The sequence below is a fragment of the Streptopelia decaocto genome (assembly GCF_964273445.1).
Source record: "Streptopelia decaocto genome assembly, chromosome: 2".
Classification (NCBI taxonomy): Eukaryota; Metazoa; Chordata; class Aves; order Columbiformes; family Columbidae; genus Streptopelia; species Streptopelia decaocto.
This window is the reverse complement of record NC_138655.1, coordinates 114,404,932-114,477,020: the sequence shown is the minus strand read 5'-3', so window position 1 is coordinate 114,477,020 and position 72,089 is coordinate 114,404,932. Positions and strand designations below refer to the sequence as shown.

The 72,089-nt window shown below is 37.9% G+C and overlaps 1 protein-coding gene across 2 annotated transcripts; it reads right to left on the bottom strand.

The window, feature by feature from the left end:
• Window positions 1-16,267: 16,267 nt before the first annotated feature.
• DPY19L1 (dpy-19 like C-mannosyltransferase 1) lies at window positions 16,268-63,628 on the bottom strand. Of its 2 annotated transcripts, XM_082047123.1 has the most exons (23): window positions 63,133-63,628; window positions 62,114-62,182; window positions 57,240-57,264; window positions 55,861-55,948; window positions 55,098-55,235; window positions 52,106-52,226; window positions 50,360-50,453; window positions 46,246-46,303; window positions 43,982-44,073; window positions 41,835-41,934; window positions 40,470-40,547; window positions 38,387-38,473; window positions 36,812-36,871; window positions 34,194-34,274; window positions 33,310-33,411; window positions 32,487-32,558; window positions 31,084-31,133; window positions 29,959-29,983; window positions 28,709-28,828; window positions 21,715-21,889; window positions 20,855-20,954; window positions 19,163-19,288; window positions 16,268-18,180 (listed from the first exon to the last, which is right to left on the bottom strand). In XM_082047123.1, exons 1-23 carry the CDS (start codon window positions 63,422-63,424, stop codon window positions 18,024-18,026), a joined length of 2,310 nt encoding a protein of 769 aa, XP_081903249.1. In that variant the 5' UTR covers window positions 63,425-63,628; the 3' UTR covers window positions 16,268-18,023. The 2 variants fall into 2 exon arrangements, with proteins under 2 accessions (XP_081903249.1, XP_081903250.1); XM_082047124.1 differs by lacking the exons at window positions 62,114-62,182; window positions 63,133-63,628 and adding an exon at window positions 60,255-60,331.
• Window positions 63,629-72,089: the final 8,461 nt, after the last annotated feature.

The window sequence follows — 72,089 nt, the reverse complement described above, 5'->3', positions numbered from 1 at the left end:
CTTCTGCTAAGCTATGCAGATGTCAAACAGATAAACACAGATGAGGGTTCAGTGTTTGCAAAAGCAGGACAAGGACATTCAGTAAATTAGTCTTATACAAAAGGCGTGTTAGTACAGTCAAACACTGAGCTATGCATCAAGGGGAAAAAATGTCCCCTCTATCTGGAGAAAGTGGTTCTGTGGCTGGAAAACCTGAGACTAGAAAGGAGTTAGAGAAAATAATAATGGATGAACAACACAGCATGAGCTCCCAGGGTGATTAGGGGATCAAAAGAGATTGGGTGAAAAGAAAGAAGGGGTGGTCTGACATCCTTCCACACACAATTGGAAGGACAGATGTGGAAATCACATCTTTTCAAAAAGCTTTCACAAAACCAGACTAGGCTGCCAGAGAAGAGCCATATAGCAATCTGAGGATGGAAGAAAATCTCCTACAGTAAGAAATGTCAGGATCAATCTCTTTTACTTAGAACAAGATTAGCAATAACAGCACCTAAGAACTTTCACAGGGAGAAAAAGCATAGAGCCAAAAAATTAAGTTTAGTAGAGCAAGGCATTGCACATCAGTAGTATAAAGCTGAAGCCTACAAATCAAGTCAGACATTAGGATCACATTTTAACACTGAAAATTTTTAACTAGGGGAGGGAATTACCATGAGGAATACTGGATTCTTCATCTTGGATGTCTCCTAATAAAAGTTGAGAAGTTTCTAATCTGTAAACCCAGTTCAACAGTCCTTCCACAGTTTAAAATATTTGAAAAGTAAAATTATATTCTGCATATTTTTACACCTTCTCTTCTAGCAATAGTTAACTGTACTGGGCAATGTAAGAACCAAAGGTAAAATGATTGGCCAGCTTCCAACCTGACTTTTGCATCCTTGGTTTTGGACAGAAACAAACTGAAAACATTGATTGTTTATATCTAGTTAAAAGGAATAAAACACCCAGCTGTCTTTTAGGACACATTGAAGTGGCACAGGGAAACCAGCAGAAGGCACTTTCAGTCTGAGCAAAACAGCCTCCTAACCTGATCTCAGCAGGACACAGGAGAAACAGAGCAAGGGGTAAACAAGACCCCAGCTGAGTAGCAAAAAGGGACGTGCAGGACTGTGAAGGAGATCTCCTGGCCCTACTGCAGGCAGTGGAAATTCTGCCTTTGAGTTCAAAATGAACCAGGATTTCACACAAACACTGTTTAGCTTTTTCTGGGAAAAGTCAGAATTTGGACAATGTTGTGATATCATTTATGCACTGCTGGGACAGTTGCCTTAGAAGGACAGGAATAAGGTATCTAAAGCAGGGGTATAAAACAGACTGGACACTCCTATCTATTTTGCATGAAAACCGAAGAAAAGAGAGCATTAGATTCAATTAGAAAGGAAATCCCACTTGTAGCAATCACTGTAAATGCAATATTATAATTAGCATATTGGTATTTGGAATTCATTACTCCATGCTAACATTTAATCAGTTTGAATCTCTGTAAACTCTTCAACGCTTGACTGAAAAGAGCAGTACCTGCAGCTACTGTAGCTCTGGGTGGGTTTCAGATTCAAAATATCATGATTGCTATATTTGCAGATAAAAAATATCACTGGTGGGATCAGAAATAAATTTCCATTCCCTGCAACATATATCTGTGAATGAATGCCCTGTCATATCTTGCTTTTGGGCCTGTCTCCTTTTTCTTCTGCTGACAAAGCCAGCCAAGATCACTCTGCTGGTAAAACAAGACACTGGGGGGAATGGTCTCTAACCCATTTGAGGGTGTCAGTTCCCCCACTTTCATCTTCTAGCAGATATTCTGGCTTGATGTAAATCTATTCATATGGTACTTTGCATGTAGCAAGTAGGAAGAGAGTAATTTTTCATTTTCACAGTTCAGTACAACGACATTACCAATTGTAAATTTAATCTGCAATGTGGACTGTGTATAGCTCTACAGCTGAGTCACTGTGATGGCTTGGATCTGCTTTTGTAATTTTGTGGTTTTATTGGGAAAAAAAAAAAAAAGTAGTGAGAATGAAAAAAAAAATAAATAAAAGGACTAAACTGCCTCACTGGTGCTTGGCAGACACCCGAGTCGTCTTCTCCTGAATGAAGGATTAGTGGGCATTAATCCTTCCTGAAGGCAGTATATTCAACAGATTCCCATGGGGAACATAGTCCACTGTGGCTATTGAGATGTTCTGCTTCAGAAAAGCTTGACAACTGCACTTGTCTAAATGCCAGGATGCCTGTAGGCAAGCAGCAATGGGCCAGGCTGCCCCCTGGGAGAACCATAGCAAGCGGGATCCTTGAACCCAGGGAAGAAGGAAGGAAGGAAGGAAGGAAGGAAGGAAGGAAGGAAGGAAGGAAGGAAGGAAGGAAGGAAGGAAGGAAGGAAGGAAGGAAGGAAGGAAGGAAGGAAGGAAGGAAGGAAGGAAGGAAGGAAGGAAGGAAGGAAGGAAGGAAGGAAGGAAGGAAGGAAGGAAGGAAGGAAGGAAGGAAGGAAGGAAGGAAGGAAGGAAGGAAGGAAGGAAGGAAGGAAGGGAGGAAGGAAGGAAGGGAGGAAGGAAGGGAGGAAGGGAGGAAGGAAGGAAGGGAGGAAGGAAGGGAGGGAGGGAGGAAGGGAGGGAGGAAGGGAGGGAGGAAGGGAGGAAGGGAGGAAGGGAGGAAGGAAGGGAGGAAGGAAGGAAGGGAGGAAGGGAGGAAGGAAGGGAGGAAGGAAGGGAGGAAGGAAGGGAGGGAGGAAGGGAGGAAGGGAGGAAGGGAGGAAGGGAGGAAGGGAGGAAGGGAGGGAGGAAGGAAGGAAGGGAGGAAGGGAGGAAGGAAGGGAGGGAGGGAGGAAGGGAGGGAGGAAGGGAGGGAGGAAGGGAGGGAGGGAGGGAGGGAGGAAGGAAGGAAGGAAGGAAGGAAGGAAGGAAGGAAGGAAGGAAGGAAGGAAGGAAGGAAGGAAGGAAGGAAGGAAGGAAGGAAGGAAGGAAGGAAGGAAGGAAGGAAGGAAGGAAGGAAGGAAGGAGGGAGGGAAGGAGGGAGGGAAGGAGGGAGGGAAGGAAGGAGGGAAGGAAGGAAGGAGGGAAGGAAGGAGGGAGGGAGGGAAGGAAGGAGGGAAGGAAGGAGGGAAGGAAGGAAGGAGGGAAGGAAGGAAGGAGGGAAGGAGGGAAGGAGGGAAGGAAGGAAGGAAGGAAGGAAGGAAGGAAGGAAGGAAGGAAGGAAGGAAGGAAGGAAGGAAGGAAGGAAGGAAGGAAGGAAGGAAGGAAGGAAGGAAGGAAGGAAGGAAGGAAGGAAGGAAGGAAGGAAAAAAATCTGTTCCCTCCATAGCTCCCACAGAGATGCTGAAGCTACAACATCTTTGACCCGTCCTCAAGAGACAGTCTTTGAAAGGACAAACACATGCATCAGCATCTCATGCGTGGGAGTGCAAGCACAGCACCTACAGGAACAACGCAGACTGGTAAGACAATAGTTAACCTATACCAATTTTGCATTCGATTTTCACGTCACTATATTAAGGCCTCAAATTGGAATCCACAAACTAATGGCAAAGTTAAGCCTGTTTTATTTTCTTCTAATTGGAATAGGAAGGTGATATTGTGGGTGTTCAGGGTATTTTTTTATTAACTTCTCTGTGCATCCAGGTTTAGTTTAAATATATTGCTCCCTCCTCACCTTCAAGCTCAGATGATAGTATTTTTTGTTCAATAAGACAGATGTGGAAATTATTTATTGCCTGATGAAATAGTGGTGGCTGAGGAAATGCATTCATTAATGTTTGAGGGAATTTGTTTACATGCACTCATTCATTGTCATTGTCAGTGTTAAGCAGACTAAATGTCTTTGACTTTCCTCCTTTTTTTTTTTTCCCTAAACAAGACATTTGGAGACATTTTGAAAGTTAATTTAGCATTTCCCAAATGTCACCCAAACTCTGAATGATAAGGTTTATCTAATTTCTTTTTCATCCTCCATCACAACAAACTGTTAGTAATGTACTCAACAATTCTCTGGGCCATAATCTCTACAAATTGAAGGCATCTGAAAGCACGAGCCATGCTCTTGGTCATGCTAGAATAAATCCCACTTCCTTGGGTTTCTTTGGTTTCTTCAGCTTCATTATTTCCATAGAAGATAGCAACAGGGCAGCCAATTCCACCTACACCTCCATGTACTTACTAGGCAAGGATACTGAAAAAAAAGAGGTGGGCGTCACGTAACACAGCTTTTAGGCCAACATCTTGTTAGGTCATTTGGGTAACAACACTCCATGGGGTTTGAAACCAATGGATTTTCTCACAGCTACTGAAGCCAACCTGAATCTGAGTCACCAGAAAGATAACTATTTATTTTTGTTAGTGTTGTTTCTAGCCAGATGATTTCTGAGAACCAGTAGTGTTAGCATGCAGGGAAGTAGTGGGGACATACTGTGGAGGATGGTGGGAGTCCAAACTGCAGCAGCTCTGACGCATCAAATCTGTACCAGGATCACTGCGAAGGTGCACAAATCCATGTGCAAAATTGCCTGCACCCTGGCAAGCCCAATGAGTCACCACTACCTAACACAAAACTGCAAGCAGCAGGAGCAACCTCCTCATGCTACCCAAATTGCTGCCTCTCTCACACACAGTGGGTATCCCGTCAAAGTCTCAACCCTGTAGACACACAGAATGAACTGAGGCCCAGCTCTGGCCAATCTCCAAAACAGAGTCAGGCCCCAATGCCACTTCACACTTCCCCAGAGTGAGCCATCTCACTTTGCACACTTACATCTGTTACTGGTCCAGTGCACCAGCCGTCAAACTAGTTGATGGTTTTACTGCTTTGACCTAACCAAAACGTCTCACCACGAATCTTGGAGAATGAGTTCAATGCTGATGAACCACCACTGAGGATGAAGAGGTTTGGTCCAGAGATTTGTGAGAACTCTGTGCTGTGCAATGCAACTGTTACCATGCTTGCCATTTTACACCTTTCAGTAGTTGAAAAACAACAGGTCATCACCGTTACAAGAAAAATGTCAGCCTTACCAGTGATCTTGAGCTGACTTCTTCCTCAGCACGGAGTGGGGAAAAAACACATTGTCAGCATCCATCCAAGGTTGTACCCAAGTCAGCCCACGCGAAACAGATGAGGACAGTCCATCAAACTCCAAGTTTCAGTTATTTACACATTTGCCAGAAAAACTCGATTCTGAAAACTCTTCCCACAGTGAATTTCTGAACAATATTTCTTTTGTTGCTGAACGTGACTTTGCTTTATTTGGAAATACCAGCCACAGCGAGCGAGCTCTGAAATACCAGAGTGAAACAATAGCAGGAGGGTGGAAAGGAGGGAAGGCATTCAATGTTACAGGAAGGAAAACTGCAATTTTCCAATCAGCTCATGAACAAGGGTTCATTGACACTGTGACCAACTAGTGTTTCAATCAGCCTGCAAAGACTCTCATCTAATTTGCTGATGAGCTCAGGCAAAGCCTTCCTGTTCTCTCAGTTCCCTGGCCTAGTGTTAACCACATGTATACCTGTAGCTTGTGCTATCCACCTGTGTTTCTCAGGGACTCTCCACCCAAGGACAAGCACACAGATGATGCCTGTTCTGTGTTTGTGGTGGCAAAGAAACAACGTCTTTTTTTTAAGTCAGTACTGAGAAGACCAAATATATTCACAAAAATATGATAGTGATAAAATAGCCTTACCAGAATAAGAGCTTTAGAGGAAAAGAGGCTGATAGTGTCTCTGTAACAATAATTACTTAAATAGGCATTTAAAACAACAACACAATTATTCATCTGTCACTGTAACTGTGCCTTGGAAGTTCACAAAACTGATAGAAAGAAAACATCAATTAAAGGGTCATTGCAACATATGCAGTGGGTCCACACAACGTAGTCCCTTACCATGCAAAAGGCTAATAAGATGGGCTAAGAAAGATGAAGAATTTGCCATGGGGAAGTTAGACCTCAGAGGACGTGGGTCTGTTCCACAACCACTCAGCCACTCCTCTCCCAGGTGGAAAACTCTTGAGTTTGACAACTCAGAACTCAAATGGCCCTTTTTAAACTCAGTAGAGATCATGCCAGCATGGTTTACACCCTGCTTACTTGCTTTCCTCAGGTGCCAGGAAGTAAGTGAGATGAGGAAGAAGCATGAATCACAGAATCACAGAATGTTAGGAATTGGAGGGGACCTCAAAAGATCATCTAGTCCAATCCCTCTGCCAGAGCAGGAACACTTAGTTGAGGCTACACAGGAAGGTGTCCAGGTGGGTTTTGAATGTCTTCACAACCTGAGTGTATTTCCATGTTGCTTCTCGCTGGCTGCATTTTTCAAAGTAAGCCAAACACAGCCCCTCCATGCAGTAGATCGATCTCTACCACCAGCACAGCTCTAATTCAGAGGGGTACTTCAAAATATGAATATATTCCACCAATTACCTTTTCTACTAAAGGTCATGCTACCATCTGGCAGACCTCATCCTTATGGACTTCCTAAGACATTTGCTTCAAGAGGGTAAGGTTTAAGATGCATGTAGGGAAGCTACCTTAACATGGTGGCATGTGATTAACTGAGCTGTCTGTAACAACAACGTGTTTAAGGGTGCATTTGAATGGAGTCAGGCTGAGCACTGAGATGCCAGTCCAGCCCATCAGTTCCAGGTACAGGAGATCAAGCTGCCTGTGCCAGGGGATCCTTTGCTTGTTCTGCACCCTGCCAGCCCCGCAGCCACAGCACGTCCTGCACCCACAGCAAAACAGCCTCCGGAAAGCAAGGGGAACGCTAATCCAAGACCATGAGCATAAAGGCAGGGAGATGCCAGGCACCTCACTGAGAAGCTCTGTGTAGGGCTGAAGGAAAAGGATGAGAAGCAGACATCTACAGAAAATGCTATTGACCACATCTGCCAGCCACAGCAGATTTTTTTGATTTGCCACATAGATGCAGTTTACACGGGATGCTCAGATTTTCCCCCTCACCTTTCCTTGGGGCAGCAGTGGATTTTCCCAGAGGCTTGTCAAGCTCACCAAGTAGCTCACACAGTCACTTGTGTTAATTAAAAGGGTACAGAAAAGGCCACTATCCAAGCTGATGCACCTTAACCCACAGAGCAAGAGGGTTGGTCCCACTGCCCTCACCTCAGCTGAAAGTGAGTCCCAGGCAACACTGGCAGAAGCATGGCTGTAAAAAGTGGGTTCCTTTACTCAACTTTAAATACTAGATACATTTCTGAAGCAATTTCTGACCTTTTAAAATGTCATTTTTATTCATTCAAGCAATTTTCAATACTAAACTTAAAATATTATTCAGAGGAATCCTTTGTCCTTTTCAAAATGCTGTTAAATTCAAGACACACAGATTTTTTATTTATATGCCTCTTTTAAATTCTATTTTACTGTAGTACTGAAAGCAAAGTGCATAGCCTTTGACTACACTTTGAATTCCTCTTTAATTGTATCGCTTGAAGACTTCACACTGCATTGAACTTGCTGCGGGACTCTGAGACCATTTCTTCACCTTCTTTGAAGTGAACTTGTCCAGAGGTAAGAGTCAGTGCTGCACTTCGCAGCCCTATCACAATTCAAACAAGCGCCCTGTGGACCTGGGACATTCCCAGCCATTTTCGATGCTGCAGGAGGTCATGGCAGAGCTGAGCCATCCCTGGGTGTCTGTCTGCTCTGCAGCACACTGACAGTGCAGTACTACACGAATGCAGATGTGCAGTGCAATATTATGGATGCAAGCATGGCTGTGCAGATGCACGCAAGGTGGCTTTTCATCTGTTTGAGCAGGTTCCCAAGACCACCCCAATTTGGAGGCGTGTCTGCCTGAACATTCAGGACCAGTGCTGCTGCAGCTACTTTGCTTTTGACATCTGAGGCACTGAGATAAAAGCTTTATGCCTCTGCTTTTATGCCGGCTGAGATCTTTAAATCCCTGACTGCAGAGTCGATACACTCTCAAGCCTTTAACCATCCCATCCTCATTTGTACACAGGCAGCAACATCATGTCAAGGACCATCACAGTGCTGCAGGTTTCAAGCTTGGCCCTGAATGCTCCCTAGCTGTAAACAAGTGCTGGAGGAAAAAGGGGGGTGGTGTGGTGTAAAATGAGCTTGAATCCAAAGAAAAACATAGAAGGCTATTTCCAGAATGGTAAAATTCCATTATTTTTGCATTTCCATTTAAAGTGAGAATTCTTTTCTGGGTTATATATTAGCATCTCATTTAGTTATGCAGCATACGAAGGACAGTGTTTTGACATAGGACCTTTTACACTCAAATGAGCTAAGTTTCTGAAGTTACCTGAGGAAAACATTTAGAGAATATGAAAAGCGAGAAAAGTTGAGCATAATTTTCTAGAGCTCCAGCATGCACGGTTTTTAGAGATAACAGCATATCAAACATTGAACTGAAAGCAAAGTCCAGACATTCTGGATTGTGACTGACTACCCTTTGATTAAAACTGATGATGTGTGTTCAGTCAGTTCTGCATTTCCAAATTCCTCAATAGGCTAAGCTTCATTGCCGATTGATTAGAATGAGAGGAAATGGCTCCAAGTTGTGCCAAGGGAGGTTTAGATTGGATATTGGGACCAACTTCTTCATGGAAATGAATTGTCAGGCATTGGAACAGGTTGTTCAGGGAAGTGGTGGAGTCACCATCCCTGAAGGCATTTGAAAGATGTGTAGATGAGGTTCTTAAGAACATGGTTTAGTGGTGGACTTGGCAGTGTTAGGTTAATGGTTGGACTCAGTGATCTTAAAGGTCTTTTCCAATCAAAACAATTCTATGATTAGCAGGTATTGTGCTGTGCTACCAGAGAGCAAACTGATCTCAACATCCTCATGCTCTTTCAGCCAGACCACTGTAATTCAGGATTTTGAGGTGCCGAATGTCCTGGATGTACAAGGCTCCTTCAAGCCCTTATGCGTCCCTGCAGTGAAACAGGAGGGTACTGGGTCTGGCCCACTCAACTTGGGCTGCTACTGGGTACTGGGTCATGTTCAGCGCATCAGTCGTTAGTTTTTCAGCACTTCAATGCCTGGTACAATAACAGCTAAAAGACTACAGAACTCTGGGACTCAGTTAAAACACCCTTTACCCACGATAGACGTTGCTGACCAGTGCCAGGAAGGACAGTCTGGATCCAGTACCTGTCCTTCTCTGTCACAAAGGTGGCATCTACCTACAGCTGTGCTTGCTACAGCAGCCCAACAGAAACAGGTAATGGAATCAAAAGACTTTATCATACTTTCTACCAATCTTATCCTGAACTCTCTCCAAATCTCCGGCTGTTCAAGCTGAAGATGAGCAAACTCAAGAAGAGAACTTTGGTTCTCTTGTGTTTGGTATGGCCCAACCAATTAAAGGTCTCTCTCTTCCTCCTATGTGCAGACCTGTGGGGAAAAGCTCTGAAATATAAGTACTTGCACAAGGGAAAACTGGTAGCCTTATGAACAATGAAGTCTGTCCTCCTAAGATTCCCCTCCCCTTACCTTTACTACAAAAAAAAGAACATTTACCCTATATCCTTACTACATTTGCACAGGCAAGAGACAATAGTGTTGTGGTTGGGGAAGAGCTATTCAGGCAGCTGGGGTTCTGCTGGTTTTGCAGCAGGGGAGGTAATGCTGATCTCTCTTGCCCTCTTCCTCCTGTCTACTAGTTTCTTTGAGCTCTACCTCTCCAGCAAATTCCATCGAACTTAGGCAGAAGCTCAAAAGTTTTTTGGTAAGGACTGACAGAGAGGGGACATCCTGGATGTCCAGCATCATAGACACTTAAAACCAGTGTAAGGTGATTCAGCCACTGAAAAAAGCTGGTGTTGACTGTCTGTGTCTTCCTCCATTATGCCATTTCTCCTTGGTTGTTCTAAGGTTTCCTGTAGCTGTGTGATGAATGAGATTATGTACTCAGCTGACAGGAAATAATTTTCCAGATGAGTTTCATCTGGACCAATTCCTGATCTGGTTTACTGCACTGACTGCATGAAAGTTCATGCTAGCAGGCTGAGGGAGAATGGCTGCCTCAGTAACACTCCAGTTTACACTGGTCTGACACGTGGAATTACAGCTTTAGCCAGACTAAATTCTTCCATCATTTAAAAATCACTGAGCTGAGAAAAACCTTAGAAGATTGCATTTAAAATTCTCATACCTGTATTTTGCATTAGCCAACAAAGTTTCAACCAGTGAAGAGACTGAATCCAACAACTGCTAACAAAACACAGCCTGATGAAAATGGGCTCCTGGGTGCTGGAAAAGTAGACTAAAACCAAAGGCAACCCCCCAAAGTCACTGGAGTGGCGCTTGAATGGCATCTGACCTCACGGTGACACACGCTATAGATAAAATCTGATTGAACATTGGCATGTCAGCTATGCAGGTCAGCATGCTCCATGGGGACAGCCCACGGCACAGTATGTGACCTTCCCAGCCTCTGAGGGTGTCTTTTGCATGGACCTTACTGGTTGCCCACTGACACCCACCTTTTTATCATAGTTGTGAATCAGGTAGTCACACAGGAATCAATGAAGTCCATTTACAAAGTCTGCTTCCAAGGATACAAGCAACGTTCAGAAGGATTTGCTGCAATGGATATCTGCCACTGACTGCACAGAAATAACAGATACAGCAAATGCACTAAGTGTGAGCCAGCAAGAGAGTTTGGCTGATTTGCCTTCTCCCTTAAAACAGTCTGGCTGCTCACTTATTCTCTATCAGCTCAGATGCCAATAGCGAGGGGCAGTCTGTAGTCTCACTGTGCCATAAGGAAGAAAATATGAAAAGGTATCAAGAGAGCAGAAACCAATGGCGTCTATACTGCTCACCCACAGTTGTATTTCCAGTATTTGTGCTTCCCTCATCCTTGGTTCTTACTGAATGTAATCTGGCCCATCAAAAACAGATCACTATGATTCTGTAACATTGTCAGAAAACACTTTTTGGCTGTTTGGTGATTTTATCAGAGGAAGTTCCTTTGATTTGTGAAGCTTTCAGTAAAACTTGCATGTATATTTTCTGTATTGGCTTGTCACAGATTTGCAGGAGCAAGTTCTAGAAGGGAATGTAGGCATTTACAGAGTGGCAACAGCATCAAAAACTACATCACTGTGGTTATTTATTTGTGAAATATAAAGAGAGGAGCACAGAGCAGATAACTTTCCTTGTAGTTGCTTGCTCTGCACAGGTGGTGTTTAAATCCCTTCAGTTGCACAGAGTGGAGTGTTAGCTAGAACACAAAGGAGTTGGATGAAGCACAGTGGTAACAAAAAAAGAGGGGAAACAGTGTGAGGTAATAGGGAACACTGAGGTCCTGTGCCTCACCACACTGATAGCAAAGATGACAACACCCATGTGTTGCCTAGGAGGGTCTAAATGATCTGAAATAATTCAGAAAGCATACCAGTACAAAGATAAATGAAACAGTTAAGCTGGCAAACAACAATGCCATGAAATAACATCCCCAACCACAAACAACTCAAATTTTGTAGTTTTAAACACCCCAGACCTGTTATATACTGTTTCAAAAACTCTGAGACCAGTAGGGGTGATTGCATGGGTTACATGTTCATTAAGCACAGCTTTCATGAAAATTTTCCAATTGAACTACTTAGCACAGCAGAATAACAACCTCCTGCTTCTTCTTTTGTGACTTGTCTCAATGTGCTTTAACAACAGTCTTAGGAAAAAAAAGCCTCAGAGCAGAAGGATTATGGCAGCAAAAAACAATGAGCAAGCTCTAGTCCTACATTCAAAGCAGAAGAGCAGCTTGAAAAAGTGCTCATTGAGGATCAGATAATCTTTTTAAAACTAAAAATTCCTTTCTTGAAACACTTCCAAGATCTACTGTAACTACTGTTAGGCAGACAGTCTGGAGGAAACTACCAGGTCACTCATTCAAGACCACACAGAAGACATGATGTGTTGACAGCAGCGATATCTCCACTTTGGTTCCTACCATTACAGCACAGTACCGCATGCGCTTGGTAGCCTAGTGTGGTGAGCACGTGTGCCACGGAAATGAGATTTGATCTGCTATAAATAGAATTTGTAGCCAAGAAAGTTATTTTCAGACCCTATAAACAAACACAAATGACGTGGGTTTTTTTATTCTCCAACTGTCCTATTACCCTGCAAGGTCCTGATGACGATAAAGTACTCCAGGTTTAACCTTGTAATAAGTCCAGGTTCTTTTAAACTCATTAATAAATGAATTGCAGAGCAACAGAGAATGATTATAAGACTACCTTTGTACAGGAACACCAGCTAACATGGACAGCTTCCATCACCTAGTTCATTGGCATAACCAAGAATTTTGATAGCATTTAGAAAAAAGTCATGTTTGGAAGACACAACTTCTCGGTTTCAGCTATTCAATTTTGCTCAATTCTATCCTGTTCAGTTTTATCCCATTTCCCAGTATTGAACTGAAATGGTGTAAGATGAAATAGCACACAGGAAAAAACAAACAAAACAAAACCAAACCCCAGAAAAAACACGTTCCAAATACAGTATGATTCTATTGAATCAATGTTTCCTTTCTGCAATCCTGCTGCATCTAGACATTACAAATATCTACATTTTTCAATTTATTTCAATTGGAACTTTATTACTTTGTTACTTCCTCATGTTACTTCCTTTGTTACTTCCTACAAAACCATCAGTGCTGACAGTTTTCTCTCTAAATTCAGTTCTCAATTGGGTTGCACATTGAGGGTTCAAAGGAAGGCAATACATGTCACAGGCTCCTAATTCAAACATGTCTTTACAGTCCCTTTTTATTTCAGACAAAACTTGAATGGATGAAAGAAATCTGCAACATTTCAAGTAAATAGCCAAGACCTTGTTAGTTGAAAAATGAGTTACAGATTCTGACAGCACCACTTGCTGAGTAACATTTGATTGATTTTAAGTGTCGAGGGTAGTTAACTGTTAAGACTAAAATGCTGGAATTCAACTTACTTTTGATCATCTTGTTGCCATTTCTCCCTTCTCAAAATAGTTCATCCTTTATAATTAGGTAATAACACAAAAATGGCCAAAAAGTATCAAGGCAAAGATCTTGTATGCAGCAGCCGGTAGCCTGATAGCTGCAGCTAAATCCAGCAGGGATCTAGTCCAAAGGGTACAAAGGTTAAGGAAAACATCTACTCCTAACACTTTTATACAACTTACGTTTTGAGTTGAATGGCCTTTGCAATACTTCATGAAGATGTGAATTCCTACTCTACTCAGCTTCTAAACTTGATTTTTATTATTTTCATAATCAAAAAAAAAGAAAGCAAAGCAGTCAGTCAAGCACGACCATAAAGCTAATTCATGGTAAAACAGGAGGCATCTTGTTCCGGGGTAATTTCAGCCTTTGCTACCTTCCTTTAGACAAAAAAAAAAAAAAGGTTGAATTTTTAGAATTAGTTAAGCTATAAAAGCCAATACTTCAGAAGAAGCTAGAACTTTTTTTCCAGAACTCAGGCAGAGCAGAACATTAGCTGCCTGCAAATAGTGTTTGCTAACTGCATCCTAAGACACCCTAGGGACTTGTAGTCAGAGAAGCTGAGCAACCAGTTGCTCAGTAACATAAAGATGATACTGCTCAGGTGTCTAAACACAATGATAATTACTGATGAAAGTAATAACTTTGGGCACTGGCTTCGAAAATAAGCTTGGTCAGGCCTGAAGAATGAACTTGAGTGATTTGTTTCCTTCCAGATGAAGATCAAAAGGATGTTAAGTTTTCCCTTTAGAAGCTGTCCTCTTTCAGGCTCAGTATTATCTTTAAATGAGATCCAATAAGCATTTCCAGACTCTTTAAGCTAAAGGATAGATCCCATCCTTCCCACCAAATAGGCAAAACACGTGCTGCTTGCACTCGAGAATCAATTTATACATTGATAATCTTGATGGGGTAGAAGACTGGCCACAGGGATCCACCATTTGCACTCATTTTACACAGTGATCAATATCTTCACACCCAACAGGAAAATGGGAAATTTTACAAGAAATTAATTCCTGTGCACTTCTGACACAGCCAGAGAGTTCTTTAAGGCTGTAACGCCTGACCCACCATCCAGGGAAGCTGACCCAACTTTCTTGCAAAGGCTCAGCTAGCATCGTATGGTATCTATCTTACAAAATCACTGATCACTGCTGAAATGCAGGTTGCCCTGTTTGAGTCCCGGAGAGATACAGAAGCAGTATTATTCATTTATCCTGTAGATATCTATTAACTCATGATCTATTGGCAGTAGATGTTCTATACACACTGTAACAGGAAGTAATAAAGTTGTCAGACTAGTATATGATGAACTCACTTGAACAACTGACAATTTCATACATTATATGAATTTCATCAATATGGAGAATTACATCACAGGATCAGAAACAAGCCAACTTCCCAAGAAGGAAGGAGATTCTGCCTAATCCCATAACCAACCCAACAGGTCAACTTAAAGCCCTAATATGTATATTTTACGATGTTTGACTTTGTACTGAAATAAAAGTGCTTATGTTGTATGGCTATAGCTGAGAATTTGTTCATCGTAGCACTGAAAGGTGCAATTCCTGCACCACTGACCAGTTCTCAGATTTAGGAGTTCCACATGCCATTTAGTATAGTTATTCTTTAACATCTGAACACTATTAATATTCAAACAGTAAAGTCTGTCACACCCCATCTGCCATTCTACTCTTTCCACATAGTACACCAATAAAGCTTATATAAAAAAGCACAACTATCAGTTAGGATTTGGATTCCTCTGTCCAGCCACTGAAACGACTCAGCAGTACCTTATTCTTTTGGGTTTAAAAATATCACATTGGTCTACTGCAGTCCTTCACATTATGTAACTTAAGCAAAATAACAGCATTTATAGAAACAACACAACGTAGTCTGAAAACACAGGTCCCAACCCATAATTAGCATTTTATAATTGTGTTCAACAATGCTAATTTCTGACAACCCTGTGTTTACACTCTTCCTCACATATTTACTTTTGCTGAAGGAGTTTTCTTTACCTCACTTGGGGCAAGTCCTGTGTGGTGGAACTCCATGTCTTAATCATAAACATCCAGGATATACTGACAGATTAAGTTTCATATTTAAGATGAATTGTATTTATTAAATGGTAGATGAGAACAACAAAGCACAAGGCAGGACTGAATAGGACTTAGCATCTTTGTTTCACAGAGGTGCCTCATCTGGTCTCCATACTATAAATAATAGTTTGCACAGTTATCAAAAGGTTAATACTGAATTGTATAATAATTGTGTCCATGCTACTGAAGAAATTTATTGCACTCCAAGCAAGCAATATTTCACATTCCAACAGACAATTCTATATGATCCAATATTACTAGAATGTAATATAAACTGTTTCCAGGTATGGAAGTATTCCAATTCTGTGCCTAAACTATGTCAAGTGCATATTAAAAAATGAACTTACTTGATTTACAGATTTATTAAGATCTGGCAAAAGGTAAAACACCTTCAGTGAGAGCTAAGAAATCTCAATCTTCTGTCTTCTGGTTCAAGACGCAGTGATAAGCGTCATGCTAACATGGTGCTCTATGTGTAATATGTTGTATTATTAAAACTCAAATTCTTTCCTTTGGAATATAGAGAAAATTACTGAGACGACAAGAAATTACTGAGATTACAAGAAATTCATAACATGATACAATTTAAGAATTGCTGTGTTTCTTCCCCACAATCATATATTGCATTTTTTTTTTACTTCAGATTTTCCCATTACTTGATTTTATCATCTTAACATTAGATGACAATTATTTTGGTTTAAGGCCAGTTCAAAGAGAGAGACAGCACCTTATTTTTCAACATAAGCTGAAAATTTACAGTGTTTGGCCATGTACTTAGTTACAACAGCCTCATCATCAAATTGGGAACATTTTTACTCAAGTGTGTCTTTGAACCTTAACTTCTAAATGTTTCTTCATTCTACCAGCATTTGGGTTTCACTCTTCATTACCCACGTTTAGAAACTCAGAACAAAAAAAGAATCATTTTGAAGTGCCTTCCAAGGTCACATTGCTTGTCGATGGGTATTTGACATTTTCTCACTGTCTTTTCACATATTCCTGCACTGATACTCCAAATAAAAAGGAGGCCAAAAAGATGTGTATGAGTTTGGTTTAATTATCTGAGGTGTTTCTGTGCATTGTTGAGTTGAGAGTTCAGCTTCAATCATATTTCCTGTGGAAACAGTATTAAACTTCTGTTTATATAACAGACATAAGAGCAGAAATGTAACACCCATCAGAAACATGAGAACAATTTCCATCTCTTTATTTTTTATTTAACCACATAAGTACATGTCAACAATTGGCATAAACTTCATAAAAATACAGTACCTTTTTGTGCTGTAACACTAGTCACAATGTTTATATAAAGATTTTTTTCCCACTTCCTTGAATTCAATTAACATTTTAAAAAGTGACTTCCCAAAAGCCCTTTTTTGTGAGTTTCCTTATAGAAATTTTTCCAAAATCTATTCTGTAAAAGTTAAAAAGCTAATGCATTTTCAGCCATTCTCCCTCACCCTCTCAATAAAACAGATTTTAAAAAAATAAGTAGTCTTAGAACACCAAACAGTTGTTACACCACTACTTTATCATAGGTTCTCATTTAACTGACACTGTTATTGGCGTGTTTCCTATAGCATCTAACATTGCTAGATGCTCCTAGGGCTAAAAAGACCAGTCATATCAATAGACTGATGTCTGAACAAAAAAAGAACAAGTCAAAAAAACCCAAAACAAAACCAAAAACATGAATTATATACAGAGAAACATTAGACTTTAGAAGTCTTATACTGCAGAATCACAATTACTGTGATACTTCCAAACGGTGATAATCATACAAAAAGTCTATCGAGTCAGTAAACTAAAGGGTGTCCTTGCACTGGGTATCTGGGAAAGTGAATTCTCTAAATTCTTTATTACCTGTAATATTGGTGTGACACCAAGATGACAGAAAACTGCAGAACCAGTCTAATATTGCTGGAGCACTCATACCTACACAACTGACTATATCCATATCACAATTGGGTTAAAATTACATTTTTCTTTAATGCTGCTGATAAAATCCAGGCAGGAACTAACACATGGGGAAAGAAAATAGGGCATAAATTTTGAAAGTAATTTCTTATCAAGTTAGGCGCTGAAGGTCTAGTTAAGGCAGTGAAGGATTTCTTTTAGTATCTTTCTAAGGCTATGACAGATTTTTCCTGAATAAAGCATTTTCCCTTAAAAAATTTCACACATATTATGCCAGCTTATTCTGAATGCGTAAGAATGCTAAAAATCCTTGGACACTGAGAAGCTAAAATATTGCTCACTGCAAATATTACCCTTATTAGTCTTTTTTTTTCTTTCCCAATATTAATAAGATTCCAAGAACATGCATCTAATAATGAAGTTTCAAGTCTGCCTACAAACTTTTCCACTTCAAAAGCAAGCTTAAAAGCATGTGTTAAGTGATTCCAAATGACAAACGCTCTTTATTCTCCCAAAGAAAAAAATGTATTTCTCTCAGACATGACGAGTGAAACTACATGACTTTTAAGAGAATTTCTAGTATCACCTTGTCCAGAAGAGAGAAGGGTAATGAAAGTGACATGAGAAATGTGATGCCAGATGCTATAGCACCATTCCTTTGTTCCTAGCTGCTAGCACCAAAGCTTTAAAGAAACTTGCTTTGCTAAGACATTCTGACAGTCCCATTTCACAAGATCATTGGGTTTGAAAATGCAGTTACTTTCCATAGCTACTTTTAACTTTTTTTTGGATCAGTGTTAAATAAAATGTGCAAACATATAATCATTTGCATAGCAAATCTCAAGGGACTGACCCTGAAATAGAAATCCAAACTTTTAGGTTTAAGATATTTCTATAATCAGAACTCACTTAAAATGGTAAAAAATAAAATACACATTTTTCCATTTTAAGTCTAGTAGAAAAGGTATTTCTGATTTAGAATTCTTATAGTTACTAGTTTAAAAAGTTGAAAGACTTTCCATTCAAATGTTATTCCTTTGGAATCTTCAAGATTCTGTAATTGCTATTTTCAAATACTGTGAAGAAATATGGCCTGGAAACCTTGCTCATCAGGGTACATAAAGGAATTTTGCCACTATTAGCAGGATCTTCGACATCCCAAATTTCAGGCATACTGCAACCGGGCCTAAAAAACATATGAATACAAAAAAAGACATGAAGAAATGCTATAAAAACCATACAGCAGGCTGAACTCTGTTTTATAGCCCCCCTATGAATACTTGATTGTGCAATCTACATAAAAAAAAGTTTGTCTTTACCATAGCAATTCTTATCAGATTATAAAAATCAATAAATATAGTAGTAATTTAAAAAATATTATTGATAATGTGTAAAATTTGTCTGCTTTTGTGGTTACATAATTATTAAGAATAAATTTGGAGGAGGAAGCAAATAAAACTATGCAGATTATACAACACACATTACTGAGACCCTTAAAATTCCACATAAAATGAAGGGTGATGTTCACACTCCTAACATTTCTAAAGAAAACTCTGGAAATAAAACACCCTTAAAAAAGTAATACTTCCTTGCTTTTTATTAAGGCACATAACCAATACCAATTCCCTGTACAGTTACATTTCAAAGTTAGAATTACTGAGAATTTCCTAGTTTTTCAAAGATAATAGCAAAGAAATAGAACAGCTTAGTTTCATTTTATTCTAAATGCAAAGAAAATAAAACAAAAAATCCAAACTAACTGTGTTCTAATGGCCAAAAAGAGAAAAAAAAAAAAAGCATAGCATAATATTTTGGTGTTCAAACTATCTTTTACTCTGCACCTTTTATTCATACCAGGCTGTCATTACACACACATCTGCTCTTGCCATCACAGAATAATGACTTGTTTCCTTTGTGAATCTCCTCTGTATTTTACAGCAAAGTTTAAAAATACATACATCACAGCTTCTCAAGTACACAAAGACCACAAGGTTGCTTATGTAGGTAAAGTTAATTATACTTATTAATCTCTGGAGACACTGGACAAAAATGTATTTGGGACACTTTTAAAGCACAGACCAATATTTCAAAACTACTACTTGATATGAATCTAAGAATACCTATTTGAGCAGCATATCATTACTCTCAGAAAGAGAGAGGTTACTCACTTTTTTCTGTTTACACATAATGACTCTTCCAGAATGTAGTAATTTACTCCTAGTTTTATCAATTCTCTTTTTACTTCTTTTGCAGGTTTTCGACTGTACATGGAATACACTACTTTAGTTCTGGCCCTTCAAAAAGAGAAATGTAAAAGTTAGCTAGCAACATAGCACGAAAATGTAAGGTTTAACTTCAGATTGGACAGGAAAGCTTTTTATTTCACCAGACAACTAGACTAAAAGTTTAATTTAATTTGCTTTAATGTGATAATTTCTTCACAAATATGATTTCAAGAACAATGTATACAGCCCTTTGATTTTCCTCCAGCAGAAGACAACTTTGTAACAAGATCAATGGTTAACGTGAACAGAAACTGTAAAGATGTCAAAGCAATGAATTCACCATGTAATATTCACAGCTAGAAACAACCTTGCTTGGAATGGAGGTGTTCAGTAGAAATCATCTGCCCAATCTCCCCACAAAAGGTCATAATCATTGCCCTCGTTTGGACTTTTTAAAATGCAGAGTGCAAGACCTGCTGTCTGCCTATGCTGAATCAAGCAAAATCATCACTTGTAAACCACAATCCTGTTTATATTCCCCAGTAATATCCTCCTTTTATTATGCAAAGCATGACATTGTAAACTCCTGCTCATACTGTACCATACTTTTCTCATACTGTATCATCTCTAGCTTATTTTCCACAAACATGTCCTGTCCTGTATTTAGAATAGAATAGAATAGAATAGAATAGAATAGAATAGAATAGAATAGAATAGAATAGAATAGAATAGAATAGAATAGAATAGAATAGAATAGAATAGAATAGAATAGAATAGAACAATTTCAGTTGAAAGGGACCTACAATGATCATCTAGTCCAACTGCCTGACCAATTCAGGGCTGACCAAAAGTGAAAGGCAGTTAATACCAGAAACAGAAGTAAAGACACAAGGCATGTAAAATTAATCCCCTCCCTTTCTCCTTTATCCCTCTTTATCTTGTTTTCTCATTTGGTGTTTTTTGAGTGGTGTTTTTGTTGTTGCTTTTTTGTTTTGGTTGGTTTTGCGTTTGCGTGTGTGTGTGTTTGGTTTTTTTAGCCAGTTTTACCAAATTACTCAAAAATGATGCTATGACATTAAAATTTTAAAAATTAAATTCATGACCTTTACAGAAAAAATCAATTTCAATTTAGAAAAATATCCTGATTTTGAAAACAGCAAAGTACAGAACTCAGTAATTCCATTACAAAATTTCAATTTCAACTAGTCTTAATATTTCAATAATTAGATATATTATCATGGAAAAAATGACAACCAATCACAAAAAGCTAATAAGAATAAATAAGCTGGCTATCTTGAGGAAAAAAAAAAAAAAAAAAAAATCAAGCCTGTCTACACTGTCAGGAGTAACTAGAATGAAGAAAGAATACTATATGTTAATTTAAATTCCATAATTATACTCTGATTTTTTGTATATAAGTTTGAAGCTGTATCTATCCTACAGTATATCCTTTCTGATGAACTCAAATCCTGAAGAAATACTGCATGTGTTTTCAATCTGACTAAAACAACAAATCAAGTTCTCCGGGATTTTAACAAATTTTACAATATGAAGTAGATGCCATTCCTACTGTATATTACCAACATTAAGACAATTAGTAGAAAATAAAAATAAATCCTCAACTTTGAAATTTACCTTAATCCTGCATCTTCGTAGTGAGGATGATTTACAATAGGACGAAGTGTAGACAATTTAACACTTGCCATTGTAGGCATTGCTCCTGCGAAAACTGCATCTGAAATACAGAATGAAAGGCATGTTTCAAATGAAGAATCAAGCAATAAAAGCACAGAAGCAATCTTCAAAAATCTAAACTGTAGAAAAACATAGAGGGTAGGGTATTCTTGAAAAGGCCTTAAATGTCACCAACAGGAGATGCACAAAAATCCCTCTTTTGTTTTAAAGCTGGAACTCAATGTAAGTCATTAGACAACTAAACATTTAAGAACGGAGATTAAATTCATCTTGTTTTTCTTGAATGGGTAGAATAACATATTAATTACGACAACAAGTTTTTATTTGTCACATCTTACACCATTGTTAAATGAGCAATAAAATCTCAGTCCACTTTGGCTTGAAAGTATTTTCCTGCTAAAAAGGTAACTACTTCTTTTCCAGCTAGTTTTCTGACACTTTTACTCATTTTAGTAAACGGATGAATGCAACCACAACATGCATAGTTTTAATTCTCTTTAGCAAAATGTTGGTCATGGACCTATTTTAATTGGATTTTGCAAAACCACTCATGTTGTAGAAATACTACACTGGTGGCTAGAACCTCCAGACTGGTAGCCTGAGGAATGAAGCAATCTTTTGGTGTTTTTTTAGTTTGAGAGGGCTTCTATATGGACAAATATATGTGACTAAACCATGGCTTTAAGATGGTCCCAAGGCAAAGCCACAGACAGTAGCAATACCTCTGCAGTTATTCACACCAAGTTCTATAATTACATCTCACAGAAAATGGGGAAAACATACATTATTAAATAGTTTACCTTGTCTGGTATTGACTTTTATCCATTCTAAAAGCTCCTCCTGTGGCAAATTGCTAAATTCTCCCATGATGTTCCACTGAGTTTGAAGGTTTGCTGATCCCTCTATTGCCATCAATGCTAAAATAGCAAAGACTAATGTTTTGGGCTGGATTTTACAGAAGAGCCATCCAAACAACTGAAATGCAAGAATTTATTAATTTCTAGACAACAATTCTGTAATGTTGTATGCAGAACAATTAATTTTTATTTCTCTATAAGGAGCCTAATATATATTACAATATGTAATGTCTCTGCTATTGCTTTTCCACTAAACTTCAGTGAGACCTCATAAGAAATATTGTTTACTGAATATAGGGCATTATATTTGTGATTTTACAATAAAAAGAAAATTGACATTAATGCAGCTTTTAAAGTTGTAGTTCAAATGTCAAATTCTGCAAGTAAAGATGATTCAATAGTGCTAGTTGCGCTTTTACAGTATTTTTTCTCCTATTTATATCAAGAGTTTCTAGCTGTAGTATATGCATTAGAGATTGTACTGTGAACTTCTGAAAATACATCAGAAAATCAGACTTTGGCGATATAAAGTTAACGTTGCTTTATATCCTACCCTCCCTTTCTTGAAGTGAAAAAGATGGCCCTGGCATTTTTTCCTAAAGATAGCCTGCTGGAGGCTTCTAAGCAAATACTTATAAATATGTAAAACAGGTAATTAAAGAATTACTAAATTTGCTATGTTGAAGTTTCGTTTGAGCAAGAACACTTTAGGTCAGATATGGATGAGATAAATCATAAATAAGGGAAAGTATGAATTACCTTTTTTTTTCCCAAGCTATTGTTAATTAGAAGCCTTCACATTTCAAAAATATTAAACCTGCACTAAATAAATACATTTCATTCAGAGTACCTTAATCCTTTTTTTGTTTTGTTTTGTTTTAATTAAAGCATGAAACAATAAAATAAAATTTTCTGAAACCTCCCACTAGGCTGACCACACCAGTTAGGTATTGTATGTTACCTTTGTTATAAATTAATAGTAAACTACTTTAGATTATTAAAACTGTCAAGCCAGTTCTCCAAAAATACAGTGTACACTGCTCCGATCCTCAAAGACTTCCTAAACACTCTAGCAAGAACAGTAATACTATCTAGGGAAACTTCATGTACCAAATATGCCTGACCACTGTGTCCTGGAAGGATGAAGACAAATTAATTCATTTTTACACTGCTCTACATGAGCAAACCTCCTTTTTACCAACAGTTGCAAAAAACTCACTTCAATAACATGTTACAACTTTGCATTCTTTATTGAGGTCCATGGCTCTTCCAATTTAAGAAAATCACGTTGCTATCATGCTTTTATAAAAACTCATTAAAGTTTGATGTATCTAAATTTACCACTATTTTCTTTACATAAAGAGCCTAGAATGGATGAAAATATGTGCAAGGCAAAAGAAGCATTTATTTTATGGGATACTGTTCCTTATGTTTTTATATCAATTCAGAGGTGGGTTTTTTTTTTTTTTTTTCATCAAATGAATTTATTAAGTCTTTCTCCAGCTATTTTTCTTAGTTTTCAAAATGTCCACTCATGACAGTGTAACTCCTCCTAACAGAAAGAGGAAACATGTGGATGTAAACAGTCACCAATTCTATTGTCCATCAGGTGCCACAAGCTGCAACACTGAGGTAACAGAAAGTACACAAACTCATTCAATGGGCTGAAAGAACACAACATACAAAATTCCTTTTCCATGTGCAGAATAATTTTGCCTGTTTGTTCATTTTTTGTGTTAAAAAATGTCTATCTCAGCCTGACTGTTCACTAATGAAACGACATATTTTGAAAAGCATCTGATTAAACACATTATCTATGTATAGCCTCAAAATAAATTAGTAATACTAACATGCCACCACAGATAAACTTTCATGGGCTGTTAGAGGACAGTGTTGATTTCAATGACAATGAGATAACTAGATACATTAAATTTGCTTAAATTTTTCTTGCATCTGTAAAAATAAATTGCTGCTTATTAACTTATTCTTTGTGCAAACATCTGAAACTTACATAATGATAAATGTACTGAGTGTTAATCAATAATTTGGTTGACAAGTCCCATCTTTCCCTTCTCATCTCCCTCCATCTCAGCAATTCTTCTGAATCGATATTGCACATATTGGGTGGGGAAAAATTTAATGAAATATAACAAGGGAAAGTGTAGAGTCTTGCATCTGGGTAGGAACAACCCCAGGTTCCAGTATAAGTTGGGGAATGACCTATTAGAGAGCAGCGTAGGGGAAAGGGACCTGGGAGTCCTGGTGGACAGCAGGATGACCATGAGCCAGCACTGTGCCCTTGTGGCCAAGAAGGCAAATGGAATCCTGGGGGGTATTAGAAGGGGGGTGGTTAGTAGGTCCAGAGAGGTTCTCCTTCCCCTCTACTCTGCCCTGGTGAGACCACATCTGGAATATTGTGTCCCAGTTCTGGGCCCCTCAGTTCCAGAAGGACAGGGAACTGCCGGAGAGAGTTCAGTGCAGGGCAACGAAGATGATTAAGGGAGTGGAGCATCTCCCTTATGAGGAAAGGCTGCGGGAGCTGGGTCTCTTTAGCTTGGAGAAGACTGAGGAGTGACCTTATTAATGTTTGCAAATATATAAAGGGTGAGTGTCACGAGGATGGAGCCAGGCTCTTCTTGGTGGACAACCACCAGTAGGACAAGGGGTAATGGGTTCAAACTGTAACACAAGAGGTTCCACTTAAATTTGAGAAGAAACTTCTCAGTAAGGGTGACAGAACACTGGAACAGGCTGCCCAGGAGGTCTTCTCTGAAGACATTCAAAACCCGCCTGGACGCTTTCCTGTGTAACCTCATCTAGGTGTTCCTGCTCCGGCAGGGGGATTGGACTGGATGATCTTTTGAGGTCCCTTCCAATCCCTAACATTCTGTGATTCTGTGATATGGTCAGAGTTTTCAACCTCAAAATCCTACTTCTGCTTAGCAGCTAGTGGGACACAAAAACCTCCCTAAAACCCATTTGATATTTTCAGGAAAATACAAAAAAAAATAAGGATCTTTCTCATCCCTTTGCTTGCTTAAGTCAGAGCAGTCTTAGAAGTGGTCTGATTGATAGCAGCTCAGCTGCCTTATGGACCAGTGCCTCTCTCTCGTGCTGAAGCCAGCCATGCATTCCCTGGAAGATTACCAGCCACTCCCTACTAAAGAAAGTGTACATCAGTCAGACCAGAAAAAAATCCGGCTTGTCTTTAACAAGTATCAATCAGCACCAACCTAGGGAGTATACCCAACAGGCAAAAGAACCTTCACTGATAACAAGAGAAGGGAATTGATCTTATTTTTACTTACATTGTTCACCTAATGTGGGGTACTCTCAAACACAGGTAGGTACTTCTCCTAAGGCCCAAGCCAGGGCCAGGATAATCACAGGCCTCATTATATGGGGCAGCTGGTCATTTATCTTCTGCACAGAACAACTGTCCAAACTGCAGTAATCTAAAGCCTTTCCTTCCCTAGCATTCAAGACCTATTTCTTTCAAACTTCCATGATGCTGCAAAGGAGGAAGAAAAAGTCACTGGACCTCAGCCACCTGGTCCAATAGGGGCAGGTCCCAGAAGCGGTTATCATCTGCATTTTTAGCTTCCTAAGAAGCCTACAACCATAGGAAACACCAGAACAACTACAGGGCCAACATGCAGTTGGAAACAGAGGAAATACAGATTAAATACTCTGAAACTGTCCTTTTTCCAACATTTACACAGCGATAATGTGTGGTATCTTCCAAGATCCAAAATGCAACGATTACCAAAAGCACCAGCTTTCATTAAATGGCCTGATGACCTTAGTTGCAGTACTAAAACGAAAACCACAAAGATGCAGGATAAATTACTGTAGTGCTATTACTCAGGTGATTTTAAAAAAGAAATTAAAAAATCACCAGCTGAAAACTTTTACTAATTTGCCATATGGCAGCTAACTTATTACATGGAAAAATCAAATGAGGCTACATATTAATAGCAAACATTCCTAGCAGCTCATCTTTGTCATTACCAGTTGCAAGGTATTTTTTATTATTTTTCAGAGATTATTTCTCTCCATACAGCAAAATAAAGCCGTTCAGATTTTTTTGTTTTTCAATAGTCAGAAAGCTGAGAGGTCTTTTACTGTAGCGCAAAATACAGAAATAAGTGTAGTTCTAAATTTCAGTCACTGGAAAATTCTACCAAAAAAATTCCATAAGGCAGAAAAGCCCATCAATTTTATTCTAGGAACACACAGATTAAATAATAATTAATGACAAATTAACTTTGGGCAGATTTAATTTATAATTGTTCTCTAGAAATTGCATGTTAGAAGAAAGTAGACTTTCTTTTTCTTTTTTGATTTTCCAACTTGTGAAAAGCACCTTCATTTCAAATTACTCAGAGGCACCTTGTGAAAGTTAATTTAGAAAAATTTAATCACAGTGTAACTGCTGTTACTTAAACAGCCAGACTACTTAAGAGGACAGCAATACTTCAACAACAACTAACAAAAAACTGGGAAATATTATAAGAACACCTTGGAACAGACTGAATATCAAAAGTGTAGAGGAAATTAAATTTCTCTAAAGTCCCAATAGTCAGTTACAAGGTGGATAAAGTTACTTTTTAAAGAGTTTTTGACACATTTTTAGCATTTTATATGTTCACTGTACAGATTCATTTAATGCTGGCAAACACTCAGCACTTTTACCTATGACAAATAACGAAACAGGCATCAAGAAAGATGAGCACAACATTTAAGCCAACTGATACTGTGTAGCCTGTCCAGTGTTATCAAGAACTGTCCTTCCCTGAAAAAACATCCAGGGAAGCAACTCTATTTTCTGGGAAAAACAATATCAGGCATTATAGTCTGTACAATACTGCATTATGCAGCCAGAAAAAGGTTGTACATACACCCTCGGTTCCGGCACCCCAGATTTTGAGTACTGAACTTCAAAATATTATTCTTGTATTTCTTCAGTTTTCAAGAACAGCAAACCTAATGAGTCAGGTTTCTTTTTAAAATCCTAATTTTCTTTCCCAGCCATTGCTAGTTTCCCTACTCTATCGAACATTTTTCTCTTTTCCTTCCTCTCTATTATGTCTGCAACAATTCTTAGCACTGGATTCTTTCTCCCACTCGCACTCATAGTGATGATCTCCATACAGACATTTTCAATAGTTCCCAATCTCATCTTCCCAATTTGTTTTTGTCTTAGTAGGCCCAGCTCACTATTAATCATAATCTTTCTCTCAATGTGGGATACTTACTTTGAGTAATGCAAACAACACATTCTACAAAAATCACAGCATGGTTGAGGTTGGAAAGGACCTCTGAACGACATTTGGTCCAGCACCTCTGCCCAAGCAGGGCCACCTGGAGCCAGTTTCCCAGGACCATGTCCAAGGACGAAGACTCCACAACCTCCCTGGGCAGCCTGTGCCAGCACTTCGTCACCCTCACAGTGAAAAAGCATTTCCTGTTCAGAGGGAACGTCCCATGTTTCAGTGTGTGCCCATCGCTTCTGGTCCTGTCACTGTACACCACTGAAGAGCCTGGCTCCATCCTCTTTACACCCTCCCTTCAGGTGTTTTTACACATTGACAAGATTCCCCTGAGCCTTCTCCATACTGCACAATCCCAGCTCCTTTCCTCATATGAGATCTGCTCCTTCATCAGCCTCATGGCCCTTTGCTAGACTCTCTCCAGTATGTTCATGCTTCTCTTGTACTGATGAGCTCAGAACTGGACCCAGCACTCCAGCTGTGGACTCACCAGTGCTGAACAGAGAAGGATCACATCCCTCGACCTGCTGGCAACATTCCTAATACAGCCCAGGATACTCCAGCCTTCTTTTCAGCAAGGTTACATCGCTGGCTCATGTTCAGCTTGGTGTCTACCAGAAGCCCAGGTCCTTTTATGCAAAGCAGCTCTACAGCTGGTCAGCCCCCAGGCATGTACTGGTGGCTGCCGTTCTTCCTCCTCAGGTGCAGGGCTCTGGTGCTTCCCTTTGTTGGCATGAAGTTCCTGTGATCCCATTTCTCCAGCCTGTTGAGGTCTCTCTGGATCAATCTGGTCTCTCTGGCACAATCATCTGGTATACCAGCCACTCCTCTCAGTTTTGTAGCAGTTGCAAACTTGCTGAGAGTACACTCTACCCCATCATCCAGACCATTAACAAAGATGTTAAACAGGACTGGACCCGGTATTGACCACTGGGGTACTTTCAAGTTACCTCCCTGCCTCCTTCCCAGACAAAGGACTGCTTATACCCTACTTTTGTTGCAACTGCAAAGCTTCTAAAACAGCTATTTAGATAGAAATTCAATCAAGTTCACTTCTCAAAAACACAGACACTGAAAACACAGAAATCCAACTCTAAGGTCTTTTGTATCTGGAGAAAACCTAGTAACATTTTATGTTACAGATTATTTCAAGCTAGGAAAATTAAATCTGAGTTATATATCTGACTTTCAATCTTTAAGGCTTACATGTTTTCAACATGCAAGACTTCAAAACTATACTTCTGGAAAGAATTAATACACAAGAAATATGCAAGGCAATAAGCTCTAAACGGCTGTGAAAACAGTGTAAAAAAAGTCAAACACTGCTGGGGTAACATTAGTAGATGATAATAAACTCACAATGGCATAGAAGTGTTTAAATACGGTAAAATCCAGTGCATGTCTCCCTAAGCTCAAGCTCAGTATACAGCATATTAACTAATATAATAATGTAACTGGACAAGTCACGTAAAATAAGACATGATTTGGGGAGAGGGCAGAATGGAACTTCTGTTTTCATATTTTTGATGGGCAATATAATCTGGTTTATTTTTAACTGCTACACTCAGATTCAGCAATTACACACACAGAAAATTGCTTTAGGGCAAATATCTGGGTAATAATGTAAGTACTGAGATCGCTACAGGATTGAAAAAAGACCTTACCTGTTTTGAACACACCAAGGAAGCCATAACACACAGATGCGGTGTCAAAAACAGTTTTAGCCTCATGATTAAAATCGCTAGGACACTGTACGCCAACAGCTGCAATGCATGGTATACCAGCTGCAAAAGAAAACACACACAAAAGCATGATGTTTGCATACTTTTCATTTGTGTCTTAAACGCACAATCTCATTTTCAGTATAACTTAAATGATGAACTTGTCTGAAAGAGTTGAAGTCGAAGCCAAAATAAAGATCTTCACATTTCAGATAGTAATAGAGACTTTCTGTTATCTTTTTTCTCAAGTGTATGTAGTGTGCTAAGGTACAGAACAACAGGAAATATAAACATTAAAAAGCAAAAGGCGATGAAGAAATAGCTAGCTATGCAAAAGATCCTGAAACATAAACAGGCAATAACAACATAAAATTGATTGTATAACTTCTTTATAGAATTGAGGAAACCTTGTTATTTTAATACCTAAATATAGCATGAAATAAGCAAATAAAACCATCCTTAGTACTCACACCACCACAGGCAGCTTGTTCTGTTATTCTCCAAAATGGTTAAAAAGCAGACATGTCACTCACGACGCCTAACATTAAATCTATGTTACTTGTGGAAGTGCTGTGGTAAGTCCTAGAAGCATTTTTGCAATCAGTGCTTTTATCTAACTGATTATCATATTTTGAATGGCATGAGATTTCTCTCATACCATAAACCAGAAATAAAATGCTATTAAAAAAGTTTTGCATGTCCTTGCTGTCTTAATTGCAAATAAAGAAACCATGTAAGAAAGCTGCCATTCAATTATATTTTTTTGCATAATTTTACTAAAAAAACTCTGTGTAGAATTACTTTCATTATAGCGTATTTCAAATCAGAATTTCAACATTATTTATCATGTGAAGCCTCAGTAAAGGGACCAATCTCTTTCTACTTCTCAGTCTATATGGGGAAAATGGAAGGTCCAGCATAAATTCAGTGTCCTTTTGTACTGCTACAGCAAAAGCCCAAAAGACTCCTCTCTTGCACTACCACCCCACTGTTAGCTTGTATATTTTTTTTTGTTCAACATTCCAGAGTTATTCTGGTGTTGTACATGATACAATTTAAAATGAGGGAATAAAAGATGCAAATACTTACCTTCAAATAAACCATGTAACAGGGTCAAACCACTGTAACCTGTATTTCAATAGTGGGTATTCATATTAACACACAAATAAAATTGTGCAGAAAAAGAACCTTACCTCACCATGGTTAAAACGTTCCTCTCTGGAAAAAAACAAAACAAAAAAATCAAACAAAAAACCAAACCAAATCAAAACAGAAAATCACATTATTTGTTTATGTACTACGGAAGTACTGGTTTTACTTTGAGGTCATCTATAGGGCCTCTGGACAACAGAACTAATCCAGTAACCATGAGTCAGCACCTGCAGAGATTTTTTTCACCTCTACAACAAGCTTTGAAATATACAGCAAATCAGTAACTATCCTCCTCAATCCCTACATCTATCTGGAAATCTGAAAATTAATTTTAGTGGTTTTTAATTACTTCCATTAACTATTTCATATATAGAACATCTTAGAGAATGAAACTTCAGTAACAGAAGAGGTGGAGTACTAGTACCAAAAAAAGAACCAGACATTTATTGAGGTACTACTGGATTCTCAGAAGGAAATATAAATATGAAAAGAGTCAAAATCATGTATGTGGGCCTCCAAAAACATCTGTGAAGACAAGATGCTGAATCCTGCTCACATCTGTTGAAATTCTGATAATGGCCCTTAGATTATGGGAAGCAGAGACCACTGAAATGATTAGTAATTAAAAAAATAAGGGGGAATCAAAAAGATATGTCAGGAAGTGACAACATTCAATTCGACAAATTGACTTGCTCAACAAGTGATGCCAAATGGCTGTGACAGCTAGAGCATGTATTACAGATATTTAGACAATAAATTGAATACAGTTGGGAACCCTTCCTATAGATGAAATTCATATCTTTATAAGCTTGAAAAAAATAATGAGAAAGAATTTGCATTCACTATTTATAGGAGAAAAGTGAATAGGCACATAAATAAACATTGGTTTAGGAACAGAACAGAAAAACAAATAATTAAACAGAAAATCTGGGGATAAGAGGGCCAAGATGTCTAAAACTACATTCAGCAGCTAAACTTAGTTTTAGATGACCTATAAAAATACCACATATGATATATCCAAGCCATTCAGTTACTGAACTATACATAATTCACCCTTCAGAAAGGACCAACATAATGTAGAATTCTGAATTATTTAGCATACAGCAAATCAAATAAACTTCCAGCAGAAAATTCAGTTTCACATAAAAAAATAAAGCAATATTTACCTTCCATTTTGGCCTGCCTTAGATAAGGCCCACATAACATATTTAATTACCTGAAGAAAGCAAGAGCCAACAAACAGTATGAATAAACTTTCAAAAGCATTCTCAAGCATTTTCAACATTTGCTAAATTAAATTACACCTGAATAATCTCATTTTGAGATAATGCTAAGATAAAGACATGCCATGTTTTAGCTAAAAATCCTTTTTGCGGATGTTTAATTACCCAGACAGTTAGCAGTTATCCCATCTGTTCCTGTGTAAACTGTAAGTTGTTTTTACACAAATTACACATAATCAAATTTACAAAAACAGTTATAAACTTCAGTTATGGTACTCATCAGCTAAGTGACAGAAAATTTTTTGGCACTTAATATCAAAGCAAGTTTTGCCACTGACTCAGGACTGGATCTCTGCAAAAATCTATGTTAAGGGAATACAGAATTTTAAGCAAATATGTTTGAAAAAAAAATGTTTTTTATCTAACTCTATTGGGTTTATGTGGCAAAGTCTTGGTAGCAGGGGAGCTGTAGGGGTGGCTTGTGTGAGAAGAGACCATGAGCTACCCCCATGTCAGACAGAGCTCCAAAATAGATCTACCACTGACCAAAGCTGAACGCATCAGTGACGCTGGTGACACCTCTGTTGATAAGATGTTTAAGAAAAGGTAAAAACACTGTGCAGCAGCTTTAAGAGAGGAGTGAGAAAAACAAGAAAGTAACAACCCTGCAGATACCAAGGTCAGGGAAGGAGAAGAAGGAGGTGATCCTGGTGCCAGAGCAGAGATTCCCCTGCAGCTTGTGAAGAAGACCATGGCGATGCAGGTTTTCACCCTACAGCCCATGGAGGACCATGGTGGAACAGAGAACCACCCGCAGCCCATGGAGGACACCCAGCCAGAGCAGGTGGACGTGCCCTGAAGGAAGCTGCAGCCCATGGAGAGCCCATACAGGAGCAGGCTCCTGGCATGAACTGCACCTCATGGAGAGGAGCGCACACAGGAGCAGGTTTCCCTTGCAGGAGCTGCAACCTTCAAGGACTGTACCCCATGGAAAGGACCCACACTGGAGCAGCTCTTAAAGAATGACAGCCTGTGGGAGGGACCCATTGAGCCTGGAAATAAGGGGGTGGGGATAAGGGGAAGGTGGTTTTAGTTTGTGTTTCTCAGAATCCTACTCTATTTTTAACTGACAATAAATTCAATTAATCTTCCCCAATTCAAGTCTCTTTTGCTCATGACAGTAAAACAGTGAGTGATCTCCCTATCCTTATCTCAAGCCATGAGATTTTTCAACTCCTTTTTCCCCCTACACTAACTTCTTCCCATCTCAAAATAAATAGTGATTCCTTCAAAAAACTTAAACAGTAAATGCAAGGTAAAGATGATTCACAAAATCAATCACTTACCCTTTTGATGATCACTCCAAAAACCACCACAACAACTGGTAACAGCAGAGTCTTTGTGTATCTTACTGGAGTCTACAATAGAAATTAACTGCATTAATTGCTTTTCATTCACCTATAATTACTTCGATGGTCAGTTTAAAGAAAAAAAAACAACACATAAAAAGTACTAAATGTAAACATTCAAGAAGAACAAAGCAAGTTTCAAGAAACTCAAATTTAAACTCCACCCAGCAATCTCACTAGAGGTCATAATACTAGGGTCATTAGTAAATTATTCCCAGTCCTTTGGCAAGCCACCCAAAGACTAAAAGTAGATTCTATCTCGTCTGAACATTATTAGTATGGGTTGAGTAACCTGTTAATATAAACATTCTAAATTCATATCTAGATACTGATGAACTAAAAAAAAAGTATACTAATGCCACATTAAGAAGCTTCGATGCTCTTCTGTAGTCTAAATCTACCACACAAAACCCTTGCAGCTCTCAGTACATTTTTACACACAATACCAGTTACTTAGAGCAACATAAAATCTTAAGTTTGCAGAACTGTAACCTTTCGTTTATCCCTGAGCAAACACTTCTTTCATTCAAGCAAGCACACTTCTTAGACCCAAAATCAAAACAGATTTATTTTTAGTTTATAGAAAAGCAATAAAACCAGCTAAATTTAGCTTGAGTTCATTAATGTCTCTAACTTCACGAGTAAGCACTTGAACTTATGATGGCAGTAAGAGATTATGGCTCCCAAGGTGTTTTAAGTTATAACTTAAGATAAAACAGAACGTTCCCTCTTCCATAATAATCTATTTTGATCAAATTACCTCTTTTTCCATGAAGTCAAACTCTGCAGCACAGGTATACATTAAGGTATCAAAATCCTTGTAGCCAATAAATTTAGATTTTAATATTTTTCCTATGTGAGCCTGGTAGGATATACGGGGGAAAAAAACCAAAACAAAGTGTAGTAAGCAAAAACTGTTCTGTTTTCCACAGCAAAGTAGTTTAAAGGCATATGAAAAATATTTTTAATTAGAACAGAATTTTATATCATTTTCAATACAGTTATAAGAGCACCAAAAATCTATTTCTGGTACATTAAATGACATCTTTGAGCACAACACAGATCACACTGTGTTAAATAAAAAGTAGAAAGCAGCAGAAAAAGGGTGCCACCATTGCAGCTGGGTTCAACAAGCGTATAGTTTTGCATACTCATATTCTAAGATATGAGCTTCTCATCTTTCGCCCCTTGACACACATCTGCATATAAGGTTTTAATAGCAGAATCTGATGACAATGGGGCTGAAGTGAAGTGAGGAGCCCTAGTTACAACAAGTATTTCAAAACTGTGATTTTGAAAATTAGATTCAGAAGAAAGCAAACTAAGAAATCAAGTAAATAAAGAAAATATGTAAGTAGAGGATATCCAAAATAAACAAGGATCTACAAATCCACATTTAAAAACAAAGACAGAACATTTACTAACTCAATAATAAAAACATTTGTCTTTTCACAAAGTTCAGTGATATCTCAGTGATAATATATAATGAATGAAAAAGTAAATATGCAACAGCTATACCCTATTTCTGCAAAAGAAATCTTAGAATTTCAGAAAAGTATGTCATTAAGATGCCAAAAATTAAAACATTAAGAATTAAAAAATTTTTGAAAGACACTAACCAGATACTCAGATAAGAGAACTTACATCATCAGCTATTCCAAGCACTAAAGAAGTTAGGTATTTCAAGGTGACTGTCCCAAATAACCAGGCACATCCTTCAATTACCTTAAAAAATATATTCAGAGTGAAATAAACATGTCTCAACCTACTTGTAAATAAACATTTTCTTTTTTTACAAGGCTTATTAAATTTAGCTACTAGTAACAAACTCCCCTATGTTATCATCAATAAGTACAGTAATTTTAACCAATTACACCTCCCAAATCTCAGTACACTGAGATGTTTTAAGTTTTTGTTTTAATTTTATCTTCTGTTACAGTTAAAATAATTTTGTGCAACTGGTTCACATTATAGCTGTACCACTGCACATGACATTACAGCAGAGGAGGTACCGCAGTTAACTTTAAAAAGGGACAGCCTATCAGTTCCATCTGTTTTGCACACACCAGTGTGATTATTTCCCACCAAACGCCTTTCCATATTATCAGGATGTACTGCTCTGATAATTCAAACTTTTGGAAGAATTTGCTGATTTATAGTACAGTCTTGGGATAACCTCAGGTTAGAACTTGAAGGAAATATACTTTTTTAGTATACAATTAAATTTTAGTATACAATTAAATACAATGTAACTTTTAGTTACATCACGTTTATCCCTGTACCAGAAAGATTAAACTCTTGGCAATCTAGCTTAATCTACCTAATTCTTTACAGAACCAGATCAACTGAGTAAGTCAACTTGGTTCAGTATTTTTTTATCTGGAACCAGCAGCAAATGCTTCCAGAGAGAATGTAACAACAAAATACAAATTGATCTCCACCCTTACATAACCAGGGTTTTTATGTGACCACGGCTTGCATTTAATTCTCCCATTTAATAGTTGCAAGTGAACCTAAATACCTATGAGGTACCTAATTCTTTTCCAAATGCCTCAATTGTTTTCCTTCCACAATGTCTCTTCTCTCTTACAAGCTTATTGCTACTAGCATAAGGGGCATTAAATAAACTATAATTATATCCTACTGCTATGTACTGGCTTAACCATATTTACCATTATTTTACAAGATGTAGAATTCTAACCTAATTTAAAAGCTCAGCTATTTAGCAATTCTACATCAATAATTATCTTCATACTCTATTTAAATTTGATGGTAGTACATTTGGGGTGAAGGCATTATTTTTTTTTTTGTAATTAAGACACATTGACCAAAATTGCATGAAATATTTAGGATGCTGAGTTTATAAAATAAAATATTTGCTACTTTCTCTGCAGTTCCTTCTCCATGATTTCCATCATGTATTTTTCTTTTTGATGTCTGCTCCATCATGAATTGATGTGTTCAGACAACTTTTCATAAGAATACCAAGATTTATCTGCTGAGTGGCAAGCACTTATTTAGGATCAACTATGTTATATACATGCTTAGGGTGGTGGTAGTCTTTTTTTTAAAAACTTACCATTTAAGTCTACCCTTTGTTTCTCACCTTTTAATATTCACACCTTATCCCATAGAGCTTATTTTCTTTCTTTTATAGTTCCAGTTCCCCAAAAGAATTCTGAAATTGCAGTGCATTACATTCACCCATGCACCCTTATCTACACCCTTCAAAGAAGTCAAATAACATTTGCGAGACACGAGTTCCCTTCACAGAAGCTATACCAGACCTATCTCATCACACTGTGTGTACATATAGCCTTAAAAACTTCATCACTGTTCAAGTTTTTACTCTTTTACAAAAGTTAGACTTACTGGTTTGCACAAACACCTTGGATTTCCTTTCTAAAAACTGACATGAGATTTGCTTACACTCCTGTTTTCCCTGGTACCACAACTAACTAGATTGGCAAGTTATACATACACAGCAGTTTGTTATAAATATTTGTTATATTCCTTTCTATTCTAATTCCTTTATAGTAACTGCATGAATTCCAACCAGTTTTGCTAACAGGTTATCCTTCATTTTATAAGAATGTCTTAAGCCAGGCATAGTCTGAGTTGGCTCCCATTTTAGTTGTTTTTACAAGTTAACGTTATATCTTAAGCTGCAAGTTGCTCCTCATGTTTTCTACAGTGTTATATGTGATTTTTCATAGTTTTGGGAGTGTCCTTTATATATGGACATGACTTCTACTGCCCTCAAATCCCACTCGCACACTCTACACTAGTTTACTCTGACCTGCTTCCTTATGTAATTGCAAGTTGCTTGCCGTCATTAGAAAAAATATCCTAAAAAATTATATAGGACACATTTTAGTGAATATCTAATGAAGTATCCTAATCTCAACTTCTGCAAGCAATGTTAACCTTTAACTTGCCTCTTCTTAACTTGATTTTCTAAAGTCACTTTTATTTTAAAGAGATTTTCATACTGATCTTAGGTTTTGTAAACATATGTAAGGTGTTAACTTAGAACTAAATGGATTGCAATTTGAAGACTATTTCAATTTTCTTATATAAAACTATGTTTACTTCGGTAATTTAAGATTAGATTCTGGGAATATGTACAATTTAGAAAGCAGTTTAGATACACTTCTTGATTTTCAACAATTAGAAACTAAACCGGAAGTTATTTCTGTATTTCAGTAAACAAAAAAAGTCATAGTTCTATTCTGAAATTCAAAATATATGAAATTTCTTACCCAAATATAGACTTCTCTTCTGCTGCTTTTCAAGACTTTTGGACTCAGTTCTAGAATTCCCTAATAATAAAATGAATGTGCATTTTCAGGTAACACATAGTAACAACAAGATACTCCAGCACCCCAGATGAGGGGTTTTATTTTTTCTGGTAAGCGCCTATTGTACCACACAGCTATTTATTAAAAAAGACGCTCGATAATTAATACAACCTGAAATATGACTGAATATATAATATTGTGATTTCAACCTGCGCTGGCAAAACATGCCAATGTAAAATCTTACGGCAGTTTATATACAATTAATGGAAGACTACTATTCTCCTTAGCAAGTAACATTCTGTATTATACAGTTTCAGGCTTCTTTAAATTAAAGCCAATGGGAAACTGAATTATGTCTGCTTCCATAAATGACAAGAGACATCTGAAGCAATAAATAAATTACTGGCAGCATGATACAAACAATTTTCAAACAAGGTAACAGAATACCGGGGGTGGGAGGAGTTACTGGCATTTCTGATTCACATTATGTTCGTCATTTTATGACACAAGGACGACTCATTATAAGCTAATGTGAACAATGCAATTAAGAAAAACTGAGAATGAGCTGAAAAGCTTTCAGAAACCCAGTCTATATGTGAGACTAAGTATATATATATAAGTACCCAAATAACAGACAAACAAGTATTTTTTCCAAAGCAGCAAACAGGTAAAAAGCTCAATGTACCTGTACCTACTATATAATTATAATAGCTGCTACAAGAAACTGGACTGGGTTTATAACAAGCAATCTATACTAAGGCAAATACCAATAGCTAAGGCAGTTTATTCTTATAATAAGCAAGAATTTACCAAACTTCTGCTGATAGACAAAATACAAACAGAAGGAAAAAACAAAAAAAACAAAAACACTGAGCTCGCCCCCCAAGCTTCTAGGAGAGGTGAAAAGAATCATAAATCAAGATGATTTGTAGTATGCTAAACTAGATCTGTTCACACCATCTTATCTCCTATTTCCTATGTACATAAAACCTTTAAGAGAAACCATATGAAAGTGGAAGAAGTTGAGGGTTGTTTTTACCTATTTAAGGAAACATTAAGATAGTGAATGATAAGATAATGAGTCCTCAGTTAATATTTTCACTAACATAAGTGGATGACTTAGCAAACAGTCTTAAACAATTTTTATGTATATTTTAGTCATTTGTTCTACATTTGCAGTTTCACAATTAAGAATTTAAAACTCCTTGCTCATGTCTTTGTTTTACAATTATTCTGGTCAAAAATACATATGTGGTAAATATAATAATTTTTCTAAAAGAAGAGAGCTATAAAAACAAGAGAACTGAGCCTTAACTGAATTTATCTTATGAAGAGGTCTCGGTGTAAAACCACAATTTTTAAAATTAGTATTTGCCCATTCTCCAAATGTCTTTAAGGTCTAATTCTGTTTATCATGTAACAGATTCATCAGCTATCTGGTAATGAAGCAGTTTCACATTTTACATGAATACATACATAACTGTACAGCATTACAGTTTCAGCATTCCATACAATTTTTTTTCTTAAGCAACTTACCCAGATAACTACTAAAGATGCAGCATAATATGATGTCAATAACATTGAATTACCAAACATCAGAATAAAACACACTACAAGAGATACCTGAAAGAAGAAAATTAAAAAAAAAAAAATTAAAATAGAAAAGGTAAGAATTGTCCAAGTATAAAAATTAGCCTGTGTCAACAGCTTCGAAGACGCCTATTGCACAGTAAGCGCAAGCTTGATACTCAGCTTACAGAATTATTCTGAAAACACTGATTGTAAGGACTTAATGGCAACAGGTAGCCAAGTGTAAATTATGTTAATTTATGTTTTAAAAGTACTTACAGACAAAAAGATTTAGTTACAGCACTAACTCATCTTATGTTATATTAACAGCTACATTTTTGAAGTTATTCCTAATTTTTTCCACCCCCCCAAATTATTGTATTATTTCTGTATCCTGTGTTTTTATTATCTTTCAGAATCCTGGACAAACATAAAAACGCTGAATAAAATGTATGTTGTCTTCTTTCTTCCAAACTGAGATTATATTAAAAATATAATCATCAAAGTCAAGGAAGCAGAACTCCGACTGTTTGATCATACCACTTAACCACTTGAGGCTGAAAGTCAAGGCTGAAATACCACTTTTATCTGCCATCCCAATCTCCTACTGTGTTTTCTTTTTAACAGAAAGCAAAGCTGAATTACATTTTCTAACTTGGAGAGCAAAATCAATGATCAATCTCTGTTGTCTTCTGTACATGGGAATAAGGAAAATAATGCAGTTATTTGTAAAACATGCAGGCTTTTGTACTCTCCTCCTCACATATTTAAGATCTTAATTTCCCACAGAAATGTAGGGGGGGGAGCAAAAATTGAAAACACCACAAGATGTAGACTGGCAGCTTACCCAGCCTCATTAAGCTTTCTCTGTAGTATAGTGATTGTTTATCTATCTGAAAATAGGATTTTTATGACACTTTGGCACCAAAATTATTATATAGCTATTGACATAAGCCAAAAGTCTGAAGTATTTTAGCCTGTTTCTGTCAAAAAATTACTACACCACCATGCTTATTTGCAAATTTTCCTGGCAAATCTGACTGGAAGCAAGCATTTGGTGTCCCAGGTTTATGTTTGAAATGAGCTGCACAGAGCCTACTACTGCCATTAATTTAACATTTATAGTATTTCAAAATACAATGAAAACATATAAAATACAATTTGCTATAGCTCAAAGCTGCTTTCTTGTGGAAAACATTCTCTTTTTGACTACTAAGTTTGCATAGCACAATTTTAGCAAAAATATATTTTGAAATACATTCATGTTTCTTCAAAGAAATTCTTCACGTCTTCTTGTATATTTAAAACTGTAATCTCACTTCAAAGAGCAAAACTCCTTGTAACAAAAGTTGATCACTACCTTAATTTTAAAAATGAAAATCAGATGTATTATGCAGAAACTTGCAAGCCTTTTACTTGTCATGTCCTTCCTTTGTTGACTTAGTCACTCACTTTTGAAAAAAATAGTTTTTCCTCAGACAAATAGTTTATTTCCTTTGTCTTGCTTCCTAAGTATCTCCCCAAATAGTTAAACCACAACATCTTTGCATGGTCAAGACTACAGTAGTCTGCAAAACCCTACCTTAGTTGGGGTTCTCTTCTCCTTCAACAATAGTAAGTCAATATTAGAGAATAGACTTTAACGTGTCATTTTTTTAATTTCTGCTAACCTATGGCATGAGATAAATGCTGCCTTTTCAACTTTTGATTGCTTATCCTCTGTTACTTGATATGTTTTCTTATTTGTTTTTTGAGACAGTATATTCAAGTCCATGGAATGAACAGAGACACAGAGGCAAATATGTCTACAAATCTTTTAGGTCGATAACTTTCCTGGAGTTCAAAAATTCCTGTGTGTCACAGGGACCCTAGTTTCTGACACTGTGACATAAATACACGCAAGACCAAATATTCAAATCCAGGCCCCTCCATCCCTTATTATTGCATTTTTTCAACCATCTTGCAACTAAGGAAAACACTTCAGACAAATGGCCTCTTTTGATGCTCTGACCAATTTGAGAGGATTGAAGTTTTTTAAAAAAAGTATTACCATATGAGCAATGAGTATCTTCTGTAATTTGCAGGAGTCAATATAACCCATAATACACACAGCAAATAATGAAGCTATCTAGAATAAAAAATGAAATCTAAGTTAAAACAATTTGCATTGGTATAATCTTTCTAGCAGAAATGCATACAAAAAAGTGTTTATTCAAACAATCATTAACTTTTATTTCTACTTTTTGCTAAGTACATACTTAGGTATTTCACAATGGTTTCTTTCAAAAAACCTATTATGGTGCTCTGAATAATTATTATAAATCATACTCAAACATTTAAAACATAGGTATTCAGCTTTATAAAAATGCAAGTCATCAAAACACAGCAATAACACATCTTTCACTCTTAGTTTAGAAAAAAAACAACCAACCAACCAAAAGAATCATTCATTAACATTATTTAACCTTATATTTTCAGCAAAGTATGGGAACATCCATAATTTGCTGCTGAGGAAAATGAGATTCATTGATTAAGCAGTTTGCTAAAAGTCACATGGGAAACTAACGAAATTATGAACTGAACCTGCAGTTACAAAATTCAGGTCCAGCATCTTTAACAGGTTATAGTTACGAGTTTCTCACAACATTTTTCAGAATGTAATGGTTTCCTCTTCTGAAGTAAGAAAAGTTGTGTAACACAATATATATTGATTCTTCAAAGCTTTCAACTCAAAGCAACAGCTGCTTCAAGTAAGTCAGAAACGTGAAAAGGTATAGAGACATAGATGGATTTCAATCAACAGGCTATATTTCAATCAATTTAAACACTAATTAAGTGGGCTGTATGACAGTATCCATTCTATGATTTTATCCTACTGCTCACATCAGTATCTGCTATATTTCAACGCTAGCTAAAGTTACCTCAACTGTCCAAAATCTCAGACAGTACGATTATGCTAATACTCACATGCTCATCAAAATTAAACAGGAAATCATGCAAAATCATGCCAGATAGTACAAGCCATGCAAACATTGCTCCACTTAAAAATTTGGAATAGCCTAAAGAGATGCAAGATCAATGCCTTTTTTATTTTTGTACTTCAATATACAAAGTTTTTTCTTGTTCTGCAATTGTTCTAATGTACCAATCTTAAGCTGGAGGCTGTTTTTAAGGGAAAAGTAAATGGTTTAGTCCTGGAAACAGAAGACTTGAGTGGTGTAAATGGTAAATTTTCAAACTTAAGACTAGAAAAAAATTGATGTGATAAATGGTATGAATGTTTGCTGAGAGTCCGAATGAAATCTGGGTAAAAGGAAAGCATTGATATAGTTGTGAATTCAATGGCTGCCTATACAAAGCAGTCAACTTGCCTACATAAGATAAAGAGGCTGTTTAGAGGTGAACACGGTCTTACCTGTGTTAGAAGAACAAACTGAGCAAACTGCCAGGGAAGCATGAAAAAGATATTAGAAACACACAGTGCAATCAAGCTTCCTGTATTAATATTCGGAATCCTTGGGAAAAAGAGACAGAATAGGCATCAGTAAGTAAAATCACACAGGTATTTGAATATTATTGAAAAGTACAACAGAGAATACAATAAATACAAAGTTACCTTGGAAGTTAGCTAGCAATATTGATCAAGTACAAATAACACTACGTAAATTTAATATCTATTTTCCATCAGTTTCCAAAAACAGTAGTTCTGATACTTAGTGTTTAACTATTCAATGAGCCACTCATTATCAAATAACTCTTCTCCTGGCAGCATGGCCAACCTATGTCATTGCAGTGGTCCACTTTCCTCTAACAACTCTACAGTCAGGTCACAACTATTTCCATTTAAGTTGGGATTACAACTATTCTCAGAACAGTCTGCATTTGAAAGTGATTTCACTGCGCTCTCTCACATTTCTTCCATATTTACTTTCTGCAACTTTCTGTCAGCAATCCTGAGTCAGGTTTCAAGGCAGGAGACAATGACAAATACATGAAACTCATCTTCAACTGAAAACAGCCCATTCTCCTTGTCCTGCTATACGTGTTACGTATTTAATCCTGTGTTAGCTTTGAGTTCACTTCAGAAACATGTCATGTTTCAAATGTCACTAAATGGCCTCCAACAGATGAAGACACCATCATATTCTGCGGAAAACCCCAAACCCAACAGATTACAGCAGTCTCACCAAAGTCTGTAAAATCTTCTTTTACAAAGCATCAAGATTAATTTCTATTGGAGTCATGCTGAGCATGAGTATAATGTTTTAAGTAACACATTATACAAATGTGATAGAAGTGATAGAAATAATGGAGAATTTAAGTTCTAGTCTCTCTTTCAAAGATAGTTCCTATATTTCAATGGAATCCTCCTATACATAAAACTGAGCTGCTCTTGAAGAGGGAATTATAACTGAGAAATAAAAAGTTAAGATGTTTTATTCCCTTTTTGAAACCTCACTCTGAAATGCTTAGATTAAATACCTATTTCTAATCAGTAGGCAAGTTCAAGTACTATTTTGTGTACCAAGATCTGAAGAACAGGAGTGAATCTATCTAATCAAGAACTGTCATAATTATAGGTACAGAATATATGTGCTCTTATAACCCTAACTTAAAATGTAATTTCCTCACTTTCTGTTTGACCTCACAATTTAGCATTAAACGAACAGGTGTCTTTCTAATATGAAATCTAGCAACGACTCTATGAACTGTTCCTCAAAAGAGTTTTCTAGACAGCATATATCTTTTCATCACCTAAAAGACACAAATTAGTGAAAAGCATAAAATATTTTTGGTTTAATCATCAATAACCACAAATCAGTATGACTTAATAAAGGAAAATCTGGGGTTACAAGTACAAAGTTCAGCTAAATCATAAATACACTGCAAATCTGATGCAATAGAGCTGATGGAAAATCCCTCAAGTATTAACAATCATGCTTATTTTTCAAAATGGAGGCAAGACAGTGACTCCATCATGTTGCAAGCCAGAAACAAGCACTGAAAAGCAGGGCTAATGAACTCAAGAGCATCCCTCCATTAATGTAATTAGATTGCTCTAAATCATTGAACTAGTTAATTAGACTAGTTAATTAGTTATAGAAAACTGCAAGAACATAGTAGCTTATGGGTGCCTATAGCATCCTCTGTTGCATAGCACAGGCTTATTCTAAGTGCAACCAACATACCACTCTCCCAGAGGGACAAAATCAATTGACGGAGTATTAGCTTGTTTCTCATGGGAAGGAAATGACATCAACCAAAAATTCTGATTTTTAGTTTAGATACTTATTTGCCAACACCGTAATTCTGATATTTAGTTTAATCAAGTCTTCAAGTTGCAAAGTCTTTCCTTTTAATAAGTGAGTAACATGACTGCAGTTGTACTGGTGCAGCGTCTGCAATGTAACAGCCACAGGAAAGTTTCTATGTTAATAATATCATTGCTACAGCACACAGAGGCACTTAAATAAATATTTAAATAAACGCATTTAAATAAATGTCCTGTGACATTCAATTTTCTAAATCACTGTAAAGCACTAAGCATAAATTGAGAGGTACCTGAGAATATAGGTCAAAAGCAACATCTGAAGCACAAGGAATGGGTATGAGAAACTTTCACGAAGAGGTGGAGTCCACATGACACGAGTGCACTAAAAATAAGAACTGGGTTAGATGATAACATTTGCTGCTACATTTCCATAAAACAGTGCATTTGTATTTTAAGATGAGTGACCACAGATACTTCAAGAAAGCAAGAACCAAGCTACATGAGATTTTACTCACAAACCTAAAAAATGGAAACAGAAAAGAGAAGGAAAAAGGATGCAGCTTCCAGACTTGAGGTCTATGATGCACTGTTCAATTAAAACAGATCACTGCTTTTCCAAAATTAAATGTGACAGCTAGAGAACATCCCAGAAAAAAAGACAGGACAGCAGCTTCTTGTCTCTGCTTCTGCTGAAATTAACAACTCATTCGGGTAACTAAAATCATTCTAAAATTCAGGCAGTGACTTGCCACACTTTGATGGAAAAGTGTGTGAGGCTCTGAGGGATAAACCAACACACTCTTCATTATGCTAGAGTTCTCTATGTTATAAACATTTCACATTTCTAATAGCAACAGCACAGAAAGTACAAAATTTGAAAATGCCATTCAAAACAGGCCAGTAAAATTGAAATTGTGAAATTAAGCTCTGTAAGAGCTTATACTAACCTATGTACTTTGTTCTTTAACCCTAATAAAGCAAATAGTAATACAATGAGGTCAACAGAATAGCTTTTCATTAATTTCTCGAGGTCCATGGCAAATAGCTCAGCTACAACTGTCATCTCCAATGTTTATGTTCAGCCCTTTATAAAGTGCTTGCAGATGGCACTAACTATAAAAAAAAATAATTACAGCTTTACAGGACAACTTTACAGATGGGTTCAGAATAGCTATCAATAGATTTGCACTAAAAAATAGACATAGATTATTTACAACCACAGGACAAAAATGTAGTTCATCTTAATATGGACCATAATGAACCTATGAAAGTTTATATGATGTCAATGCCAGGATGTTCCTTCTCCTTCACTTGCTATAATATTAAAACCATTTTTTTTAAATATTGTTTTACCAAATAAGTCACTAGAATCAACGTTGTACTTCTTTCTTTTTTCTTGCTATTTCACAAATGTTAAATTAAAAGAGTAAAATAAATGTGTAGAAATAGTGTAAAATAAATGCAAAATACAGAAGACTATCACATTAATCACAGTCTTTGCTGTCTAAAAGCATTCTGTAAAAGCAGCACCCTGATTACCATTAAAATAAACTTTTACTAAACATATATACATTATGTGTTATTTTCAGCTGACCGCACAGATATGATTAGTTTAAATTATTTTTATTAGCAACAAATATAATCATGATCAGTCTAAAGTAGTGTAGACTTTTTGATTATTTTTTAAGACTACAGCAACATTTGATTTATCAAATCTTTTGATACTGGAGGAGATAAAGAGAGGTAAGAAATGATGAACATACACAACCATAAAAAGGACCCATGACCTCAAAAGTGGATTGGCTAATGTAGCCCGTGCTATTTTTTCCATATTTGGAAATGTAATGCTTAACTCAGTCATCTGTGGACAATCTACCAAGGCTGTAAACTAACTTGGCTGCAGGTATAAATACATCAGATCTGTCTAAGCTTGAAATCCTTAAAACACAGTAGCACAAGCACAGCACAAATTAAAACACACTGCCTTAGGGTCACTAGCTCAACGCCAGAAGGCTACCCTCTTTTATATGGCATTAGATGGCAGATACCAAGACTTGAGGATCAGGCTTACACATGTAGCTCAGTCCTGTTCTTCCAGGAAAGAAAATTTTTAGCAACTGGTCTAGATCCACTGTACGTGTGTATTCATGACTTTCCAGTAAAATATATAGCAATTTAAAGAAACTTCCTCCATTTCTGAAGCTTGTTCATATGGTACATGTAGCTCAGCTATGTCTGGAATGGGCACAAAACCAGAATATTTTGATGTTTCGAAACTTGAAGTCATTGTGCTACTAAGATTTTAATCTCAGGACCACTTTACAATATATTTCCTTTCTGATTTTTTTTTTTTTTACTTTTTTTTTTACAGTCCAAGGTGACACACTAGATTGTCCTATACACTTTCAAGTCATAGCCTATTTAGCTTTCAATAATGCCTTATTCCCTTTAAATTCATCCCCTAATAGATAAGGAACATCACTATATTTAACGAAATAAGAATTAGTTTAATCTTGGAAAAAAAAAAAGAGGAGGGTAGGGAAGGGAGACCTACCTCTCCATGGTTAAAAAAGAAACACATCACGGTAACAAGGCCTCCTAGACGGCTCCCACTGTGAAGAGAACATGAAAAATAGGTACAACAGAATCTCATAATGGTCAATGTTGCTTAAAAAATGTGAGGCAGCACTTATCTACAGCTAAGTTTATTTGGGGGGGCCAGGGGTGAATGCTTTCAAGCATCATGGGAAAGCAATCTACAGCGTACATACAATATCAAAATATTAGTCAGTCAGCTAATGTTTATTTCAGAGCAGACCACTCTTCATATATCAGCTCATTTCTGCAGAACACCAATTTTAACAAAAATAACTTGGAAAACGGTCATTCCATTCCTCACAAACTTTGTTTTAGATCATTACATCTGGTACTTCACCTGCTGTACCCAGAGTTTGATCTTAAAAAGAGCCAAACTTTTTTTTTTAAAACACCAGGCAATATAAATGGAGTATTTCTTCCACAAGATGTTCAGCAGAAAACTTTAGAATCTGCATGCTCAATCACCCAACAGGGAATTTTGGTCTGAATCTACAACTCTGTTATGGTAATCAAATCAAGCACATTCAAAAAACCCATTTAGAAATGTACTCATGACATAGTCAATGCAAGATACAATTTAACGCTTATGTGAAATACAGTGATGTTCACATGACAAAGTTTTTTAAGCCCTTGAATTAAGGGGTTTTATATGTTCTAAACCAATCAAATTCACCTGTTAAATAATAAGCACCAACTTCACCTGTTGAATAATAAGCACACTAAACCCAACAATATTACTTAGATTTATCCCACCTCAAAACAGCAGTAGATAAGGTTCCTCCTTTTTTGACTAGATTTGTAATTATTCATGTCCTGTGACATAAAGCAAAGAATGTTTTTGCGCACACAAGTGCGCTACTACTATGAATGACAGAATATACCATTTTTGCTACTAACCAAAGGTATCATCCAGCTGTTAAGATTCTTTAAAAAACCCATACAAACCTCAGATCCTTCACCCATCACTAATATACAAGTCAAACAGAATCAGTGAGTTCAGAGTAAAATATCTCACAACTAGAGACAAACTGAGTGTTAATCTCCAGTAATTGCACTTTCTTGCCCATAAAAATCCAACCTTTCATCCTACAAATTCTAAAAGTATCAACATTGAACCCCAAAATTATTAAAAGAATGTGCTTAATATTGAAAAATGTTACTTTTAGAAACAAAGTAAACAAAAATTTGCACTAAAACACCCAAAAACAGAAACAAAATTCGAGGTCTATGCTAAAGGTTAGCACTGTGATAAAACCTTGGAGTCTAGAATACAAGATCTTAATTATATTATGAAAGCTTTAGAGCTCTAAAAGGGATCATTATTTTATCACATGAGAAAACATCAGTAAATCTGTACCACAGAATAGGAAAATACACCTTATCAGTATGTTTTCCAGAAAAGGAAGTGAACAGGGTCTATTTCACAGAGTGTTATGTATAGTGTCAGTTCAATTAGTTCTCTTCTAACAGTACCATGCTATCAGGTAGGATATACAGTAGTTAAGCCTTTCTATGCCAATATAAGAGATTAAGGGTAACTCTTTCCCACTGAAACTCCCATACCATACTACAATTGGCAAAGTACATGCCCTCAAGTTGGAACCTAGTTTGCCCGTGTTTAATATAGAACAATTCAAATTTAATAAATAATTTGTAATTTTTAAGGAACTGCAGATCCTGAACGGTTACACTTTGTCTGGTAGAATAAGCTCTGGAATAACGGAAGAACTTGTCTTTTGCCTCCGAGTACAATAAGCTGAAGCTTAAAAAATGTTACCTAGTGAAATGCTATAATTCATTGTTGTTTAACATGCAAGAAACAAAACACTGAGAAAGTAGTGTTAGGAGGAGATATGGGAAATTTACTGGTAGTTCCTGATTTGACAATCAGCTCAAGTACTCTTGTCCCTTGACTACGAGAATGGAGAGGTGAGGAAAGCTGCAGGGAGGCAGAATCTTACAATTGCACAAAGTACTTATCACCCAAATGCCATTCCTTTGTTCATTAAAACAAACAAACAAACAAAAACACAACAACAACAAAAAAGCACAACTAAAAAGATTGCATGAGTTCCCTCCATATTGCTGCAGTTATCTTAAAAGAGAATGCCCCAGAGCTTGACACTAATGTGCATCCTACAATAAGATTCCCAAGTGCCTTTGCATAATCAGGGGCCATAAAAAGAGGGCTAGGGCAGGGAAATACTAAGTCTGGTATTTTTCTAACCTTGTGGGGAAATTGGTTAAGGAAGCTAAACAGCAAAAGCTAGTCCCACAAAAGCAACTAGGTTTCTGCTAGTTTAACTCTTTGGACAAGCTCAAGTACCATGAGCACAGATATGAGAACACATGCTAGCTTAGAAAATAAGAAGAAAGTGGTCTTCCACTATCCTACCACCTTCCATCACCACTTAAAGTTGCAAAGAGACAAAAAGGAAATAAAGGCTGAAAAAAAAAAAAAAGATGACAGATTCTTTGAACATATAGACAGGCAATAAAAACCCTAGAAAAAACAACTAGGTAAGCTGGAGATTATTACTGCCAATATATTCAAGAATGAAAAGAGAGAAAATAATAGAGGATGGTTTGCCACCATTATATGAGCCAGGCTACAAGAAAGCCTTTCAAAATGCGTAGCAGAAAAAAAATCAGCTTTATGAAGGAGAATTACTCCAGTCCATAACATTATGTACTTCAGTGTAGGAGAATTGCATGGCTCCAGATTCATTTCTTTTATTTTTCACCGTTATGGAAAAGCCTAAATATCCTGGCTTGCTTTGACTAAGAGGAACCTTGGAACAGCCATAATGGATAAGTGGTCATCTAGATCTGGTATCCAACTATGAATATTCTTCAGACTAAATAAATAAATAAGATGAAAAATCCTACTTCGCAGTCACTTTTTATTTTTAATAATCCCAGATAGCTAGTGGCTTACACCTTGAAATAACTGCACTTACATTTTAGACATCTTGGCTACCTACATTGCATATTATTTCTATTAAAAACTGAATCACTATCAACACTTGATAGTTATTTACATTCAACACAGCTCAAATCTAAGAAAAGCACTGAGAGATTAAGAGCTTACTGGTTTTTCAATAACATTAAAAAATAAAATCTGGTTTTCCATACATCTCCTTTAAGAGAAAAACAACAAGTTAACCATAAGAATATTCAAAGTTTATCTACTTCCTCAAAACACCTATGTTAATGAATACAAATGTATGTGCTTTACTCTCAAACACCCAATAGCTGCACTAGGCAACTTCCTCTTTTCACTGTCAGCTCCTGCCCTGCACAATTCTTTACTTGAACTATCAGTACATGCCTCAGAGAGCAGGAAAAAAAAACACAAGACCATTAAGCCACTGAACAAGAGGGGAAAACAATCACATCCCTCAGAGGGAAATGTAGCAGCCTTTTGCTTTTTTGCAAAACTGACAAATGAAGATAGAGGTAAATAGAAAAACATTTCCACTTCTGTTTTTCTGCTGAATGTGGAGTCTATTTTTGTATGAAAGTGTATTACAGTTCCTGAAATTTAAGGACAGATACTGAAAACAGAAATTCATAGGAAAAGTGAACTGTATACATACCTCCAAAAGAATGCATTATCTTAAAAAATACTTTGCCTTGTCGACTAAGTTAAAAGTGAAAGACATACAATATGACTCGAAGCAAAGCACTGGGAAAAGTCCACTCTTGGTTAAAAGTATACTGTAATTCAAACTTTGTTTAAAAATTAGTGACAACGATAATTTTAAGAGCAGAAACCTGAGAAGAGCCATTTAAAACCTGTAGAGCATTTAGTTTTATCCTCAACCCAGTTGTATCAGTGAGATACCATCTCTGACATTTTCCACAACTTTTTCTGCCTTCATCGTTTATTTTAAGCAAAAAGTTTATCTGTTCAAGTAATTTTTACTGACAATGTATACGTAATAAAAAGCACTACAACTATATAAACGAACAATATCCCATAATGTATTTTAGCATTCAATTTTTCAAATGTCATATAAAAACTTACAGCTAGTACCAACTAAATAGCTCAGTCTCAACTGCCTTACCTGAGGTATGTACCATATATGAAGAACAGTGACATCATTAATCCATTCAAAAGAAAAATCACAGCAACATAAAAGGAAGCAGGGTCTCCCAACCCTAACAAACAAACAGTTAACATGTTGTCAAACATAGAAGAAAGATAATATTGTTTATAAACTACCGTACAATCAGCATACTACCTTAATATATCTACAGAAAGAGACAACAAAAAAGTCAATGTCAGCAAGATTATTGTGGAGATTTGATCAGTAGACTAAATTTCTGACCAAAAAAAAAAGAAAAAGAGAGAGGAGAGGTGCACACAGCATTGGGGCAGTTAGCAACTGAACAAGTGAATAGGGAAGCATTAACTGTAAAGAAAAAACCTGCAATGTATAGAAGGCATAATCCTCACTAAGAACATTCTCTACAGACTACATTTTGACTTCACAAAGCTTTTTAGAGCAGGTTTGTACTCCCTATACTCTCTCTTCCCATCTCTTGCAGGAGTAAATCCATCTTTAAACATATCACACACGATGTTCTTTGCTTTTTTTGTTTCATTAGAAGCCAAGAGATTTTCCAATTATGCAAGTCTTTCAATTTATTCATTCACAAACACTTCTGCACTCACAATTCTGTTGTTATTCTCTTTCCCATTATTTCTTTAAACCCTCCTGGCTCTAATCATTTCAGCAGTACAGCATAAAAAGCCTTATTCATTATAGGGAAGGTAGCAAAAGTTCATAGTTTCATATGCAGAAATGATTATTCACCATTGCTGAAAATACAGCAAGGCAGTTCTCTAAAGTAAGCTGATGCTATGCTCACCAGACATGGCAGTCTCAATAGTTGGTGTTTTGTTGGTTTGGTTTTTACAAAAAAAATGAATGAAAAGTTATACATTTATTCGCTGTTTATTGCTTCTGACAAAGTTAGAGAAAGTGAGTCATTTAAGCTCTGAAGAAAGTTCTTATAGCCTTTGTGCAAAGGCAAAATACTAATTTGTCACAACACAGAAATTTTAAATGAGAAAATGAAACAACTTCAATATCTACCATCTATCACTCAGCTATAACCAACTGCAGAACATCTCAAAAGCACTTCTTGACAAGGTACTTTTATCACATAATATGTACCTGACAAGCTAATACTTCAAATGTGGAAAAAAGTGTCAGTGTCCAAGCTTTGGTGTCAAAATCAAAGTATGACTGACATTCTTATGCTGAATAGTAGTTCACAAGAGGAAGAAGATTCTTCCCAGCAGAATCACTACAAAAGATTTCTCCAAAAGGGAGCCTTGTGGTTACCTTTTTCCCCTTCCTCCCCACTCCTCAGTTTGTAGTTAGGGGAAGAAACAGAGAAGGTAAGGTTTTGAAATGTGGGAACTTGCTATGTATTGGAGATACTACAGAAGCTACAAAAATTTAATACACATACAGTGGCCTGCAGTTACATCTGGGACATCTTATTCTTTATAACAGCCCAACATTCTGAAGGCCCAGACTACAGCTGTGAAGTTTTGAAGTGTAGGAATTCAACCTCAGTAGGAGAAGCTACCTGTTACACAAAGCTCACATTCTCACCCCTGGTGTTCTTAAAGGTATCTTATTTTCACACTTCTCACTCATGTGAACCTGCCAAAAAGACAGGCTTAGCCAAATGAAAGCATGTCAGTGATAAAGATACAGGAATATTTATTACTTCTAAAATACAGAAAGACACAATTATATGCCTCCAGGAAAAAGCTATAATAAAACACAACTCACCTTCACAGCTTTCAACAGGACTAAGCCCTTTTCCTCTGTTTACAGTCCAACATGTCTTTGTCGGTACACCAAGGAAATCCATAAGGGCAGTATATATGCGGTACCAGCTGGCGAGGACCACCTAGGTGGAAAACAGGATTTGAAATTTCTGAAAAGGAACTTCAAGATTAGCTCAATGCCCAAGGTAACCTCTCCTGACAACTGGCCCTCATTCAGCATTTTCTTAAACTCGGAATTTATCTCTACTACTTAGCATTTTCGAACATAATTTCCTAAAGGCATCCAACGTAGACCAAGTGATCATTAATAGACGAAAATTACACCTGCTTTAGAACAAATAATTTCATCCATCAAACTGAAATATTTGAAAAATTATATATTTCAATATTGTCTGAAAGATTCCCCATTTAACTATTTTTATCAGATATTAAAATCCCAGGTTTTGTTGACAGAGGACATTTAGCTGAATCAAATCCAGTAAAACCAATTAATTTTTTTCTACCTGGCAAGAATATTAATAGACCAAATCTTCAGGGATTTTACTCAGATAAACTTGGACAGGTTAAATTTAAGCATGCATTATAAAAAGTTTCCAGATGCAACGTCAGACAGTGTTTCCATTTTCCATGCAAAGGTCATGATGTTCTTATAACAACCACCACGCTAAATCTCAACACCTGACACAGAAAACATCAGTATTTTACACACAGAAAAATGATGACTCATCTCACAGCAAAGTCATCAGTTAGCATTACTGAGCTATTCTGTCAGGATTTAACTGACTTTATGGAGTTCATAAATGAGTAATGTGGCCATTTCAGTTGAGCTGCTTTGAAAGTTATAACCCAGGGGTCCCCAGACGGAAAATATGTTTCACCATTGCACTATTAGCTATTTTAGCCCTGTATCACAAAAAACATTCCCTCTTTTCTTTCCCCATACAATTAATAAAACTCTTTATGCTGCACATGCAGGTGAATTGTTCTACTTTTCTTAATGGGTTCAACATCCTGTTTAGTAATTGGATTTCAAGGCTATTTTTGATGCAATTAATTTTGAAATCCACTAAACAAAAAAAATTTTTATTAAAATTCAGCTTTAATGTTACTATTGGGTTGAAAGAGCTGGAGGTATCCTAAAATATCAAACAGGAAACTAAACACTTTCCAAAAATATACGAGTATCAGAAGGAAAAGTTTCACTGCCAACAAATAAATCCACAGGCATCTTTCTACAACCCAGCCCCATTTTAGTCATAAGTAAAATTAGCTAGATTTGGAGCATGTATTTCAAATGTTAAGTTGGACCTATTAACAATTTTACAAACAGTTATATGGAAACAAGAATACACAAGAAATAAACTTTAAACAAACAAAAAAACCACAAGCCAAAAACAAAGAAAACCCCACAAACTAACAAAACCCCCCACAAATATTTACAAGAGGGCCAGATATCAAGCAGTAAGTGAATGAAAGGAGCAAAAGAGACTAATTGTCAGCCAGAGAAAAGATAAATGAATTCATACCTTATCACCAAGTTCCACGAGCCAGTAAGATCTTAGAAAACTGAATGAACAGACAAGCACACAAACTTTCCACAGTAACCTGCCTAACTTACAGAGTATCAGCCACTATATCTGATTGCTCTTGTTTTGATTTCATCATCCAATTTTCTTAGTCATCTTTCATGGCGATATTGGTGATTTTCTGAGAGCAAGTTCACTTGACCAGTTACCTTTGATTTTTGCAAGTCAATAGCTGAAGTCAATAAATCTTTCTCATCCTAAGAAAATAACTTTATAGTATGCAAACACGGCACACATTCCTAATGATGCATTTCTAGAACTGAACTGCAATCTCTTTAGAATTAAAAACCAACCAAACAAAAATCAACAAACACATACAAAAAACCACACACAATAACACAACCAAAAAAACCACAAAACCAAAAAATAACCAACACTAAAACCACAAAAAAAACCACCAACCTCAAACAAACCCCAAACCAGCAAGAGGCTACCAAAAAGCACTCATCTATCGCATCTATTTCTTACAGAGTAAGGAATTAAGAAGCAAATGAAACCACCATTTGCAAGTTTTAGAAATACATGCATGCCAAGAACTCTTACACATACAGTTCCTGAAAGCAGCTCTGCTCTGGCAGAGCAGGAGATTAAATATAAATGCTGGTACCCAATTATTAGAATCATCATTAGTCCTTTGTTCTCCAAAAAATAAGTTGTTGCTGACACATGGATTTACAGAAATCTACATTAACCAAAGGAGTTTTTCCTTTGCAAAATATTTGAAACACACTGGCAAAACCATGAGAGAAAGAAGAACAAACATTTCTGTACTTAAAGACATGTTCTTTTTAGTGACAAAAAAGGAGAATAGGAACATAATCTAACCACGTAACAAGTCTAACATCAAGTACATAGAAAACAACCGTAATCAGTCTTCTACTGAGGAACTTCTTCCGCAACATGCAAGTAAACTATTGCCATTCATGGATTTCAGGGCCACAGTGAACTGTGATGTGACAGTTCATTGTCCTACCCAAAATGCAAGCCAAAATAACCTCTCGGGGCCTGTATCACCGCAAATATTATTGTCACATTCTACTGATACTTCATATGTCATATTTCCTGAAATATACAATGTCAGCAACTTTCAGTTCCTTTCAGTGAAAAGAACAAAAGAAGACAAGAAGGAAGCACAAAATTCAATTACAACTTTAGAGCATGAAATACTAAGATCTAGAAGTATTCACATTTGATTGGACATACTTGAAGTCTGAGAACTGATCACAATCTATGAAGTAACTTTCTTGTTTTAAATGTGGAACTAAAATACAGTATTTAAGCAACACTTTGTTGGTCATTACATCTTCATAAGTACATTTTCCAGAGTAACATTTCTTACAAATTTGTAGTCAAATCTGAAGAAATCAAAGATTTATCAGAAGGTATTATTTTTAAAACACATCTCACCTCTGGGTAAAGATTGAACCTTTTTAAGGTGTTAATCACTAAGGGATATTCAGTTAGTCTGTCATTCATAATTGCCCACACTCCATTCCAAAACGATGGTGCCTCAATAATGGTCTTGAAGTAGGAATAATAAAGACCCTATAGGAGAGCAGAATCATTGTGATTAAAGAGGTCACTTCCGCTTCACGAACTGCCATATACAAGCTTCATTTTCAAATCAAATTTTGACAAAATTATTCAAGATGACTATACAGTTTTTCAAATCCCTTCGATTAGTTCCACTGAAACAAGCAATGTGGGTTTCCTTCCACCTTGTTGCATAGGCACATTTGGAAATCTCTCATTTGGGCTGGTTATACACTAGCATGGTAGTTCACAATTCTCAAAAGAAAATCAGCCAAAAGGTGCACGTGTATGCAAACATTTATTAATACAAAAATTAAAAAAAAAAAAAATAAAAAAGGCTACATAACAGGACTCTAATTGAAAGTATGCTACAAGGTACCTGTAGTTTTGTATTTTAGTTCCTATAGAATCATATTTTTAAGTTACATTTTAAGTGAACTGTGAAAGGATACATTCATAATGATCAGCTGCAAGACACACAAATGCTCCGCATGTAAAAGTGTAATGTATGTTAGCTGCAATAGATCAATATATTTACTTATCCAGATGATATTAAGGAATTTTGGAAAGCCCACAATCACAAGATTACAGACAGAAGTTTTCCAATAACTGTTTTTTTATTGAAGCACAATCTAACCATTTCAGTGCGAAAAGCCATTTCTCTTTCTAGCGTTGACAGATGAGAAAAATGACGGTCATTTTCAAAAAGAGTTGTTATGTGGCACCTGTTAAAAAACAATAATAATTAAAACTGAATGAAGAGTTTTAGAAACTGCACTAAGTCATACATACCAAGGAACAGCTGGCAAAACATTCAGTGAAACGCCGAAGTTTACTTACAAACTGTTATTTTAATTTACTATATAATTATATTATACCAACATTCTCCTCTATTTTGACTATTTTAAATGGAAAAAAAATTAATCCAGAGCATTTATTAAATTCTATTACAGAATTAATTATAATACTCTAATGCATTTTAATTGAGTGCAGAAACACAGAATGATCAAAGGTTAATGCTAATAAAACTATCAGCTCTACATATTAGGAATAAAAGTTCAAATATTTGACAAATGAAAAGAAACACAGATTAAAAACTGGTGAAAATAACAGTGCGCACACAAGTAGTGCATGTTTTTTCCACTAAAATCTTCCCTGAGTTGCACTTTAATGCAGTTATCTGCCATTATATATAGATACGCTTACCATCAAAAGTACATTTAAATATAAATGGGAAACGGAAGGCAGGAAAAACGCAAATAATTTTGGAGGCAAAACTTGCAATTTCCAAGAGGAGCTTCATCTCGAGAAATGATGGAAAAAGAGAGAAACAGAGCAGTACACATGACTCTGCTTTTGAATGGGAATTTGCAAGAAACAAATTACTAAAAATCAATAGTTCTTTTTGAGCTAGGAAACAAAAACAGAGTGGTAGAAGCTGTTACTTTTTATCTCTGCAAAAGCAGCTGGTGAAAATCAGGATAGAAGACATTCTATTTCAAGTCTATACTACAAAAGGGAAGGGTGAGGATTAGGATGGAACCTGAATCACAAGGATTACATTGACAAAAAGTAGTTGAAAGGCCATTGCTGTGTACAGAAAGAAACCATTGGCCAGACTCCTCTAAAGAGGTTAGAGAGAATGTGATGCAAAACTAAGAAATTAAAGTAGAATCTAAATGAGAATAATATAGGAGAAAGTTGAAAGGATTTACCTGGACTTTCAAAACTCACTGAGGGTAATATGGTCTGTTAGTGGAAATATACCTGAATTTGTGTAGCTAAGCAACAATTTTCCACCTGGAAAACAGGCTTCACTCTTCGCTGAACAGGCTTAAGAAACCTTTCATGTCAGCTTCACAAGAACAGAATTATTCATCTTAGAGACAAACATTTGGTTTTCAGAGGGAAAATCTAAATGTAAATTATATCAATAGTTTGTCTAAATATGTCAAAATGATATTTTTGTTATTTTAAAATAATGACGTTACTCTCAAACAATAAATTTAACCTTACCAGTGTAGGACTCCTGCCAAAGCGGCTGTAAAGGAAACAAAAGGTATCAAGTTACTAAAATATTTAAATCATGGAACATGGAATCATGTTCTTTAATGTAATTACAGTACTACTTCAGAGATGCATAGAAGGTACTCAGCCTCCAGAGGAACAGAAGAATAGGAACATCTGAATTAACTTTTATGGCCAGCTCTGTGAAAATCTGAAGTTATACTGATTATGCATTCAGCAATAGGCAATGTTCCCACCTACATCGTGCATCATTCAAGTTGATCCGTCAGAATCTAACGCACCCATTTCAGCTACCAATAACAAAACTGAATTATAAGCATTTTTTATAATCAGCATAAATATTTTTAACATTTTTAAGATAACTACTGTGACTCTTCACTCAACTCCTGCTCAGATGTTGGCTAACATACAACTCATGCTGAGGCCTGATGTCTGCTAGGACCAGTGATGTTAGGTCAAAGCAAGAGCAACACACAAGCAGGACCCGGTGGCCAGAAATGGCTGAAGGTCATAATGCAGCTGTTATCACCTGCAGCTTGCTGTCTCATGCAGCCATAATCCTCACATTGATTGTCTGGCAGTTTTTTCAGTCTGCTAACTCATGGAAATGGTGTAGACTCAACTTCCAAGCTGGAAGGTATAAATACATCTGCTTACTCAGAAAGATTTTGAAGCAGATCCAGCAACAGCTGGACTGCTGCGGCTTTTGTGCTTCCCAGTGTGATACAAGGGACACCTGCACCGTGATGGAAGAGGAAGAATGAGCACTCCCATCAGCTAGGTAACTATTTTGCTCATAGGTGCAGAAGTTAGGAGTTCTAAGTTGTGAATTAGAGAACTTGTGAGTTAGAAACGTCAAGCATTAAGTGATGAATTAGTGAATTGCTGTGTTAGACTAGTCTGTACAAAGTGGACTGAGCCCTTGTTTGTAATGTTTGTTTGTTTTCTTTCCAAATGAGCTCATAAGATAAAGTTTCATTTACAGAGTATATTGTCGTGTAAATTTCAGAGAACCAAACAGGCCATGACAACCAATACAAACCTAAATGAGACTCTAATTGCTAAAAAAGGTAGACTCTTTACATAATAACTGTCCATTTGGAGACTATCTGCACTGTTGTTGAGCAGGTACAAAACCAGGGAGGTACTCTGCAGGACAAAGAGAAAAGACAAATGATGGGTAAAACTGTCTAGCTGTCTAACTTCTTAAGCATGACCAGATCCACAGAGAGCGGAAGCCACATCATTTTGCTTGGGCAGCACTCACGACATATCCAGAGATCACCATGGAAGCAAACCCAGCATGAGTAAGGGATAAAGGATAGGTATTTAAAGGGACCATGGTGCTGCTTCTAGATCAAAGGTCTCTTGATTGCCCTCTAGGCACACAGTGGCTCTCTGCCACACAAAGGTCAGGTAGAGTGGTTGCCTTCAATCCAATATAATCTTTATGGTTAATGAAGAGCCCTTTTATCCCCATAGGTCATATGGAGCAAAGAGGGGAGGAAAACCACCCTCCCAGCCTCCACCCAGCTCTGGGCAGCAAGGTGCTGAGCCTCGTGTCCCTCTCCAGGGTGCTGATCTGCACACACCTACACCAGCTCACAGCCCTTGCTGCTGCTGCCACACGGAATGAGGCAAATTACTTGCACATAGGTAAAACATACATTAAATGTCTGAGCATTAATGCAGAATAGAGTTGGAGAGTTAGTGAATGTGCATGCGTTCAGACTGCATGTTACACGCATGTTGTGGCCTGTTTCTGGAAAGCGTCAGGGCCAAGAGAAAGAAAAACATCTTTGCAAAACCACTAAATTTATGTGGAAAGAGAAAAGGACTGAACATACATTCCATGCCCTAGTATGTATTCCCAAACCACCTGTTCCTACAACACAGATCCTGCAAGTGCTGCTGCTAGCAATACTTGTTATCATTGTCACCAACAACAACTTCATGTAGTAGTTGAGGTTGTAGAATACCACACTGAAACTTCCTTAAGAGTTTTTCAGCTTCACTGCAGTCACTGAAGCAGTTTTCTCAAAGAGAATCCTGGATTACACAATGAATACCACAAGCTTTCATCTAAAACTTTATATTTTTACATATCCTTTCTAGGGAAAAAAGGAAAAAAAAAAAAAATCACCAAAGGATTGCTCAGTATAGTTCACATTAGGTGGAATTTAATGTCTTAGGAAAGTTCCAGGAACTACAGGGTTGTTTTGTTTTGTTTTTATACTAAGACAACTTACATTAGCTCTCAGGGAGAGCTGCAAATTCCTTTTTCAGAAAAGCAGATATGGATATGATATGGAATCCAATGTAAGCACATTAGCTACAGCAGCAACACAGCAAACCACATTCCATAAACGAACACATTTTGCAGTAACTGCATGGAAAGAAACAGAGCAGACCATACCTTTCTTAATTATTACTTATTGAGTCTCATGTTTGCACAAGGCATTATTTCATCTCTCAGCAGTGTCTCTAAGATTCCCAATAAAATTAGATGCTGAAATACAATTACACATACGCACACATATCCCAACTATACTTGTTAGGTAAATACAGTGAAGTCAAAATAAATGCATAATAGCTACCAGTACTGTTCATGATCTCAAATTAATGTCATTCCAAATAAGCCAAATACATAGTATTTTATTGTTACAAATAAATTATCTTTTAAAACTGAGATTGCATTTCAGATTCAAACATACCACTTATTTCATAGAGAAAACAATATATTCAAAACTGATACTTCCCTTCAGACGACATTTTATTTAAAGTCGCTGCATTAAGTGTAAATACATTCACAGTTATCTTGAAGAATTTAATGTACATTTTTATACAAATTCACAATATCAGTTTAAGTCTAAAACAAACATCTTTTATAATCATACAGCAATTCATATAATTACTCACATTTGAAGAGACAATGCATTTAATTCACAGACTTACACTACGAGTCCAGATCGACATTTTTCAACAGACTGCATCCAGACTTACATTAAGCTAGTTTCTGATGGAAAACATGCAGAGCAGATCTCCCGAATTACCATCCTTTGATCCCATTAATGTCCTTACTGGGGAGGGAATGAGGGAGAGGTACTCGAGTCCTGATGCTACAAAGACTCACACAGCTACTATGTACTTGAACTTGCAGATGACATTTTCTTACCCAAACTAAAAAGCCCTAAAAGCAAAGCATATGATCAGATTTTTGCAGACTAGGGCTATTATGTAAAATCTGATAGTTTACTCTTCAGATTTCCTATTTTTGCCTGTGCTCTGTCCTAAGAAAAGCAATGTGAATGGCATATAAAAAGCATTCTAATGCTGGAAAATAAATACTGAAGAATAAAGCCATAACACACAGAATTCATTTACTGAGAGAACAACAAACACTGAGATCCAGGATGTGAAACTGACTAGAAACTGATTAATAACTCTGCAAGTCTCCCCAAAGTGACTAGGTTGGCATATAGCAGAACTGGAAACAATGAGGAACATGCAAGCATTGACTACTTCTGCAGCTTAATCAAGATGTTTCATTGTGGAATTCTGTGCAAACTAGAAAGGATGTCTTCAAGAATAAGGCCCGAGTTCAACGGTCATTTTAAAAAAATAAAAATAAAAGAATAACACAAAACATAATAGGGTAAATTGTTGTATAAGAATGTCCTTGAAAATCTGACAACTTTATTGTTACATGTAAATTGGAGAACATTCTTAAGAGAAAAAAAATCCACACCCTATAACAAAACTAGCTCCGAATGTGGGAGCTAACCTCCATTTTTAAAATTTGAACCTTAAAGCTTAAGCAGAACAACAACAAAAATTCAAATACCACCAAAACTAATTAAACCCACTATTTCATACTTAATATATGTACATTCTCTGCTACTGCAAATTCTGTATGCTGCTACATACTTCACTGTTAAAGGTTTACTCCTATTAAAAATACAAACAGCTCCCTGAAGTTGGTTATCTGAGTTTCACAGCGAAAATCAAACTCCAGAAATTATAAAGCTCTCTACCTAATCTGCTCTCAAATCTCAAATGAAAGCATATTTCAATTTTGATCATCAGTTTACATTTCTATGTCAATTAAGTAACTAGTAGTATCGGAAATGCTGAACAAACAGAGGTAAGCAAAGCAATTCAGGAACAGTTTATTCATCAATTAGTTTGTAAGCTAAGGGTTGTTTCCCTGCTACTATTTTGCAATGCAATTCATCAAATTGAAGAAACTCCCTCTGGCAAAAAGGACTACTGGTGGTGTGACTAACAGGGCTGGCATCTTTGGAGTACCCTGACAGTCTTTCAATATAATACCTTTAACAATTTATCTAATTGTGCGTCTGACAAATATGCTACTATTTAACATTTGTTAACTTTAGGAATGCATTTCCTATTTAATTTTGCAAATACTTTAGGTGCTTTTTCTAAGACTCTGGCCATTATGAATTTTATTATTTACTCCAAAATATTCCCAAAGATATTAACATCTGAATTTACATCCCCCTGCAGCTGTATATACTTCCACCCGTAATCTTTCCAAAACAAGCTCTTTTAATTACATTACTTAATAAGAGTTGCTTTTATTTTCCTCCTAAAAATAAATGACTAGAGAAATTAATAAATATCTGCACAATTATTTTCCTACACATGTTCTGATGCTGCTACAATAACAGGTTTACAAAAGTTACCAGGTGGGAAGTTATTTCCTGTCCCTTTTCAACATAAGCTATGCTCTTCTATTTTGCCAAGTTATATTTCCAAACATATTTTTATACAGTTTACAGTTCCAGAGAAAGAAAGATAAAAAGAACAGTATTTTACCCCAACATATTCCTTCTACTTACCGAGAAGGAAAGTGAGCCATATCTTGCTATCAGCTTTTACGATGAAAGCCCTTCTGTCCTCAACAAATACTGTCAACAGAAAATAAGCATTTTAAGCGTCTATTGAGAACAGCCTCTGTAAAAAGAAATCTGCTTGAACTCTGCAGCCTTAGTTTTCTGTAAAAATCTTAACTTCAAAACTGCTGAGAGAAATTGCATACAGCTAGTTGGTAACTACACATAAAAGCATGAAACATCACGAAAAGACTATTAAGGCAACTGCACAAACCACGTTTTTAATTCCTGCAATAACTTTTACAAAAGAACTTGTCAAAAGAGGATTTGTTCAGAGACATGTTATTGACAAATTTGCACAAACAGGAAGTCAGACTTTGAAAGAATAAGCAACCCTCCGTCCTCTCAACAAAGTGCTATCAAGAAATAAGCTGGTCACACCAACACCGTAAGCAGAGCGAGTCAACACGATTAGAGGGGCTGTTTTAACAAGTTACACAAACAGCACATTGTCCCATTGCTCCCCCAAAGGATGCTAGAGTGGCAAAAAAAACCTTTTTCCTCTCCCTCACCTCCAATTCTCGCCGATACCAGTGTGCGGGTCTTTTTTTTTTTAACCTCCTCCCGTTGTGACAGGCACGAGCAGAGCAGAAGAGCCACCGGGCGCTGCCCCGGGCAGTGCCACACAATCCTCCCGCGGGCACACGCCGGGAGGCCACAGGGGGGACAAGGCGCTTCGCTCCGCTCCCTCCCGCCCCCCGAACGCCTTCCCGGGGAAGGGAGTCCGGGCGCTCCCCTTCCCCAGGCGGCAGCGAAAAGCTACCACCCGCGTGAGGGGACCTTCCGCGCCGGGCCAGGCAACTCCACCGACACCCGGAAAAGGGGAAGGGAGGCGAGACCGAGACTCATCCCACTTCCCCCGGGCGGAAGGGCTGGCCCCCCAGCCGAGCGGGGGCAGAGGGAGCGGGGAGGGGGCAGGATTTGGAGGAGGGGGGCGGCTCCCTCCCCTCACCCCCCCGCCTCACCTCGGAGCCGGTGCCTGCAGACGCCCAGGAGCCTCCAGGGGCCGCGGCCCAGCGTGTCCCGCTCCCCATCAGCCGCGGGCCCCTCCCTGCAGGGTCTCTGGAGGTCGCTCCTGGCTCCCCGCCGGCCGCTGCCTCCCTTCCGCATGGCGCGGGCCCCGCCGGGGACCTGCCCGCCGGGGGTGTGCGGAGGGCGCACGCTGCCGCTCCCGGGGCTGGCGCCCGGCGACTGGCGCTGCTGTTGCCCGGGCTTGAGCGGCGGCGACTCTTTGTTCCTGCCTCGGGTCAGGACCATCTCCGCATAGTCCCCGCCGCCACCGGGGTGCCGCGCCGGAGGGGAGGCGCGGGGGGCGGTGCTCAGCGAGGAGGTTCGCCCACCCCCAGGCAGGGCCCTGAGGCCACGGGGCGGAGACAAAGCCAGCGGGCTCGTCCTGGCGGGGCGAAGGGGCGGCCGATCACCACTCCGCTGGGCTGCGCCGCCACTGCCGCCAGCGCCCGCTCCGCCCGGTTGGCCACGTGGGGGCGGGGGCGGCGCTCGGCGGCGGGGCGGGTAACGGCTCCCGCGCCCCCGCTCCGCCCCGCTGCTCACGCACGCGCCGCCCCGCAGCCCGGCGGCCGCGAGGAGCCGTTGCTCCCTCCTCCCCCGCCGCGCCGCACGTGCTGCCTGCCCCGCGCGCGCGGAGCTCCCGCCGCCCCGCGGCCTTCCGCAGGGGGCGCGCGCTCGGGCGGGAACCGGGCTGTTCCCGCGCACCTCCCGCCGAGGGGCGGCTGGCGTTCTCCCGCCGGCCCGCGTTGCCTCTGCTTGTGCCCTTCCTGCGGTGTTGCTCTCGGTTGCCTTTCCCGTTTATGAGGAGAGACGGAGAGAGCTGGGTCTGTTCAGTCTGGAGAAGAGAAGGCTGAGAGGGGATCTCATCAATGTTTATAAATGTCTCAAGGGTGGGTGTCAAAAGGGTGGGACCAGACTCCTTTCAGTGGTGCCCCACGATAGGATGAGGGACAACAGGCACAGACTGAAACAGAGGACTTTCCATCTGGGTATGAGGAGAAACTTCTTTACTTTGAGGGTGCCAGAGCCCTGGAACAGGCTGCCCAGAGAGGTTGTGGAGTCTCCTCTGGACACATTCCTGTGCGATCTGCTCTGGGTGAACCTGCTTTAGCAGATGGGTTGGACTAGATGATCTCCAGAGGTCCTTTCGAACCCCAACCACTTTGTGATTCTGTTTCTAAACCGTTTGGCCTTGTAAGGATCATCTTAATTAAATGAAACCATACCCAGAAAAACAGGAGATCTCTCTGGAGCGCTGCCACCTTCAAATCCGCGAATTTTAACTGCCAGAAGGTGTCTGGGGGGACTTTCTGGCCACAGAAAACACCTCTCTCTCCACTTCCTTTCCTTGTTTTTGGAGTTGAAACATGGGTTTGCCTTATTGTGTGCCAGCAATGCAGCAACACCCGAGTGGCCTAGGCCACAGGCGGGAGAGCTCAGCAGGGCTTCCTGCAGCACCAGGCTCCAGCAAAACAAGGGCCGTGAGCAACGCGCAGTTCCAGCCAAAACCATCTTTCTGGGTTCAGGGCTTAAAAGGTCTTGTTACACAGAGGCCCTGTGTTATACAGACCCCTGAGGTCTGAAATGTTGTTTCGTGACTTTTCAGAGACCTGAAATATTCTTTCGTGACTTTTCTAGAGCAGTGACTTATCTTCAGCACCTCACTGCAGCAATTACTGTAGCTCCTACACTAACAACTGTAATTACTGTTCTTTTAGGGGTTGTGAACATACAACGCAACTCCCAGTCCCAGCTACACAAGCCCTAGCTACAGCAATACTACCTTTCCTCTTCCTGTGCCTGCTTTTTTGCTCAGCACACAACAGTGATCAGTGACTCATCCGACAGGGATACATTAATTACCACTTTTTGATAGTGTTGATACAATGTAGCAGAGTATAACCTCTTAATCAACTGCAACCTCTCCAAGCAGATCAATTTCACTTTCCTCTCTGACCCCTTCCTAATTTTTTCCGCTGAAAGTTCTTTCTTGACTGTACATATTCCTTGCCTCCCATTGCTGTCTTCAGGCTTTTCTTCGACCCTGCTCACTATTTCTATGTTTCTGCTCCTAAGTTTCCTACATGTTTGAGTTTTCTTGGCATCATCTTTCCACTCAACTCTTCACTTATTTTCCATGCCTTTCCACCCCTTTCCTCTGACATAACAGACGCACGGCCCTTGCTAAAATGTTTGCAACTTCAGTTATTAGTTTTCGCCTCCTTTTCCTAATTATTTTTTATGAATCCTATCCTGTGAAATGCAAGGTTTGAGTATTATACAGCAAATACCATACTAAGTATTTAAAAAATATGCTTAATAAATATATAGCTGGCATATCGTTAGCACAGGAAGGTAATTTTGGTCCAGATTCAGCTACCAAGGTAACAAATTTCTGAGAAGAGGATGGCCTTTGCTGTCTTTGTGGTAGTAGGAAGGTTGTTACCACAATAAGAGTATGAAAAGACAAACTGATACAGCTGGATAAAAGAAGTCTGTGGGACTGACAGAGGACCTATGTGTCCACAACTGCTTTTGGTTCCACATTTCTTCACTTGTTGAGGGAAAATCATCCTTCTACTACCATCTGTTTTGGGGAGATAATTACAAAAAGGATGTGTTACATTGATCTCAAAAATGAGCAAGGAAGAAGTAGTATTTTTCATTGGACTAACTTATATAGTTATATGAAACAGCCTGTTTCCTGACCATGCAGGCCCTTCTTCCAATGTGAATTACCTGTTGCAGTTTAATATTTCAATAAATACTTATCTGTGCTTATTATGTACTAAATATAAATGAAAGTGTAAAAGGAACACCACTTGTATGTTTGAAGACTACAGACTATTTTCCGACCTGCTTTCCTAGAGAAAAAGTTCCACAATCTGCTCTTTTTTATATTTGACTTTTATCATGCTGCCTTGTCATAAATTTAGTAATGAAAGGAGTCTATTGTTGCTGGCTGAGTGATTGAAATGTATAGACTCCAGATAGTTAAGGAGTTCTGCATGTAACTGGCATAGAAAAAGAGTAAGATGATATGTTCTGCTCTTTTTAACTCCTGAAAGCTATTTTCAATTTTTGCCAAAATCAATAGTCATGGAACACTTAGGAACTTGAAGGGTTGAGATTATTAAGGTTCAAATGATAGCTGTGGGATGGCTCGATCATTGAGATTAACTGGGCCTGCTCCAACTTGCAGCAAATCAATTACCTTCAGGCTGTTTTCTTTTATTAAAACTCTTCAGGCCATTTATTTCAAAAGGTATCACCCACAAAACCTGATTGAAAAGGCACATACTACTGAACTAAACAGCTTTAAAGATTTTAAAAGTTATTGTAAGAATGCAAAGACAAAACATCACATTCTTAAATGTAAAGGTGCCCATATTCACCAGCTATGAATTGCTAAAGAAAACTGTCAGTGCTGCTTCAAAAGAGCTGCAGTAGAGCAGTACACCTCTAAAAATAAAATGACACTTCCTTCACTCTGCAACAGACACAAGTAGTAAGAAATAAACCTTGAGTTTATATCATCACAGGAGTAGCATATTTATCCAGAAGTGTTCTGTTTATTTCCAACATCATGTTTCATACAGAGTAGCTCATCACTGATCCTGCACATCTCAGTGAAAGCAGTGATCCCAGTAAGGCAGCTGTTTATAACAAAAAGAGGTGAAGGAAATGTGATAACTTTGAAAGTAAATCTGATTTCTCTCAACCCTTGAGGGTGCTGAAGGATATGTACAGGCCACGGGAGAGAGATCACCTTTATCAACTTATCCTAACTTATTTTGTCCAGGGACAGTAAAATCCATAAGATGTTGCTCCACAGTTTTCTGCTGTCCCAGCACAAAGCACATCCTGGACCACAGCCTTCCAGTTTCTGCTAGGTCTGCCCTATCTCTCTGACCACACATTGTCCAAGATCACTGGGCTGTCTCTTCATATTTCCAAATCCCTCTGCCAGATATCAGCAACCTCAGGATGCTGAGCTGGAGGGTGGTTGTGACAAACTGTCAATGAAGATAACTGACAGTCCTCAGGTATCAGGTCCTGCAAGTAAAACACATTGCCTTGGCAGTTCCTGCATATCCTCTAGCAGCATTCATTCCTCAGGACATTGGATAGGCACACCTCATTACGAAATAGTCCAGAGATTGCTTTATTTTCCTCCACTCATTCTCATCTTCTGTACTGTTTCTTGCTATCAGTTCTCCCACTCTTCATCTTGCCTCAAGCGAGACACTCACTTTGCAGTTTATTACCAATACCAACCCCTTCTCTCTCCCAAGGTGATCTGAATAAGAGTACCCGTAGAGAATTTCATTTTTATGTCTATAATAATGTTTCTTGTACTGCTCTGCTTTGTTCCAGTGGCACTACCTCAGAGCATATTCTGCAGATTTTGTGGCAAGGCTTCTTTTGCCACCTACCACAGGGTTTTGCTTTCTGTGAAGTGTGTGTTGATCCCCCACACTTTCACACATTCAGCAGCAGACTTAATAATAGCAGGACTGCATTGTACCAAGTTAGGGAACTTCAGGCTCCCTTTCCTCGTTTTTGTTTTTGGTTTGTTTTTTTTTTTTTTTTTTTTTTTAATTCCAGGGTTATAATGCAGTGAAGGCATAATCTGGGAAGTTTGTCTCTTCAGCAAATAGTTTTGTGGCTGCTTCCTGGTTAGGTGTACTCAACCTAGCATTGAACTAGCTATTTTGAGTGTTGACAGCAACATAGATGGGCAATGTGGAGCTCAGAGCCTCAGCTAACTAGCCAGGCAGAGCATTTTGAGCTCCATACCATATGGCCGTAACTGACTTAACTCATTATTAGGATCTACTTGACCTTCATTCACAGAGAAGAGAAATTCTTACCTAAGGAAGTAACTTTATGAAAACAGAAATAGATGGGACCTCTTCTTGTGAGGACCGGGCTGAACAGAAGTGCAGAAGGCTCTGGAGTCTCTTAAGGCAGAAGAAACAAGGTTGCCCTTGAAGTTTGCATGTGGAGGAATCTGCCAGCAAAACCCAGCAGATTGTAGTGGCAAACAAGTTATAGTGTATACCTTGTCCTATTTAACAACTTTGTGAGGCCAGTTCTCTTTCTGCAGAATATTAATATCCCCCACTTGAATTAACTCTTTTAGACATACATTGTCTGTATCCTGAAGAGGAAAAAATTATGCTCCTGGTGACTTAGTAATACAGCAATCTGACCTCTACTTGCACATCTCTTTTCACGTCTCTCTTCTCTCACTTTACTCACTTTAAAAATTGTGGTTGCATTTTAACTATATATATGTAACTATTTAAAACTGGAGCATCTATGTCTGTATAGCTAACTTCTCATACAAGCAAAAGCTTTTTTCTACTAGAAACAAACAACAACAATTTACCCAGCTTGCCTACCCTGGCAACAAAAAAAAAAAAAAAAAAGCACATTTTTAGAATGAGAGGTCCTGAAGACCCTTCTTTCTTTGACACAGAAACTACCTCTTTCATTTCTATAAAGATGATTGTAAGTCTCAAACTACCTGCTGCCAGAATAGTGCCAAACAACATTAGTGATTCAGAAAATGCAATTACTCTTCACCGGACTTTTTCCGATTTCTAGGCTTTCAGTTTCCACTACCATTTTCATGCTATCTTAAATGCATCCCTGCAGCTCTGAAAAAAAAATAGCTAAAGAAAAAGGAACAGGAAAAAAAATTAAGCTATACTGGGAATCTCATAGGTGTAACAATTCTCCAGTTCCCCTCCCTTCCTTGCTGCAGACAGAACGATCCAAGAAGCACAGCCAACCATTTACCCTGTTGATCAACTGATTTGGGAGATTTGCCAGTGCCCCTTCTTATAACATGGAGTGCAACCATCTCCTCCCAACTGGGGCCTGGAATGTTTCTGTAATTCTTCACCGTTCTGAGGGCTTTTAACTCCTCTGCACAATATAATCTCCTTACAGCTTTCAAAATGAAGATCTCTTGCTGTACGCTCCATGTTCTTACTGCGTGGCATTTGGTCACAGCGAGTAGTCACGCTAATTTGGCATAGATGCTGTGATTCACAGCCACAGCAACTGCATCTTGTTATGCTTCTATTTGGAGTAGCAAAATATAAAGCAAGTTATGTGAAGACCACAGAATGCACTGTTACAAGAAGTGATGGATCCAGTTTACCCTAACCTGATTTACCAGCCACCATGGTTTTGCTCCATTTTTTTTGCAGAGTTGGTGTTTATCTGGTGTGTCTCTAAGTAGCCGTTGCCAAAAGATGCATCAGAGAAGTTGGAGGAAACAGCTTGCAGCGACAAGCAGGAGCTAAGTGACAACAACAGAACAGGATAATTTGAACGTGAGCTGAGCTATTACTGTATTTCACGGCAGATGCCCTCTATGCAAGACTGAGACACCATTTATGGTGGAAATACAAGAAGGTCAGCAATGGACTTAGAAAAGAAACATGAGAAAAGCAATGATCTGGAAGTGCTTACAAAATGGCTTTTCAGTTAACAACTGGCAGAGAAGCCAGACGTGAGAAACAGTAGGGCTCTGCAAATACATTTTTGTATCAAAGTCAATAAACCTGCACTGCTGGAGTTGTACTGGCAAATCTACTTTGGCAAAAGAGCGAAGGTAGCTTGTGGGCCACTGTGAAATACTTACAGACAGCTGTATCAGAAACAGCAGTAGGGTGTAAGTTTGCCTGTTTAGATGTTACCATGTTTATTTCTGTTTCATCCTTTGCCTACTCTGATAGTTATTTCAGTATATCCTTTATTTAAGGTAGAGAAGAGGCAGATTAATTACCCACAGACAGTGGCAGAAAGTATCTTTGGCAAACTAAGCAAACGGCAGACCAGACCAAAGACAAGATGATCCTGCACATTAAACACCCCTTAAATGACAAAGCCGTGACTTGGGAATGTTGTTTGCTTCCTGTATATGACTGAGAAAATGTGAATTCTTTGTGACAAACTGAAGTGACTAACATGGTCACTTGGGAGACTGTAAGGCTTACTACATTGGTAAATCTGGGCCTTTCACCAGAGACTTTATCAAGGGGAGAAAAAACAATGATGAGGCTACAAACCCTTTAATTTATATCCACAGAAAACTAAAAATGTAATGCAAATTTTACACACAAAAAAGTTAAAAATCCCATATGGAGTCCTTGTAGGTGACTAACAGCAGCAGTTTATGTCTTCCTCATCTCCTTCCTCACCTTTTAAACTTTTTGATTATCTGTCTCAAATCACGATCCTGACTATTTGTGTGCTTTCATTATAGATTCCGAGACCTTGCTAATAACAGCACCCAAATCAGGCTTTAAAAACTGTGTTCCCAAAACATTAAGATGTGCCACAGCATAAGACAGCTTGATGGAATTGGTCACTTTCTTTCAGTTTCCCAAGGTGGAGATATAGTTCATTTGTAAGCATCATGGCTTTACATTACCTATTGGTCTGTCGTCCCCCCTTACTTTTTCACATCACTACTCTATTCTCTTGAACTGATTAGGAAACAAATAGAGCTCCCTTTCAGTTGGAATAACGTGTTTGCCTGTGTCCATCAGCTGTGCTGAAGAATGGGTACAGCTATGACCCAGTTTGGAGCGTATTTTTGAGGTCACAGTGCCCTCTACTGTCTAAGACGTTCTCTTGACTTCTGCATCATTTTGGTTTTAGAGGAAAAAAAACCAAAAACCAAAAACCAAACAAACAAAAAGAAAGAAAAAAACAAAACAAAACCAAAAGAACCCCACAACAGGGCAACACCAACACAGTGTGCCAGATGTTTATACATACTCACTCAAGAGAGCAACTTTTTTTCTTTTTCCCCAGAATTAACACATTCATTTCTGTTTCAAGATATGCTTTCATCCTGCCTAGCAGGCCAAATCTGGGTTGATTGGGCAGAAAACAGCTTGGCCAGGATACAGTTGTTCCTTGTGGACTATAAGGCTGTTTTGCCAGCCACTGTTAGTTTAAATTTAACCACTGATCTATGCAGGGTTTTAATCACACCTGACTTGTAAATGTTGAGTAATTCCAAATAAGGAAGCACTCTAACATACATGCAAAGTAAGAGGAATCAGGCCTGTGTTTCAAGTACTAATTGTAAATACCTGTGCCACAGATTTGTGTTGCTCCTGGTGATCATTCTGACTCTGCAGATATAAATCACCTATTACATATGCAGATGTTCTTTACAAATTCCTCTCCTGCTTGTGTTTGCCTTCACCATCTCTCTTCATGAGTGATCTGTGGTACTGTAGGTGGTTTCACTCCCCTGCAGGTGTCCCTTAGAGAACCAACGCACCATCCTGCAAGTGAGGCTGGGACCATCCCCGCCCTCTTGCCAACTCACCTCTCACAGGTGACCAAGATACCTTGTGACACTCCTTCTGTCACCCCAAAGCCCCATTCACCTTCACACAAGACATGGGCTGCTTTGCCCACCCAAACCTTACCATTAGCAAATTCTCCTGGCTTTTGATTTTAGCAAAGAGAATTCAAATCAAAAGAAACACCTATAGCCAACAAAAATCCCCAGGCTGGCACACTTCTTAAGAAGCATGCAGCAGGTAGCACTGAAGGGGTTATGTGAGGGGCCAGGATGAACACATCTTTTTTAAATGTCCTCTTCGTTTCACACTCTGAATTTTTTTCCCTTGACAAAACAACTTCTTATGCTGCCAGAGAGTAGCAGCTGGCTCATTGTTTCACAAGGCAGGTGCAACTACTCCAGCTCCTCAAGGTGTGACAACTTGTTTCCCAGTAAGGGATCTTGTAGCATGATTCCCCATCACATGACATGTAGGAGTTCAGAGGATTTTCCTTCTTGAGAGGTTACATTAATGATATATATCAGTGTATATATTAATGATGGACTGAAGCCTGAATATAGTACAGAGTT

What these genes read in the sequence shown, in the direction of transcription:
- DPY19L1 (XM_082047123.1), bottom strand. Translation starts at nt 63,424, where the DNA reads ATGGTCCTGACCCGAGGCAGGAACAAAGAGTCGCCGCCGCTCAAGCCC. An exon ending in TTGGCAGGAGTCCTACACTG is followed by an intron (nt 55,949 to 57,239) that starts GTAAGGTTAAAT and finishes GTTTTTTAACAG; the next exon opens with GTGCCACATAACAACTCTTT. An exon ending in AAAAGTCAATACCAGACAAG is followed by an intron (nt 20,955 to 21,714) that starts GTAAACTATTTA and finishes TCTGTATTTCAG; the next exon opens with ATGCAGTTTTCGCAGGAGCA.